At 41.8% G+C, this 60948-nt stretch overlaps 1 protein-coding gene across 1 annotated transcript; it reads left to right on the plus strand.

The window, feature by feature from the left end:
• Positions 1 to 8046: 8046 nt before the first annotated feature.
• Positions 8047 to 60284, plus strand: Slc7a14 (solute carrier family 7 member 14). The gene is made up of 7 exons (XM_027942209.2): positions 8047 to 8350; positions 28755 to 28991; positions 31530 to 31747; positions 40207 to 40353; positions 42807 to 43015; positions 45222 to 46099; positions 59962 to 60284. The coding sequence occupies exons 1-7, from the start codon at positions 8047 to 8049 to the stop codon at positions 60282 to 60284; spliced, it is 2316 nt and encodes a 771-aa protein (XP_027798010.1).
• Positions 60285 to 60948: the final 664 nt, after the last annotated feature.

Raw genomic sequence — 60948 nt, forward strand, 5'->3', positions numbered from 1 at the left:
GTAGAAAAATAAACAGTAACCTTGAAAAGGAAGCTGAATTGGTACCACCTCTTCTGCAGAGCTAATATATGGGGTTGCAATAGATGCAAAAGACGTTCCAAGCAAAACAAAGTCAGCTGTGTCTGAGATGCCATATACAAAGGAGGCTAGCACATCATTAAGTTATATGTAGCAAAAAATATTTGAAAAGTGGCTTAATCAATCAACACGTAGCAAAGATGCAGTTAGGAATATTAGAAGCAGGGAACACTAGTTTTAAATCCAGTTGTATATCTAAGTGAATACCAGTATTATATGATTTAAGGGTGCATGCTAATGCTCGTATGTGGGAATACACACACACACACACACACATACACACACACATACACACACGGAGCCAGAACAACCAAAATTATCTCCCTTACCATTCTCTCATGGTCAAAAACATCAACCATAATAAATTGCAACCTGCTCAAGAACTACAAATAAGAATTGATTGATCTAGAAATTATAACATGTTAGCCACATTTGATCACAGAAGAAATTAAAAAGGTTTGGCCTAGGGATCATAAGACTTCAAAAAATGATAGCTGCCTTTGAAAACTTGAAGTGGATTAGCCATAAATAGATTAGCCCAACTTGATATAGTTTCAGAGGGCAAAATGGCAGACAATAAAAGAGAGATATTAGGACACATAACTCAATCCAATTTACTAGGTTGTTCTGTTAGGGCTGAGAAGACCCTGAGATTCAGATACAGCTGGCCTATACCTGGCCACCCAGTATAAAGTCATAGCAACTGATACACAAGCATATCCACAGTTGAGGTGCAAACACAGAGCTATATGAAGCAAGTTTGGAAGGAAGAGAAGAGCAACAGTGTAGCTGCAGATGCCAACATCAGAGGGGATCATGATTTCAGGGATCATGATTTCAGGGTTCATTTGGTAACTGAGTAGACCCACCATGTCCTAGACACCCACCAGTGTGTGTGCATCTTGGAGGTGGGGGAAGTCAAGGTTACAAAGAATGAAAGGAGATATTGCACCCTAAGCTCCAAGAAATCTGCCAAGGAGTTCATTTAAATAAGGGCAGCCACGGAAGAAGAAAGCCTGGGTCTACAAGCTTGAGAAAACGTAACCAAGTCTACAGCCAAGAGGAACCCAGGGAAGTTTCTGTAGGAACAAATCCCTGGGTAAAGACTGAGAAGCAAGCCAAGGGCTCTCAGAGATCTGTCTGGGGAGATGAAGATGGGAGGGAAGTTTGCAGTTGGGGACAAGAAGACCTGGTTAAGGCCCAGCACAGGATTATTCTGGTTAACACTCCCTGATACTCATTGTAAGAAAGACTATAGCAAAAGTTTCTCGCTCATTAGCTCCTTCACTCCTTACCCCAACCCTATGATCTAGGTACCATTGCTACCCCACTTTACAGATGGCAAAACTAAAGCACTGAGAGAATCTGCCCAATGTCATTTAGCTAGTAAAGGCAGAGCCAGAATTTGAAACTATGGAAACTGGCTCCCAAATTATACCTTAATCAGAAGCCAGTAGCTCAATCCAGAGGAGGAAAAGCAGTAAGTCCAGTGGGAAAGTTAGCACAAGACTCCAGGATACAGGAGTGGGATGGAGCTCAGGCTGAAAGGGCATTTGGACCTGCAATCAGCAGGTAGAGCTCATAAAATCAGGCTACTTTTACTCTATTACTTCATTTTGCTTGGGGACATTGATGAGAAGGATTTTGCAGCCCTCATAACTGTCCAACCATGCACAGGGGCTGCCTCTATCAGCCAATGTTCTCTGCTGCCCCAGATACTCTGGCAAAGCCTGGTCTACTATTCACCAGGAATGTTTTGTAATCCGTTGGTGTATTTGCAAAATCAGGCAGGAATGATATTTTTTTTTTGGCTGTTTACTTTTGTTAGCCTTCATTTTCTTCCCTTCCTCACCTCCAAAGGTAGGCTCTAATCTCGTTCTAAATCCTACCTCTTCAGTGAGTTTCTAAACCATAATCATTTGCATTCTGAAACAAACCTGCTCTTACCATCATTATACTTGGAGCCCATGAACCCTCAAACATGCCAGCAAACACCACAATGATGACTCTCCCCTCCCGGAGGCCTCATAAGCCTTCCTTAGTTATAGCAGTGAAGTATTTTGAGAAACTTGAATTAAAGTGCTAGAGAAAGCACAACACGCATTTATTGCTCATCTTGGAAAGACAACAGCAATAAGCTTCCAAAACTGTCTTTGATTAACATATTCTGGGGGTAATGAATATGGATATTGTCAATAGTCACCTAGAAGCATGTTTTCTTTTGTACATTTTGTTCTCTCCAGTAAATTTCCTACCAAGAAAGGAAATGCCCCCAAACCCCTGTTTGCATCAATAAAACCAGAGCTCAGCCTCATGTGTGAAGGGAATTGAGCCAGCACGGAATTTTTGCCACCCTCCATCTTTGTTCCAGTTAATTATCCACATTTTCACCCCGATTTCTAATTACCACGTATATGAAATGCAAATAGAACCTGCTGTCTCCCTAATAGGCCAGGTTTATTTCTCAGTGTTCTTGGGATGGTGTCTGATTAAGGGCTGAGCAGGACAAGTATCCTGGGATACCTGTGCAGTATCCAGAGTGGTTGCCCGCAGAGAAGAGCTGAAGAAAGACCCCACCACCAGCCCAGGCTAGGACAGGAAACAAGAGGTATCTGTGGGACACCAGGGCCCACTTGAGTCATTATGCCTACAAGGGACATGGGGCCTCAGCTTTGTTGCTCTAGAGCTTTAAAGAATCCCTGTATGTAGCCACATTTCAGACAACTTGAATCAGAATCTCTGGATGATGCTGAGACCCCAGATTTTCTGAAAACTCCCTGGGTGATCCCAGTGTGTATCAAGAGACCACTGCAAAGAAGCCTAAAGATGAGGAAACCCATGCACCACTCCTCAAAAAGCTGGGAATGAAGCCACCTGCATTTACCATGGTCATGCCCTGCCGTGGGATCGCTCTCCTTGTTTCCAAAAGCATGTGGCCCAGGAGGCCCTTCTCCATCCTGTGAAAGTTTATCTGTCTCTCTCCTGTGTACAACCCCTTTATGTGCGCGCTCTGCCCTGGCTGCAGAATTGCGCTGGCAATGGCTCAGAGATTGTGTTCACTTAGCAGCCTTCCTCTACAGCAAACCCGTACCCCACTCACTTTTCATATATATCCACCCCAGGACTGATTTAAAGTGTTCCTCAGAGCATGACTCTTCTGCTAAACTTTGCACAGCAGCTACTTTTAGAGAAATAATAAAACCCTCCAATGACTTCTCACAGTGTTTAGAGTCAAACTGCTTATCTTGGCTTACCAATTCCTCAACAGTATGACCCCTATGCACTTCCAGCAAGAGATCCAGCAGTCCAGACGTGAGCTCTGTAAGCAGATGCTCAAGGCCATGTTCTGCTTCTGTCCCTTAAGAGCTTGGAAACCTTGACTGTGGGCAAGTGACTGCCCTCTCCTGGCCTCCATCACCTCCTCTACAAAGGCAAATTTGTTGTGAGGATTAAGTTAGTTGACACTCAGCTAACTTAGGGCACTCAAATTGTTCCTCCCTGCCCTGTAGGAGTCACACAGTTTTGGGGAGACCCCCACCTTTACTCTGCCCTCTGACACGACTGGCTCCTTATGGTCACGCAGGAGCCAATACCCTGTCTTTGGAGACTGTTCCCCTCTCATCACCCTGTTTTATTTCCTCTAGAGCCTGTACTAGTTTTCTAGGGCTGCTATAACAAAGTAATGCACACTGGCTGGTTTTAACAGTGCTATGCTGGAGGCTAGAAGCCAATGTCAAGGTATCAATAGTTGGTTTCTTCTGAGGACTGTGAGGAAGAATCTGCTCCCTGCCTCTTTTCCAGCTTCTGGTGGCTGAGCAGCAATCCTTGGTGTTCCTTGTCTTATAGCCCCTCACCCCAGCCTCTGCCTTCATATACACATGGTACTGTCCTTGTGTATCTGTGTCCAAATGTCCCTTTTTTAAAAGAACTCCAATCATGTTGGATTAGGATCCCATCCTACTCCAGCATGAAAGAACCCATCCTAAGGAAAACAGTAGTCTTGTTTTTATTTAAGCCACAATTTTGAGGCATTGGGAGTTAGGATTCAACATATGAATTTGAGGGAGAGACATCATCCACCAATAATATAGCCCTTATGTTCATTTGTTGACAGATGTATTTTGTCTCTCCTCACCAAACATCAGCTCCAGGAAAGCAGGACCAGGGATATCTTATTTACCCCAGCAACTGATGCCCAAGTCTGGCTGTCACAGAGAAGACTCTTTTGCACATTTTCTTGAATAAATGAATGAAATAAAGCCAAGACAACAAGTCAGTTTTCTGAGTAAGAATACTAGTGAAGCCAGAATTACGAAGTGACTATGCAGTTATTTAAAATAGTTCCATTGAATGGATAAAAAAAATGTGGCATTTATACACAATGGAGTATTACTCTGCATTAAAAAATGACAAAATCATAGAATTTACAGGGAAATGGATGGCATTAGAGCAGATTATGCTAAGTGAAGCTAGCCAATCCCTAAAAAACAAATGCCAAATGTCTTCTTTGATATAAGGAGAGTAACTAAGAACAGAGTAGGGTCGAAGAGCATGAGAAGAAGATTAACATTAAACAGGGATGAGAGGTGGGAGGGAAAGGGAGAGAGAAGGGAAAATGCATGGAAATGGAAGGAGATCCTCAGAGTTATACAAAAGTACATACAAGAGGAAGTGAGGGGTAGGGGAAAAATAATACAAGGGGGACAAACGAATGTCAGTAGAGGGGGCAGAGAGAGAAGAGGGGAGGGGAGGGGAGGGGAGGGGGGATAGTAGAGGATAGGAAAGGCAGCAGAATACAACAGACACTAGTATGGCAATATGTAAATCAATGGATGTGAAACTGATGTGATTCTGCAATCTGTATATGGGGTAAAAATGGGAGCTCATAACCCACTTGAATCAAATTGTGAAATATGATATATCAAGAACTATGTAATGTTTTGAACAGCCAACAATAAAAAATTTAAAAAAAAATAAATAAATAAAATAGTTCCATAACCATAGAGTTGAGAAAACATTCTAGCATACTGTCAAGCAAAACAAGAAAGTTTTAAGTCATAATAAGTGGTATAATCCTACTTATAAAGTGCACACTCACACATATATCCATACAAATAGATGCTTACACATATTTTTTGCAGAAAAGGGTCTAAAAGAAAATACACCATGGGCTTATGGGCCGATGCTAGTTGTAGTACTTTATTTACTCATTTTTTTATTATTTATACTGTCTCGCTTGTCTGCAACAGGCATGCAATGCTTCCGTAATCAGAAAAATAACAAAAGACAAGCCTCTCAGAAAAAAAAACAAATAAGGCTTCTCATTTGCAGGATGAAGCAGGTGGGCATCATCTACCATCCCAGACTAACAGTTCACCAGCAAATCAAGCACAAGCACCATGTTTGGCAGTTAACAAATGCTCAGTTCATGCTGAATGAGTTGAAACTAAATAGAGAGGTTCACTCTTTTCCCCACAAGACTACAACTAAAGCAGTTCTAGAAGCCTCCTTGGTATATTGGTGGAAGAAGAGGAGGTGCAGGGGGAGATTGGGGGCAAGGAGGAGAAGGGGAAATGCGGACACTCTAGGCTCCAGGAGGAAATGAAACCAGAAGGGCTGTCACCCAACCCCTGTGAACCAAACTGCCGCACACACCTGATTTTCCTAATTAAATAGTGTTTGCAAAGTCTTCAGAAACAGATAAGTGCTACATTAAGTGCTCAGTAGTATTAATTAATAATAGTAGATTATGTAAGCAGGTACTTATTATACATGTAAATGTCTACGCTTAACAGTATAGTACTTGGAATCAATGTTTAGCTAGACTGCAAGATTTTATAAGTAAGATTATAGAATCTTACTTATAAAGTCTCTGGCTTCCAAGGAAAGTAGCTTCATAAAATATTTGTGTTTTCTAATTTGACAAAATTTTAGAAATCACCTAAAACCATAGTTCTCAACTCTATCGGACCAAGCATCCTTTTGTATAATATAAATATAAATATAATATAAATATTTTGTCCTCTGTAGTATACTGAAGTGGAATTCATGGATAACCTGCCCATATCCAACATATTTCAGTATGTAAATTTCCACGGCATATCCAAGTGAAGTTGTCAGATGCTTGCAAAATATGAAGAATCACTGCAAATGTGCCAGTTCCAAATGACAGGCTGTTACAGGGGTGTGAATGACATACACAAACCATGAGTGGCACTGCGTGGAGTGTTGTTTTTCCGAAATGGTGGGCAATTCTTCTTAAGTTCTAAAGTAAACAAATTACGACTTTCCTTTGATTTATCCTATAGTTACTTTCATTTTTGTATGGACGCAATATCTTTATTTTTTTTCCATCTATTTCTCTTTTTTTTAAATTTTTTATTGTTGGTTGTTCAAAACATTACATATTTCTTGATATATCATATTTCACACTTTGATTCAAGTGGGTTATGAACTCCCATTTTTACCCCATATACAGATTGCAGAATCACATCAGTTACACATCCATTGATTTACATATTGCCATAATAGTGTCTGTTGTGTTCTGCTGCCTTTCCTATCCTCTACCATCCCCCCTCCCCTCCCCTCCCCTCCCCTCTTCTCTCTCTACCCCCTCTACTGTCATTCATTTCTCCCCCTTGTATTATTTTTCCCTTTCCCCTCACTTCCTCTTGTATGTACTTTTGTATAACCCTGAGGGTCTCCTTCCATTTCCACGCAATTTCCCTTCTCTCTCCCTTTCCCTCCCACCTCTCATCCCTGTTTAATGTTAATCTTCTTCTCCTGCTCTTCGTCCCTACTCTGTTCTTAGTTACTCTCCTTATATCAAAGAAGACATTTGGCATTTGTTTTTTAGGGATTGGCTATCTTCACTTAGCATAATCTGCTCTAATGCCATCCATTTCCCGCAATATCTTTATTTTATTTATTTATTTTTATGAGGTGCTGAGGATCAAACCCAGTGCCTCCCACGTGCTAGGCAAGTGCTCTACCAGCGAGCCACAACCCCAAGCCCTGCAGTTACCTTCCTGGAGAATTCAATGTAGTTGCATATTAAAACAATCCAACATTGTTCTAGCCTTAGATCATCATTACCAGGTTGCTCATCTATAGGAATGTCAGGCAAGATATTTGAAAGCTGTGTGATGGGACACTGTCCTACAAATTTACTGTCTCTGCCCCAGCCCCAAATGCCAGGAGGTACTCTATGCCACCCTAATCTTCAAGAGCAAAAAGCACCCAAGGAATTTTTCATTTTATTTGAAATCCAAGTTCAAAATGACCCCATGGGTGGCATAACCCCTCTCGAGAATCATAGGTCTCATTCTACATCCTTGTGTAAAAAATAAAAGTATCATGACCCCACAGAGCCTGCCAAAGAATCGTAGGTGAAGTCTTGGCAGAGCCAAGAAAGAAGAACTTAGAGTCGAGACAGAGGAGCACTTTCCACATGTTTGGTGCTGTTGTAAGCTCCTTATAGACATATGCTCATCTAATGGTCACATGAGCACTAGGAGACTTCATTGTCCCATTAGACAGTTGAGATGGAAGCACAGAGGAATGACTTACCCAAGGTTTCAGAGCCTAAGTGACAGAGCCCTGACTCATCGCACCCCTTCAGAACAACTATGCAACACAGAAGCTTCAGACTGTCACTTAGGACTGGAGGGGAACAGCAGGGCAAATGGAACCTTCCATGTTAGGAGCACACAGAGGACAAACGAGCTCTGATGTGCACTTCAACCATGCCTCCAAGTCATCATTTGTTTCCCACTTGGTCTCATCTTCTCCTTTCTTGTGTTCTTTTTGTGTATGTGCAGATATTCATGCCCAGGAGAAGGCTGCTCTGCTGCGGAACTTTCCTAAAAGGGAGATCCCTATTCACTAGATGAATTCCAGAACCATCCACTAAGTCTTCTGTAGCCCTCTTCCATCAGCTGACCTTCACTGCAACTCCTATTACTCAAGATGAGTGGCTTCCTGGCCTCACTGGACCCCCGGCGGGTGCAGTGGGGGTCAGCCTGGTATGCCATGCACTCCAGGATCCTACGCACCAAACCAGTGGAGTCCATGCTGGAGGGAACGGGGGCCACTACAGCACATGGCACCAAGCTCGCCCAGGTGCTCACCACCATGGACCTTATCTCTCTTGGCGTTGGCAGCTGCGTGGGCACTGGCATGTATGTGGTGTCTGGCCTGGTAGCCAAGGAAATGGCGGGACCTGGTGTCATTGTGTCCTTCATCATTGCTGCCGTTGCATCTATATTATCAGGTAATTGTCTCAGGGAAGGGAAATGGATGGCGTGCTTGCTGAACTAGGTACTGCTCATCCCATTTTTCCAGCGTATTTGGTGATGAGATGTACTAATTGGCAGTGAACTGGCTCATTGTGGGTTTTTTTTTTTTTTTTTTTTTTGCCTTCACTGCAGGGGGATTGGAGCTAGGTTTTGACTCAGTTGTAATATCTTCCTTTTTCTTTGTTTTTTCAATGCAAATAATTATTCTGGTGCCCAGATGTCTCCCAATTTCTCATTCTCTGTTATGTTCTGATGGCTCTATTTTTATTTCGTCTCTCCCTCATATCTGAAGATAGGTAATCCTTTAGGGGGAGGGGCAAAGGATAAAAAATAATAACAAAGAATAGAGTAGCAAAATGATAAGTCAATAAATCTGACGTAATTAGGGTTCAATAAGCTTTAAACTGTCACTGTACCTCCCAAGAAGGAAGCCAAGCTAGGAGATTTAAAGTCACTGTGAGAATCACAAAATGCCATCTGCCACAACCACCTCAGCAGATTGATCATCTACAGAGGTTGAGCAACTAGCTCCTTCTCTTCCCTTTACAGTCACAAAACTCACTTTTAAAAAGAAGGTACCAGGACATATGTGTGCAAACCTCTTTCCAACTTTACAATCAGTGATTTTACATTGTTGACCTGAAACCAGCAATGGTGGGACTCTAATTTGTGGGACGACTCCCCTATTGCCTTCCCCGCTTCCCACCTCTTCTCTTGAGTAGCAATCCACAGTACCTTCCCCAAATATCCGAAGAAGGTCAATGGACAACTTGAAAAAGAAGGAAAAGGAATACTTCCTGCTTCTTGGTGTGATGTTGCAAAGGTAAAATGGTTTTTGTATGTAGCAGCTCTTATGGATCAACCCATGACAGGCAGTGAGCGTTTGGTCCCTTCAAATGTTGCAAAAGAAGTTGGGACCTAACTCCCACCAGGAGTTCAGTATACACCACTACAAGAAAAGCATGACACTGACACCATCCATCCAGGCTAGGTGGCCTTCATGCATGTAGGATACAAAGAGAGACCACAAACACACAACCTGAGAGTAGGCAGGTTCACATCAGACCCCTTTTTAATTTGATAAGAAAAAGGTCTGTCATGACTGATCTTCCTGTCAGTCTTACCACTGTCCCCTTTTCCTGAAGTCACTCTTTCATATGCATGAATATGCTAATAATTGAAGTTTCTGCAGAATGGAGGATTGTTCTCCTTTATAGATGAAAATAAATTATTCACATGAGTGAATTTGGTGGATACTTGAAATTTTAGTAACATGATCACAATTGTTTTCAAACACCTTTGATGAAGAAATTTATTCATCAGAAATCCATAGGTCTAAAATTATTATCAGAGATGATAGGGCAAAAGGCAGACACACACCTAGGAGGCAGATGCCTCAAGTTCTTCCCAGCTAATAAAGCCTACACAATTTTCTCTAAACCCCTATTTTTTAAATTTTTATTTATGTATTTATTTATAGTACTGGGGATTGAACCCAGGGGTGCTCAACCACTGAGCCACATCCCCAGCCCTTTTCCAAATTTTATTTACAGACAGGGTTTTACTGGATTGCTTAGAGCCTTGCTAAGTTTCTGAAGCTGGCTTTGAACTCACAATCCTACTGCCTTAACCTCCTAAACCGCTGGGATTACAGGCATGTGCCACTGTGCCAGGATCCCCGTACTATTTTGACTCAGACCCCAGACCACAATGATTCCTGGGAGAAAATCATGAATTATCCTTCACAGTGCTACAGAAACCAGAACCTGGTCGAGTTGCATCCCGGGAACCTGCCTCCTGCCTCAGCTCTCATAAGCACTATAGAATCTCGACTTTTGCACAGATGGGCACAGTGTTGTGCTGGAGCCAATTTGCACCAGCTGCCAAGATCCCTGGCTGTGCAAACCTCTTTCCAACTTTACAATCAGTGATTTTACAGTGTTGACCTGAAACAGCAATGGTGGGACTCTGTGTTTTTTGTCATTGTGTGGCTGTTTCTCAGGGGGTTAGTTGTTAAACATCGACCAGCACATCACGGGCCCAGCTCCACCACAGACCCTGGCACTTCCCAGGAACTGATGTCTTCACCACGACATCAAGCACCAGAGGGAAAAAAAAAAAAAAACCCTGCCTCTCCCCTTCGTCACACATGGCCCCATGAAGAACACGCCTCTGCACTTTGCAACTGACTCATCTCCCTGCTGGGGCCGGCCAGCATCCTCCTAGCCCCAGCCACGGCCAGGACCAAAATAACTCATGCCAACGTTAGCATATTGCCAGCAGTTTTCTTCAACCAGGGCTCTCACTCCTGAGATCTTGGGTCACTAAAGTCCCCCTCACCCCACTATCTTCTGTCCACTCCCATATCTTCATCCCCAGATTGCCTCCCCAGACCAGGTTCCCACTGCTTCTCATTCCACAATAGTCCATCTTCCCTTTATCTCCACCCTGTGGATACATGGCCATTTCCTCTTTCTGGCCTCTGTTAAAACCTGGCTCACCTGGAGGTAAGTCCAATCTCCACAGTGGTGTATTTATCTCTAGCAATAATTGCTAATTAGAATAACTAGATTTGGCTTTTTTGAGCCTAGGAAAAAAAGAGCAGTGGAATTAAGGGCATTTGGAAAGGAAAAGCAAACCATGCTGAACAACATAATGTTGGCTGATCGAGGAGAAAAGTGAAAACATGAAAGCAATGATGATTCATGAATAGTGGTAGGATCGGTGGAAACTGGAGGTTTCAACGAGATCAGGAAATCATGGGAATATAAATACTGAGAAAGTGAGATGGGAGGCTAGAAAATGAGGTCAGAAGGGAATATTTAAAACATAGATTTTGAAATGGTTCAGTAATCAGGCTTGGAATCTGATTCAGTCAGCTTGAGCAAGTTTCATAACTTCTCTGAGCCTCAGTTTCTCCACTTTAAAAATAAAAATACATACTTCATAAAATCGATGTAAAAACTAAATTAGATGCCTAAAAATTGTCCATATATTGCCTAGCACATAGCACTGAATAAGCTATTATTATTATTATTATTATTATTATTATTATTATTATTATTTTGTGCCAAACCCTATGTTAGGTGCTCACCATATAGCACAATATTTCAAGGTAATTGTATTTTTTAGGTAAGCATATTAGTCTATTTCCATTGCTATAAAAAATACCAGAATCTGGGTAACATACAAATAACATATAGCTCCAACTCTGGAGAAGTGCCCCTTTGATTATAACATATCATAGCAGATGGCATCATGTGTGAAAAGGAGAGATCATTTACCTGCAAATGCCATGATTTTGTTCTCTTTTATTGCTAAGTAAAATTCCATTGTGTATATATGCCACATCTTTTTAATCCATTCATCCACTGAAGGGCATCTAGGTTGGCTCCACAGTTTAGCTATTGTGAATTGTACTGCCATAAACACTGATGTGGCTGTGTCCCTGTAGTATGCTGTTTTTAAGTCTTTTGGGTATAGACCAAGCAGAGGGACAGCTGGGTTAAATGGTGGTTCCATTCCCAGATTTCCAAGGAATCTCCATACTGCTTTCCATATTGGTTGCACCAATTTGCAGTCTCACCAGCTATGTATGAGTGTACCTTTTTCCCCACATCCTCGCCAACACTTATTGTTGTTTGTCTTCATAATAGCTGCCATTCTGACTGGAGTAAGATGATATCTTAGAGTAGTTTTGATTTGCATTTCTATAATTGCTAAAGATGATGAACATTTTTTCATATATTTGTTGATTGATGGATGGCATTGGAGAAGATAATGCTAAGTGAAGTTAGCCAATCCCCAAAAAACAAATGCCGAATGTTTTCTCTGATATAAGGAGGCTGACTCATAGTGGGGTAGGGAGGGTGAGCATAGGAGGAATAGATGAATTCTAGATAGGGGAAAGGAAGGGAGGGAATGGGAGGAGGCAGGGGATTAGCAAGGATGATGGAATGTGATGGACATCATTATCCAAAGTACATGTATGAAGACACAAATTGGTGTCAACATACTTTATATACAACCAGAGATATGAAAAATTGTGCTGTATTCGTGTAATAATAATTTTAATGCATTCCACTGTCATTTATTTCTTTAAATAAATAAATTAAATAATCTGAAAAAAAAGAAAAGGAAAGATCACATGGTGAGACAGAAAGTTAGAGACAGGAAAGGGGTCAGTTTTACTCTTCTAGGACAACTTACTTTCAAAGGTACTAGCCAGAATCCTACCAGAACCACCTTAATCCCTTTTGAGGGTAGCACCCTCAGTGACCCAAGCATCTCCCAATCAGCACTACCCCCTACACACACACACACAAAGGTCTCACCACCTCTTACAATACCACACTGGGGACCAAGCTACTAAAACATGAAAACTTTGGGGGACAAACCACATCCAAACAATAGATGTAGGTTTTATTATCTCCAAAATTACATATGTGAAAACCAAGGTTTAAATGACAGAGCCTGGGTACAAATCTGTTATGCCAAGAAAAACACTCAACCATGACTATTGATTTCAATCACTTGAGAGCTTTTCCTTTTTTCTGGAATAATGGATTTGGGAGTCAGTTTTATTGAGTTATAATTCCATATAGTAAAATTCACCTTTTTTTCATTTCTATGAATTTGAATGCACACATACCATCATATAACCTTCACTACAATCAAGGTACAGAAGAGCTCCACACACCCCAAATGTTCCATCAAGCTACCTCTATTTATCTCCTCCTCCTACCCCTAGCCCCTGACGACCACTCATCCTTTTTCTGACCCTACAATTTTGCCTTTTAAAGAATGCCATAGAAAGGGAATCATTTGGCATATCACCTTTTGAATCTTGGCTCTTTCACTTAGTAAGACATGCTGTTGGGATTCATTTATGTTGTCATGTGCATTCAAAGTTGGTTCCATCTTGTCACTAAGCCGTATCTCATTGTGTGAGAACACCACAGTTGGTTTATCCATTTGCCTGCTGAAGGGCAATTGGATTGTTTCCAGTCTGTGGTCACTATGGATAAAGTCACTGTAAATATTCATGTACAGGTTTTTGTGTGAACACAGTTGTGATTTCTCATGAGTGAATATTTAGGAGTGGAACTGCTGGTTTGTATGGTAAGTAGCTGTTTAACTTTGTTAGAGCCAAACTTTTTTTCCAAAGGCTGCATTATTTTTCATTCATGCCAGTTATCAGAGTTCTAATTGCTCCATTCCTTACCAGCCCCCAGAATTTTCAGGTGTTGTTATTTTGGTTGTTGATTTGTTTGCCATTTTAAAAGGTACACAGTGATATCTTAGTGTGGTTTAATTCGCACTTCCTTAATTACAAATGATGTTGAATATCTTGGTATATGTTTATTTGCCATCCAAATGTTCTCTTTGTTGAAGTGTCTATTTAAACCTTTTACCATTTTTAAATTAGGTTATTTGTTTTTCTATTATTAACTTTTAAGAGTTCTATATATATATTCTGGATACTCATTCTTTATTTGATATGTATTTTTGCAAATATTTTCATGTAATTTGTGGCTTTTCTGTTAATTTTCCTTTAATTTCTATTTATTTCTTTTTAAAAATACTGATGCCCAGACTTCACTCCTTGAAATTCTAATTGGATTGGATAGGGGTGGAGCCCAATGATTGGTAATTGTTAAGGTTCCCAAGGGGAGATCTAATGTACAGCCAGAGTTGAGAACTGCATTGTAAGAACTAGGGCCCACCTTCTGCTGCAGCTGTGACCCACATAAAGAGGAAACATGTTAAAGCAGAATCATTTGACCAGCGATTCTCTTGGTCATGTGGCTCCACTCCCTATGTTCTGCAAGCCAGTTTATAATAGGAGGCAAATCTGACTCAGAGAGAAACGTTCTTTACATTTGACAAGACCCAAAGGCACAGTAACTTCCCAAGCTCCTCCTACCAATTCTGCTCCAACACCATGATTGCCCACAGGCCTATCACAAGTGGAGGCAACTTATCAGAGGAAGCAGCTGGCCCTGTAACCTTTCCCCCTGTGGCCTAAAGGGCTTATCTACTCTTTAATAGCTCAGTAGGCTACCACCAGGCTCCATGCCCATGCCAACCCTAAAAACCCCTTTGTATATTGCAGATTATAAAAACCCAGATAAAGGAAAGCATTTTCTTTCTTCCTGGTTCCCACCTACAGCTTTGTGGAGAGACGGATGGGTGGAGGCAGGATGCTTTATGGAGTTTCTCTAACTTAGTTGGCTGGGGATGAAACAAAGCAAAGTCATCAAGCCAGCAACATCTGGCCATTCAAAGCCCAAAGAGGCTTCTCCGAACTTGAATGGTGGAAGAATGGCAGGTTTGATTTTTTTCCTCCTGGGTTTATGTCCAGTTTTCTTTTAATATTTCTAAAGCTGAACTTCAGGCATAACATAGGTCTAAGTGACTCCTAAACTCGTGCACTTTCTATAATAAACCTTCATACCCATATCTCAAGTGATTTGGGTAAGGATTTAAATGACAGTATGCACACACAGCATCCCCTGCCTGGTACACAATGCTAGTCATTTTTATCATCTACCCATAAGAAATAGTTGGCAAAAATCTGATGAAATATGGTTCAGTAAAAATTTATTGGGTCCCCACCATATACCAATCCTGGGTAGTACCAAAAATAGAAAAAGAATTGTCCCTAACCCAAATGACACCTTTAGGTGGCTGGCATTACCACATCTATAATAGATGTATAACCCCTAAGATCTCCAGTAGGCTGAATACTGAGATATTCAAATAAAATTGGTTCTGGAGGGCTGGAATTGTGGCTCAGTGGAAGAGTGCTTGCCTAGCACACGTGAGGCACTGGGTTCGATCCCCAGCACCACATAAAAAGAAAAAAAAAGTAAACAAAATAAAGGTATAAAAAATTAAAAAAAAAATAATTGGTTCTGATTTCCTGTCAATGTGCAGTTGGAAAATCTAGAGTCCCCCTCACTATGTCTAGGGTGTTGTGAAGCTTACATTTTTCTGGGTTTTTCTAGCTCTGAACCTCTTCCTTCACAGAGCTTCTGTTACCACTCATCACATCACCTCCTGTTGCTTCTTTTCCTTAGATTATCATCAAACAGAAACCACCCAATCTCTCCTCTCCCCAAAGCATAACTAATGAATAACAAATTTTACAACACAGTATTTGTAACAGAAAGTGAAAGGAGAAACAGAAAACTCTAGCAAAAGGGCCACCAGAGAACACCTGAGGGATTCTGGGCTCTGGTGTGGACAGCGCACGGCAGAAGGGGCCTGAGTGCGAATCCTCCCTCCATTCTCACCCACCCTCTGGAGAGAGGCGGGTGGCTTCTGTTCTGCTGTACCAAGGGGGAGCAGGATGAGAGGTTAAAGGAAAGTCCCACAGGTATTCAGAGTCAGAACTCAAAGCTAATATGTTGGACTCCATAGCTCGTTCTCTTCCACTTCCCCTGAAGTGGGCCTGTCTCTTGAGATATTTGAAGCAAGTCAATCTTTTTCATTCAATATGGATTGACAAGTTGTGATCAATTCTCATTGATTGGATCTAAAAGGCAATGAAGGGCTATCACACTGAATTGTATTTTTCTTAGCACTCTTAGGTTAGAGTTTAGCATTAGGGTTTCTAAATTGTGCTTCCTGCCACCTTCATTTGCATCTTGTCATGGACATTAGGTGAGCCCGGATCATAATGGAATCCCTGGGGAGGTAGTAGGGAAACAGAGCTCTGGAGAGCCTCTCAGCCTTCTCCCAGGGGCACAAACACAGTCTCCTATTCTGCTGTTCATCTCCGGTTGGATTTTCCATGACATAAAAATCTTTTCCATGAAAGATTTCTAAAGATTCAGAGTCTCTATATATAGCCTGATGAATTCCCTGGTTTTATTTTTCAGAACAACGAACCAATTTTTCCTTTCTCAGATTGAAGCCAGACTTGAGAGGTGAACCAGGAGGGTTGGTGCTTTGCAACCCCTTCTTAGTGACCTAAGATCACTCATTCGTGCCATAAACTTGCACTTGCTTGTTCCCTGAAACACCTCTGAGGACTGCTCTTTACCACACTTGGGGATGGTGGAAACAAAAATATTGAGAGGGTGGGGAGGAAATGCAAAGATGAATGTGTACATGTCTGTCCTCCAACCTAGGGGTGACTAGCTCTCCAAACTAGGATTCAATACACAATCAAATGCTGAAATCTTAATAAGGGTAGCAGCTACCCCCAAGTTTATAAAACTCCATGATATAACTTAGCAAGCATTTGATTAATGTTAGCCTTTACTATTATTTTTATTATTATTAGGCAAATACTATGCACCAGATTATCGGGCCCACTTTACCTCATTTAGTCCTTTCAGCTTCCCTGCCAGCTGGATATTAGTGTCTCTGTGTGATGGCTCATCATGATAGCCAAAATCTTGAGGACTTTTGACATCCCAAGCCCTAGTTGGACACCAATTACATAATCCTTCTACAATACCCTACAAAATCAATGCCATTTTGCATTTTGCGGATGAAAAAACCAAGGTCAGTCAGGTTAGGTGACTTATCCAGAACCACAAAATGGTCAAAAACAAAGGCTGAGTATAAATTCAATCTGCCCCTCACCCAGAGACTCTTACTCCCAAGCTACTTCATAAAGACACACAGCCCCAAATGAAAAACCTATCAAAGAGAATCTAATGCGTAAAGGAAACCCTCACACTTATTGGGATTTCAAAAGATCCTGTATCTCATCCTGTTCTATTGATTAGGAGAGCACTTTCCTGCATCAAAACTTCTCGAAATTAGGTCATGAGAATGACTCCTAAGCTCAGCATCTTTCTGTCACCTGTCAGCAGTGAGGAGAAAGGTGTTATAAAGTTCATGTAGCTCTTCTATATAGGGCTTGATTGACAGCCCTTGTAGGAAGGATGTCAGTTACTAGTTCAGAGTCAGTGATCACATTTTAAAAGAAATTTGCAAGGTTCTCAAATCACTGATGGTGAAAATGAGCCTCCTCTGGCAATCCCAGGAAACCCTGGACTCCTTCTACACCTTCTGCAGGACCTAGTAGAGTGGACAGTGTATATCAAGAGCACCTAGTATGGCTGTAGAAGGGACTGACCACCTGCTCTGGGCTCAACATGGCAGGACATGCTGCTGAACAGAGGAAAGAACTCTGAGACAAAGCAACAAGAAGTGAGAAGAAACAAGACAAGCACCCGTGAAACAATTGTAAGGGCTGCAAGATACAATCAGGCTCAGGTTAGAAGTAGGGATACCTGAGATCTTGTTCCAGGTCTGCCCCTAGGCAGCTCGAGGCCCTTGGGAAAGATATCCACATCTCCTGATGTCTGGTACCTCCCCTGCAAAATGAAGAGATTGAGTGTGGTTGTCCATAACAAGAGTTAGGATAAACTCAGGAAGGAAAAGATGTGTTTTTAAAAGGCCCATTGTCTCAACTCCCCACACATACAGGCCCTCCAATCCTACCCAGCATCTGGGCGCCAGATGTACTTACATCTGAGCTGATCCATCCAATTTTTTCTCTGCCATTTATCCTGAGTGACTTGACAAGTATACTCAACCCACAACTTCCCAGACAGGTAGAAAGTTACAGGTGTGCCAAGGTATTGATCCTTCAGCCCTCAGGGCAGCTGCCATGTGGCAGGGGCCCCAGGCTAGTCACCTCTGCCTGTGAACAGTCTGACCCTTTCACACATTACTTCTTTGCCATATGCATACAAATATCATTTTCTAAGCTTGTGGTATAAGATGGTAAAGATTGGGATAACCTGATAACCTGTCTAGACCTTGGATTCATCATCTGTAGAGGAACATAATAAGATAGTAAGTGAATTACTATGTAGCTGAACATGAGCTTCTGCACCATAGCGTTTTCATGGAGATTGTGTTTGTAAAGTATTTAATATGGCTTATGTACATAGTACATTCTCAGTAATGTTGACTCTCATCATTATCACCATCAATACTATTGGCCAGTTGCCAACCTAACAAGGCTAGAGTCTTTCTTATTGCAAACAAGCAGTCCCTGTTTCCCATCCTGAAGTCCTGAAGTCCACTCCTAGCTAAAGAACACAGGAGGCCTGCCTCCTACACACCTTTCTCCAGGTGGACATTGCAGAAAAGCATGCTTTGGGTCCTGAAGGTTTTTAACCAAGAGAAATTTTCTTTCTTTATAGAAGGGATAGCCTTCTATAAATAGGCTGTGCCTCAGAAAACACAGGAATGAATTCATACAATAATTACTAATCTGATAAGTGCCATAAAGGAAAATAAGCAGGACACCATGGCAAAGTTCTATCTCTCCCTTTCTCTCTTTCTCCCTCCCTCCTTCTCAGAAGAAGTGATCTTTAAGTAGCTTCATCTCTATGCACTGAAACAGGTGTCAGGTATGCAGAGATAAGTAAGGTGCCTGCCAACAAGCATGGGATAAACACCCTTTCAAAACATTTCTGAGAATATTTTAATTCTGAGAATATTCATGTGGCAGAATACTGTCAGTCCAGCTAAGAACATTTGATGTTTTCCTTGGAGGAAATGCCTCTTCCAAGAAGCCACCAACATATCCAAGGGAGTCATTCTTCTTCATTCCCTACTGTACCATCATACAAAATTCAGCCAAAACCCACCACTGCCATTTCATTCATCAGGGATTGTCTAGGTGGAAGTCATCCATCAGGACCATGTAGGTGAGACTCTTGGGAAGAATAGCAACCTGATCTATTGTCACCTGTGCACAGAAGAGACTGCAGCCACCATTCACCATTCACACACCAACCCTCTGATCTCGCAGACCAGCAGGTGGCAACACTCATGCCTGGAAATACAAATTTAATACTTGTGCCCTTTGGAAGACCAGTCTCTCCTATAGTTCTGAGGGTCAAGGAGTATAAAGAGCAGGGGAGGAAGAGGGAGGTGATGGTTGGTGTTCACATCACAGGAGCAGGGAGAACTGGAAGTAAGAGCTGTAACCAAATCCCCATGCCCAAAAGAGTCTCTCCAGCAAGTTTCCTAAATCCTTAATCTCAGCCCCAATGCTTCTCCTCCCTGCATGCTGGCCCTGTTCGAAAAAAGTCAAGGTGGCATCCCTCTCATGAGGGTCTCTCATGCCTTTGGGAAGGTTCCCCATAGAGAGGGATTCATGTCCTCAAAAGATGTGCTATGCCCGCCCTCCCAGGGCACCTGATTAGAATGCACCTCTCTCTGTGGAACCTCAGGGGTGCGTGCTCCTTGAGTGAGCTGAGGAGGACGTGTGAGTGCTCAGAAGTGTCCCAGAGGCACTCACCTTTAACCTGCCCATCATGTTCTCAAGGAAATAGATGGTGGCCTCATCCCCACGCAGGAGCTTCTGTTGTCTCTGTCCGTGTCACTTTCATCTGCAGTAGAAATGGGCACTGCCTGCTCCTTGAGAGTGAGCAACTGGAAAATATTTGGGTGAGAGAGAACTGCTGGTGGTCACCTCAGTTCCCACTCCTTTTCCTGTGTGCACAGTCTTTTCAGCTCAGTTTTATCAAAGTCACTTGGACAAGGGGCAGCAGGTTTCATAGAGGTTAGCAAGAAAATGGGAACTTTCTCTTCACCCTCACAATTTCTAGTTGAAGTCACGGAATGGAACAAGAAGTTTCTAGATTAAAGATTTTAAATATAAGAAGAAATTTTTCCAGACTCTATTTTAGAAATGCATTGAGCTCATGTAGGACCTGGTCTATACTCCAGATGATTTCCAACAAATCTGTCACTGCTGAGGATCTAAAATCATCAGTCAATAATACAGGGTTCCAACCTGTTTTATCCCATATCCAAAGCCCGTTCTCCTATGTGAATACTCCAAAAGCTACTGCTAACTAAGACTCCTCTAATTTCTTTTCCTCATCTGTAAATAATAGCCACATCTCCCACTAAAGGAATGCCTGCCTTATGCTAGGAGCTTTACGTGTATCCTTTGAAGACCCAAACCATTGCCATTCCCAGGTGGGGACCAATCTAGGGCTTAAGATTGGCTCCAGGAACAGCTCACCCTGTGAATGTAGTCCCATGAGCATTACATCAATGAAGATGATTAATAATAGCATGACCAAAAAAAAAATAGAATTCTTGTATTGATCATATTATGGAAACTGCACCACTAATAATCTGAAATTGTTTCATAGAAGAAGATCTAGAGAAGAGAGTAAACAGATAGGCTAGTCACACATTTAATCAGCTAGTGATTAAACTTCCTGAAGCAGCTTTTGGAGTCATTTCTCTGGCCACAAGGACAGCTTCTTTCCTCCTTGTTTATATGTTGATCTATGGGTGCTGTGGTTTGGGGACTTGAGAGCTCTCTGTTCCCTACCCAGCTTTAATTGGAGCCCTGTCAGGTTCAATAACTAATGGTGTCATGCCCTCCCTGATTGACGATGCTGCCCAGCCCCTGAACACGGGCTGCTACTGTCCACCTGGGCCCTGCTTTGGCAGAGTAATCATAAGTCTCTTCTTTGACACAAAGATACGTAGGCATTCCCAGACAAATTGCTTTTCTTCCAGACACATTTGTAAAAATTGCCTGGGTTTCCCTGACAGGCGATGGGGTAACCAAGGTTGTTCAGGTAGAGAGACAGCCTGATAGATCACTCCCTTGAAAAAGAAAACTGTGATTTTCTTGAGCATCAGAAAGAGGACATGAGGACTGGTTAGTTGGATCCCATGGGACTTGAGGCTACATAGGTGATTCTCAGAATTCAGCAACCTGCCTCTCAAGGGAAACAGCAATGATGGAGACACCTTGTTACCTGCCATCTGGAACTTGGTTTCACAGAGAAAACAAACATTTCCCAGAGAATTCACGCTCTATTTTTCTCTTTGATCCTATAATTTCTCTTCATGCCCCATCTCCAGTCTACATTGAAGCAGGACTGGCCACCATAGGGATATATACATGTGAATTTATAAAAGAAACAGAGATGTCTTATGAAAACTAAGAAAATGGGTAACAACTGTCTCTGCAAAATGCTATACTTTGTGAGGATGTTCTGAAAGTGCACTGGTGTAGACCTGCAGTGGGTTCCATCCTGGGCCTGGGAGAGAGCAGATAACTGGCACTAAAGAGAATTGACTAAATCAGCCCACCCCAACCTGCTGCCCTCTCCCCCATATGCAGCATAATAGATAAAATATGCTTAAAACTTTCAATCAGGCCTCATACCTATGACCTCTGACCCATCACACTTTTGCCCATCCCAGAGGCCTGGATGAAAACTGCAAGATTGTTCCCTTGGACTCCCTGCTCCATTCCCTCCCATCTCTCTCCCCCTCTGGATAGTCCTCTGGCTGGTAGATTTTCAGATCACTTTTCTCCATTAGATTGTTAGACCCACAAAAAAAGGGACTACATTCTTCCTGCTCACCATTAAATCCCCAAAATCTAACACAGATGCACTTAGATAATATTTTATAAATGTCAGAATGAATGAATGAATTGGAAAGCTACCACACTGGCTATCAGGAGGCCTCAGTTCCAAGCCCTGGCTCTGTCATTAAATGAACAGACAACTTTAGGTCTGAGGCTCAGTGGCATCATCTATCAAATAAAGAAACAACCCCAATGAGTAGTTGACACGTCTCCCCTCTCCTGTGCTCAGAACTACTCTGTGGGTCCACAAAGGGGTGTCAAGGGCTTTGGGGAGGTGTGGGATAAAGGGGATCCTAAGCGGACCTCCTTCAGTTTCCCCACCCCCTCAGATAGAGCTGTCCTGTTTTTGCTTATGTATGTACCAAGCTCTCAAATGAAACTGTGAGTGAAAAAAAGGATTCTACAACCAAGAAAGTTTTTAAAACTATAGAAAATGGTGCAATGTATAGTCCTTTGCTGCTTAATCCTATTAATATATTAAAGCCCAGCCCTTCAATCACTTGACCCACCTCTGCAGACTCCTCCTCAATCCCCAAAGGAGCCTCACGTGGCATTCCAGCAATGCCCCTTCTTCTGCCTAAAACTACCCTAGCCCCCATTTTTTGTGATTGGCAAATCCCAGCTCACACTTCAATATGCAACTCAAAAGCCTCCCTACCTTCCTATTTCCCCAGCAGTAAAGGAAAGTGCTCCCTAAGAGCTACACTCACCCCACTGGGCCCCCAGGCACCTCAAAAGTACTCTATAGTATCAAATGTGTGCAGCTAATATTGTGGGCTCAGCTGTTTATTAAGCTTCTTCCTGATTGGAAAATAAATGCTTCAAGGTCAACTTACAGGTTATATCTCTGACATTCACTACAGTGCCTGATTTAGTAGGCACTTAATGCATGTCACATAAAGCAAGCAAATTAGGAAGTCAGAATTTAGAAAATTGCCAAGTTAGCTGGCAAGTAGGTTAGGGAATTAGAGTAAGCTAAGCTACATGCTAATGGGAATCCCTCTCTGTGTAGAGTGATTGGCATTCAAGAGTGAAGAACCACGAGACTTCAACATTCCAGGTGAAAGTACACCTATTTGGAAGTACTTATTTATCTCATAGCTTTCTTTGGTGGGATGTGGAGGCAAATAAAATGCTTAAGGGGAGAAGTTCTTCTCTACCCTCTGCCTACTTCCAGCTGAGTCATTTTCCATCACCCACCTCTGAGGATGGAGAATCTTTGCCCGTGTAAAGAGCCAGGGCAGGCTGTGAGTGACATGACGAGATCTGAGGCAGGTTTGGGGTAGGGGTGCTGTGGGACTACATGGACTAAATATGTTTACTATTGGGCAACATTGTATGAGATCCAGTTTGGAAGTTCAACATCATACACAGGCTCTTTGGGAACACTGAACTCTCAAGATGACTCTTCCTACATATGGAAGAACCTTAGACTCTGACTTGGAAAGAACTTTACACTGAAGAGATTATATTTTTCTGAACCCCATATCACACATCACCAAGGATATACAAGAGGGAATTAGTGGGGGCTTTTTCAAATAAAGAGCCTCCTGGTATCTTATCCCAATCCCCTTTTTTAAAATTTGTTCTAATTAGTTCTATATGACAGTAGAATGCATTTTGATACATCATACATAAATGAAATATAACTTCTCATTTGTCTGATTGTACACGATGTAGAGTTACATGGGTCATGTAATCATATATGCACATAGGGTAAGAATGTCTGATTCATTCTACTACCATTCCTACCCTCATGCCCCCTCCCCTCCCTTCATTCCTCTGGTCTAGTCCAAATGACCTCTATTCTTCCCCCATCCTTATTGTGAATTAGCATCCGCATATCAGAGAAAACATTTGGTCTTTACCAACCCTCTTTTAAATGTGTAAGTTCTAAGTTTAACTGCTTTTAGGCTAGCAACTTGTCAATTAACCCTCAAATAGTTCTGGATATAGAAATAAAACTGAACAGCAGGGATATGACAAAATGTAAATCAGGATATGTTTACAGTATTCTTAAAGGAAGGCTGATGGGATAAGGTGTTGAAGTTGTGACTGTGGGAAATCACTCTTATCCCTACCAGGCCTGCCTTGGAGTTCCCAGCTCTGAAAAACTCTAATGAGAAAATTTTCAGCATGTGTTTTACAGCATGCAGTCACTTTCTGACAGTCACCTGCACCCCAATATTGTATTCAATATTGATTTTCTCCAGCTACAAGGTGATCCTCTTGTGGAATCAATATGCCTCTTCTTCTCCACTCATTTGATGGATAATCAAGAAAAGCAAAATCACTTGGATAAAAACATAAGGCACATATGATTAGGAAGATAACTCTAGGACAAAATATTTTTACTGTATTCTCAAACGAAGTAAAGATTCTTTATACATTTATTTCTCAGTTAGAATAGTGATTCTCTGTCCTAGTACAGCTAAAACAGCTCTTAATAAACACTGTGTAATGCTTCCCTTAGTATTCTGGAATGAAAACTAGAGATAATGCTATGTTCCTATCCATTTAATTCTTAAAAAAAAAAAAATCATGCCCTGAGCATGAAAGATAAGCAAATTTCTAATAAAAACAATATTTATTTCATTGTGTGAACGCTGGGTCCCAAGTACATTAGGAGACATAATGAAGCTGTCAGAGGCTTGCAGTCATTTGTAGAGCCACTATGAATACAATTGTCACAAACGCACACTCACCTGGGTGTATATGTGATGCTCAGAGACTGTGAGTGATGTTGTGTTGACAATGTCGTTTTCCAAAATGATGACCAAGTCTTGATAAATTCCAAAGAAAATAAGTTCCAGCTGTCCCTCAATTGACCCTGCTGTTATAGTCCTAGAAAATGCATATAAAGCCATGCTAAAAAAAAAAAAAAAAGTTTATATGTAAATAGAGATACTTTCAGGTTCAGAAACCGTGAACAGATTTTTACTTAAATGAATGTCCATTGGAACCTTCAGAAGTCATGTAAAACATAAGACAGTGCTTTATGCTCTGGGACATTATTCACAGAATGTCTAGCAGCCCAGGCCCCTGACCATTTAATGCCACAAGTGACCACAATCATTGTGAGAATCATAGATGCACCCAAAGATTTCCTAGCAGAATGTTCTGCCTTTGTGATAACCACAGCTTGGCAGTATTTTCTATAGGCTTCCCCCATTGGCCCAGATGATAAAAGTTGACTCTAGTTGTGAAACCCAAGGAGGATGCACTATAGAAGAGATTCTAAAGCTTATCGAGTAGGTCTCTTCATTTCACCCACGAGAGGGGTAAGAAACCTAGTCTTGGACATTCAGTTACTAGGTAATCTAAGAAGAAAATCAGGTTTCCCTTTCCATAGTTTTTATTTTGTATTGAAATTAGAAGGATATTTTTAAATGTATCTCTCTCATGCATCAGCTATTTTTAAATGGTTGATTGACTGACAAAATTTCCAGTTTTATCAAGGATATTCGGGCTTGTAAACTTTCACTTCTCCATTAAGCTTCAATGACCGGTTAGATAATCTCTGGTGCCTACCCACTGGAAGCCTGGATTCCTGCATACAAACAAATCAGAAGGAATTGAAAACACTAGAAGATCACTTAAGATGTGTCTAAAGAAGAATTTCTTGAAACAGAAATTGTGTTCTATGGTTACTGGCTGATTGACCTTCTCCCTGTTCTCCCCACTCTATAGTCACCAGGTTCCCCCAGGACCTTGTGAAATGAATGACTGAGATTCCAAGACTGCTTAAACCATGCATAGTCAGGTCCTCTTCCTCTGACTCAGGACAGCAAAGGACTGGTCCCTTCCCAAGACCTATAGAAGACTTGGCTTTCAACTAAATTACCCTCAACAAGTGGGGTCTAATGGTGAATTGGGTGTTTTTACATTTAATTTAGCAGATCAAATATTATGGAGGGAATATTTGATTGCACAAACTCCACAATACTCACTGGCTCTCCAAATTAAATCTACAGTCAAATCAATGCTGTTTCAAAGCATCACTTGGAAAAAAAATTCTATTTATGAGCCTTGAACGTTTTTAGGAAGTTCAAATGGGTAGAGAGAATAAGCTCATGGTATACAGGGATTATTGGATAAAGCTACATCAAAAAAAGAAATTAGTTGCCTCCTAATCACTTCCTCACCCAGAACTAGTAGATCAACACGATCTGTATGTGCAAACTCAATACCCAAGAACTCAGAAGCTAACACAAAGTCTCTAGGCTTCCAAGAAAATATCATTAGGTCCTCATACTTAATGCATACTCTCTACTCTCCTCATGACAGAGTTCTTCAGGCCTTCCTTCAAAGACCATTTCCTCTTAATTCTAGACTCACTCCAACAATTTAAACATCCTGTGTCAGAAGCAGCAATTTAGAAAAGAGGTGGTCTGACTGCTCCAGGTAAGCACCACAACAGTAACAAGAAGTAAAAACTGACAGTCTGACATCAAGGAAGGAAACAGAAAAGTTATTTTTCAAAGTTGGGGGAGGACATAGGAACTAAAACTAAATAGCAACCTGGGCCATTTAATGTGGGGACAAAGGGCTTGACTATCCCCAAGAGCATCTGCATAATACAGGACAATTTAGTAATTGATAGATAAGAGTTAACTTAAAAACAGAAGAAAAGTTAAGTTATGCTCAGCATATTTTGCAGCAAGATTCAATACAACATATAGAACTCTAGAGTGTCAGAGTTCGGAGACCCTTATGACACCATCTTGTATAATACTTTTCTTTTACAAAGAAGGAAACTGAATCTGAAGGGGTGTCAAGGAGACAGGAGCCCAGCCTAACAGGTACAGCATTTCTTCCATAGGGACATCTTCACAACTGCAGCAACGGAGGGGAAGGAAGAGAGATTACATCACATTGAATCGTGTATTGTGTCACTGCTTTTGACATCTCTGTTTTCACTTCCTTGCATTGATTTCACCCCCTTCAAAAGGAGAAGAAACTTGCTCTCTTTATTCACAAAAGAGTGAACTATTGTTCCCTGGTTTGTGATGAGAGAACCTCAGGGTTGACCCTTAATAAAATGGGGACTGAAGGTAAAGTTTGAGTTCCACGTACATCGGCCTACATCTGTCCAACTCCTGGTGTTTCTCCAAGCTCTCCTACTCTGTGCTCCCACTGACCCCACACCCAGAATTCGTAGCCAGCCAAAAGAAGTTGCCAGCTTCCAGAAGTTTGGTGCATGCTCAGTTTTTTTTTTCTAATTTGATCTCTAATCACATTGAAGAATAAAGAAATGTTCTGATATTTTTCAAATGTAAGTGAACAAGAGCATTACTGAGGTGCTTGTTAAATTGCAAATTCCCCTGGAAATTAGGGTTCAGTGGATGATCTGATGAAAAGAGGCCCTGAACCTGCTTTGGAAAATGTACAGCTTCTGCTTCCCTCCAGACTCATCTCCTGATAACCCCATGTACACGGCTCCTCCACCCAAATGCTTCACACTGTCTCTCTCTGCCATGTCTTTATCTCTTTTTTATCCAATGAATTCCTCCCTAGACCTCAAACAACTGAGTACACATCTCACATCTCGGCTCTCGTTGTTCTCCTGCGTTTCCACACTGTTGGGTGTGTACAGCCAACCATGTGCACTGATTTTATGGCATATCTTCCCCTGAAGGTTGGGGTACACAGCATGTGTATTTCTTATTCCTAGTGCTTAACACTCTGCTGAGCACTCCAAAAGTGTTTGTCAAATTATAATCTGCATGTGCTAACTTCCTTATTAATAACTATATTTTTATTTACCCCCTTGATACAGTAAAGCATTTTCACAGGCTGCTTAAAGCATCACTCTCAAATGAGAAGTATCTTCTATAACATGTCAACACTGAATGAGAAGAATGTTATTGCAGGGGGCTGGGGTTGTAACTCAGTGGTAAAAAGCACTTGACTAATATGTGTGAGGCCCTGGGCTCTATTCTCAGCTCTGCATATAAATAAATAAAATAAAGGTCCATTGACAACTAAAAAAAAAAATTTAAGAAAAAAGAATGTTATTGCACACTGGTGCCATTGGAGAGATCACACTGAATTAGGTCCAAGTAACTCAGGATTTTTGTCACCTAAGGAATACAACAGAGACAACACACAAAGGGGAAATTTTCTAAATAAAGATCAGTTTTTAATAGTTCTGTAGAATTAGTTCAGTGTGCCTTCCCAGACATTCCACTTAAAAGTGTTTTGGAAATGAGATTGGAATTGGCTAGCATTAGTGTAGAATTAATTCATGTCCAGTCATGTGTCCCATAATGAGGTTTTGGTGAATGACAGAGCACATATATGACTGGGGTGTTATAGATTATAATGGAGCCGAATATTTCCTATCAATCAATTACATCATAGTTGTCATAATGGTTCAATATCTGTAGTGCAACACATTTACTCACATGTTGGTGGGGATACTGGTATACACAAACCTATTGCCCTGCCAAGCTTATAAGTATATAGCACATATGATTATGAACTGAACATGATACTTTGTAATTAAAATAAATGACTATGTCACTAGCTTGTGTTTTTAATATATCATATCGTTTATCTGTGTTTTAGACTGTACTCCTTCTACTTATAAAAAATGGTTACTGTAAAACAGTAGGCTGTGTTACATGAGCAATAGCCTCATACTGTATTTACTGCACCTCTCGATCATATCATTTTCTCTTGTAAACCAGCTATTTCATATATAGATATAGACATATATATACTTATAAATGTCATATAACCTCAGTAGGTAGTAGCTTATACCATCTAGGTTCATGAAAATAAGCTCTCTAATGTTCGTACAACAAAATCACCTAACACATTTCTCAGAAAGTGTCCCCCTACTAGGTGACACATGACTGGTACATAAAACTTTGTGTATTTGTTCTAAAATCCCAGAGATCCCCAATATCTTCCACCCAAGATTGTTAGCCACCAAAAAGTGAGTTCACTCCTGAAGTCCACCATCTGTGTGTGTTTGTCCTTTGCAGGTGTGTGCTACGCAGAGTTTGGAGTCCGAGTGCCCAAAACCACAGGATCTGCCTACACCTACAGCTATGTCACTGTTGGTGAATTTGTGGCATTTTTCATTGGCTGGAACCTGATCCTGGAGTACCTGATTGGCACTGCAGCTGGCGCCAGTGCTCTGAGCAGCATGTTTGACTCACTGGCAAACCACACCATCAGTCGCTGGATGGTGAACAGCGTGGGAACCCTCAATGGACTGGGTGAGAATGCTGTAGCCTCTTTCCCCAACATGCAAATTTACTGAGCCAAACAAATGGATTCCTCTTTCAGACTGTAATTTGGCAAAATGTATCAAGAACCTCACCTGCTTCTTTTTGGTTTTGCAAATTCTTCATACTAAGAAAATTTTTCTAACTTCCCTGAACACTTTATATAAAAAGTTGTTCTTTACAGCCTTATTTTTAAGAAGGTTGACTATCTCTTGTCTGAAATGCTTGAGATCAGAATTTTTTGAATTATGGATTTTTTCAGACTTGGGATTATTTGCCAATACTTAATGAGATATCTTGGCAACAGGACCCAAATCTAAGCACAAAATTCATTTATGTTCCATAGATGCCTTATATATATAACCCAAAGATAGCTTCATTAAATATTTTTAATATATTCATGCATGAAACAAAGTTTCATAGTGTGATTTTTTCCACTGTGGCAAAATCATGTCAGGACTCAAAAAGTTTCAAATTCTTCAGCATTTAAGATTTTGGAATTTTGGATTAGGGAAGCTGAACCTATAATAATCAAAAAATTAGAAAGAGCCTAAATATTCTTTAATGGAACAAGTAAGTAAGTAAATTGTACATATTATGCACATAACAATTTTAAAGATGATTAAGGAAGCCTGTGATAATAATATGAAATATATTTTAACATAATGTCCCCATATAAAGGGATATAAAAAGCACCATACATGCACCATGTCAATGACTATATAAAACAAAACAAACTCAGAAAAAAGAACTGGAAAGAACTTCTCTGGTAGCTTCATCAGAATATATTTTTCAGATTTTCATAAGTAAGCAAATTTAAAATAAAATATTTAAAATGGATTCCATTCTAGCAAAGGTCAAGGAAGGGTAATAGAGCTGAATGACAGTGAAACACCTAGCATACCACAAGACCTCAGGCTCCATCTGTCACCTGCCACTCACTTTCCATCCTTTCAAAGTTGTGGAAATTAACCTGTAAGTGAGGAAGTCTTGCAGCCTTTCCTCCAAACTCCCAAGGAATGAGTCTGTGGCTGTGACAAGTCATTTAAATTCAGTGTCAGAAAAACTGACAAAAATGCTGAGCACCGAGATACTATGACAAAATAAAAAGTACGCAGACTGTGCCTGTGCCATATACTGATCTCAGAAAATTTAGGAGTGACATGGCCCAAAATTCAGTCATCCATCTCCTAAACTTTACAGATGAGGTCCAGCACAAGACAACACGCCCAACGCCACACCACCGGCTGTTGGCCAAAGCACAGCTAAAATTCAGGACCCAAATCTAAGCACAAAATTCATTTATATTCCATAGATGCCTGCAGCAGCAGTGCCTTTTCTACTCTATAGAGGGCAGGAGTTCACTGACCAATGGGCAACACTAAGCAGGCAGGTCCTGTGTGCTGGTCATTTTCTCTCTACAATTACATCCCCACGAATCGAAAGAAAATTCCTCTTAAAATTGTTTTCAGAGATATGCATTTTTTTTCAGTGTATATTTTTAAATTTGTTATATATGACAGCAGAATGCATTACAATTCGTGTTACACATATAGAGCACAATTGTTCATATTTTTGGTTGTACACAAAGTAGAGTCACACCATTCATGTCTTCATACATGTACTTAGGGTAATGGTGTCCATCTCATTCCACGTCTTTCCTACCCCCATGGCCCCTCCCTCCTCTTTGCCCTATCTAAAGTTCATTTATTTCTCCCATCAACCCCCCACCCCCATTATGACTCAGCATCCTTAAATCAGAGAAAACATTCAGCATTTGGTTTGGGGGGACTGGATAACTTCACTCAGCATTATATTCTCCAACTCCATTCATTTACCTGCAAATGCCATGATTTTATTCTCTTTTAATGCTGAATAATATTCCATTGTGTATATATCCACATTTTCTTTATCCACTCATCTACTGAAGGGCATCTAGGTTGGTTCCACATTTTAGCTATTGTGAATTGTGCTCCTATAAACATTGATGTGGCTGTGTCCCTGTAGTATGCTGTTTTTAAGTCCTTTGGATATAGACGGAGGAGTAGGATAGCTGAGAGACAGGAATTTTTTAATTTGTTAATAAAAGATTGTTGGAAGGTAATGGAAATTTTACACACTAGGAAATTAACCACCATGAAGATAAAACCATTTTCAAAGAACATGTTAGACCTCTAGATATATTCCAAAGGTTCTAGGACTGTCCTGATTTCAAATACTCTGCGCCATGTTTCCATAGATACTGCCGTAACTGTCACATCACACATCCCAATTTTGGGTCCAGGATATCAGGTCATCTTACCTGATGGACACTTATATTTGCTTGTAGACCACAGCATAGGCATGTGTACACACACACACACACACACACACACACACACACTCACACACACAGAGTTCCTTCTCCTCCCTACAGACTGACCATCACTTGGAGGGACAGAGCTGAGTGCAGGAACATGGGATGGGTCAGGAGTTGGCCTGACCCTTTCTTCCCTCTGGACAATACTAAACCCTGTCCCTCTGCTCTAGGGAAAGGTGAAGAATCATACCCAGACCTTCTGGCTCTGGTGATTGCTGTCATTGTGACCATCATTGTCGCTCTGGGGGTGAAGAATTCCGTGGGCTTCAACAACGTGCTCAATGTGCTGAACCTGGCAGTGTGGGTGTTCATCATGATCGCAGGCCTCTTCTTCATCAATGGAAAGTACTGGGCGGAAGGCCAGTTCTTGCCCCATGGCTGGTCAGGGGTGAGTTCATTCCTAAAGCCCTGTAGATACTGTCTGTCTCCCACCCTGAGATCCGTCTAAGACATATTTTCAAGAAAATGCTGCTCTGTTCCATAATTCTCATGGCACCCTCTTCATCCTTATAATCTGAATTTAATTGGAATGTTCTGAAGAAATGGCTTTTTTTTAAATGTATTTGTTTCACAAACATCTATCATGATTCTATTCTATACAAATAATAATAATGACCCCCCATGTGGCCACTTGCAATATGCCGAACATAGTGCAAAGTACTCTGCATTTGATATTTCATTTCATCATCCCAATAATCTCAAGAGGAAAATATTTACAGTCAGGGCAAAGAAAACACACTTGGAGAGCTGGGGTTGTGACTCAGTGCTAGAGCGCTTGCCTAGCATGTGTAAGGCACTGGGTTCGATTCTCAGTACCACTTATTAATAAATAAAGGTCCATCAACAACTAAAAAAAAATTTTTAAAGATACACATTTTAAAAAGAAAAGATGCTTGGAGAAGACAAGGACTTGCTATTAAGCACACTGTGTTAAGTAGCAGAATCAGGACCCAAAACCAGGACTGTGGACTCCAAAGCCTGTACAAGAATAGCTCAGTTCTGTAGAAGTCTGTTCCAGTCTACTAAGACAAACAGGCACATAAATAAACAGACAAGGCAGTAAAGGAAGCCAGGGAGAGTGGACGCAAAAGGGAAGGATGAGGCTTGCCTTGGTATAAAATTAGGCAAAGGACAGTTTTTAATCCAGTCCCAACATTTGACCCGCTGAAAGTCTGAGGGCATTTGAGCTGGCTCATTGGAGGGCTGGTTGTAAATTCCATTCCAGAGGCATGGTTCACAGCAGAGAAATCTACCTAGTGTTGTCAGGGAGTTGGCAAGAGAGCAGGCTAGACCAAAGGACATTTTCAGGTCTCATCCCCATGATCTGGTGGTGTGGTTTATGTTAAACCCAAATGAGAAGGTCAGAGTGGCAAATTCCTTACAATGACAGGTGGTTCTAAGTTGTGTCTGGTTTCTTTCTCTAGTATAACTAAAAATGCTCATTTTGGGATTTATTGGTAAAATTCACAAGCTTTTTTTTTTTTTTTTTTTTTTTGATGGTAGAACATAAATCCTCTAGAGAATTTTCAGCTGGCAGGAATCTTAGAGGTCCTCTGGTCCTATTCCCTCATCTGACAAAAGAATGAATAACCAGAGGCCAAGAGAGAAGAGTCTGCTTAGTTCTGGGGGCAAAAATGCAAGTCCAAGAGTCTATTGGCTTTGCTTGTGTAGCTTTTGCTTAAACTGGTTTCCCTCCAAGATGTCCAGGGATCCGAAATCACTCTTGGAGAACACTCAAAATAACTTCTGTTTATTCTGAACTGTGCCATGCTGTTCAATGCAGAGAAACAAGCAAGGGAGCAATTTAATTCAAAATTTCTATCTTTGTGCTTATCTATAAAAATTCCGCAGAACCACCAAGTTCATCACTCCCTTCTGAAATGAAAAAACAATGAAACTGGTTAAAACCAGAAGAAGAGACAAAGAAATACTGTTGACCCTATTCTGCATTTCCACATCTTTATTTTCTTATGATACAAATTGTTCCCTTCCTATCACATAAAAGAAACAACAAAATGTAAAAGTGAAAAGAGAGAATGTTTTCCTGGAATTCAATTGCATTTTTTTCTTATAGTTCATGAAAATGTTCTCACCATTTTCTTAACAACATAAGAAATTATCGGGTCATAGATTTCGTACAAGACTTTGGCATCAGTTAACCTTCGTGCTCCTGGTATTCTCTTCGTATCAGCGGAAAAACAAATTGCACCAAATGCTTTCAAACAAGAACAAAACCTTAGCTGTTTTTATGCTTACATTCTTGCAGTTACAAATAGTTATGGTGGTGAGAGGAAAAGAGCTGGCACTTACTGACTACCCTGTTGAATGCTGGAATCACACTTTTGAATATTATCTCTCTTATAATAATACTTCAAAGCGGGTGATGTTAGCCCCAACTTAAAAGCAGAGAATGCAGGGTGCAGAGAAACTCACCCCTGACCAGCTGTGGGGCAGCCTATGTGGGGTAACCTACCTGATCTCACTTAGCCAGTCAGTTCCAGGACTAAAGTTCCCGCCCAGTTCTGTGTGACTCCCAAGCTCTTTTCTACTTTATCAAGTACCTTGTTGTAAGTCTTCTTTAAAACAATAAAATAATAAGGTAATTCATGTGGCATGTTCTATTTATTTTTAAATTTTCACAAAGTCTTGGAATCTTGGAGCTGGGAGGAACATTAAAAGATAATCAGGCTCTTTTCTTGCCAGAGTCCTCCTAATGGCTCACCTGCATGGCGCACACTGTAGCTCAGGCCCCAGGTAGAGTAGAAAGAGTTCATATCCTCTGTGAAAAAGCTCTTTCCACACTCTAAAGGAGATTAAACAAGCCTTGTAGGCTTTTCTTTCCCCTGGTGCTTTGTTCTGGGGTCTTGATTTTCTTTTGAGGTCCCTTCTTCCCTTCTCAGGGGCTCCACAGCCCTCCTCCATTAAGGACCACCTTGTCAAGGAAGGAGTAATCAAGTCAGCCTTAGGGGTCCCTCGTCCTGGGGTTCCCACCAGCTTCTGTACCAAGGGAAGATCAGAATTTAGGCATTAAAAAAAAAAGAAAAGAAGTCTGACTTTCCTACCGTTTTCCATTTTCTGTGTGATAAACTCTTTCTTATATACGTTTCAATTAATCTTCATAAGAGCCCTATAAAATAAGTATGACCATCTCCACTCTTAGACCAAAATAACGGGTTTTAAAAATTGAAGATCACAGATCTGGACTGTAATAGAGGAAAATCCAATCCCCATCCTGGATGAGCCAACGCCCATATTTACTCCATTTCCCCCCCCCACCCTAGGTTTGGACCTGTGGGACCCATTGTCTTTTTTTGCACCTTGGTTACCACCTCCTCCAACACACACCTACTATCTTCAGTAGACTTGTCATTGTCACCAAAAAAGCTTAACTGGGATTTTGGATTTTCAGCGCAAATCCATTAACCCTGAAGGGAACTCAAGTGTACGTCCTAGTGACTGTGACTAAAAGTATCATCTGAGGCTGAGGCCCAGCCCAGTGTGAAGACATTGCTGACTCATCCTCTCTGCTCTCTGCTTGGCCTTGGATTGCTACAGAGTACATTTCCTCCCTAGTACGTGGGCCTGGCCCTATTCTTTCTCAACTTTGGTTTCAGGTCACTTTTCCAGTCCAGCAAGGCCCCTGTGAATTTAAATCCTATTTTTGAAGGTCTCCTCTCATGAGCATATTATCCACTGAGGTAGTAAACACATTTCCCATTCTTACCTAACAAATATCAACAAGAGTGTATTTCCTACTTAGCAGCTGCATGAACTCTTCACTCCTTTGGGAAACCTTGACCCCTACTGCTGACTGGGAGACTAATGCAGAGTTCCAATCTACTTTGGGTAGGATGGACTGGGGATCACCATTTTTCGGGGACTGGGGAATACCATTTTTGGGGGCCATCATTTGTAAGGATGCATTTGTAAGGATGACATTAAACATAATTCTCAAGAACTTCAAAAGGGTTAAGGAACAGCCAGTCCTCACAAGCCTGCTAGTTCCCCTGCTCCAATTGCTTCCTTCCAAAGAAAATAGCTTAAGGAATGGTTTACTCACTTACAGGTCTGGGTCAAATGCTTCTTGGGTCTTGAAGAGCTTAAGAACAACAAACATTTTCCCCCTATATCAAGTAACTCCAGCCCTGAGCTGAACCCCGGCTTCCATCTGCAATTTCTCATCCCCTGAAAATTGTTGGATATGTGTTCCCTTTATGTTATTTGTTCTTGATGCTATCTTACAGTTTTTCTTTCACCACGTAAGATACTCTACCAGCACAAATAGCTCCCAGGAAAATGGTCGGCAGCAAGCATGTGTGGGGAATTCTGACAACCTCCCAAACAAAGGGAAAGTTGTTTCTCATGTTCCCCACATCTGAATCCATTTGTTGGAACCTATTAGCACATTCCAGTGTCAATGGTGGATGGGCTGCTAATAGAGCTGGGGCACGAGGGTGGTTGAAAAATGCTATTAAAGTGGGAATTTGTCTTGTACCTTGGAAGTGAATTATGTAAAGGTGCCTAATTGTCACCCAGGCATCTGGCAGACTGACCATGACAGAATATGGGAGGGCCACCGCATCCTAATGCCTCTCAAATGTCATCAAGGCACGGGAGCCTGCTTTCAAGGACCCCACACACTGAGTAGCAGGCCACTGTGACCTTGTTTTTTTTACAACTAGGTAAGCCACAGCCTTCCAGCAACTGAGGCACATGCTGCTTCCCCACAAAGCTCTTAGAGGCATGGACCCATTCTGGATCACCCGGCTTACTTTGGAAAACAACTTCAGTTTTGCCATCAAATTTAAAAGTCAATACAATTTCTAAATTATGTAAGACGCTAAAGGAAAGAATTAGGATAAAGTACCAATAACCCCAGAAACACACAAACACATGCATTCTCACACACATACACACACACACACACACACACACACACACATACACACCACTTTACTCACCAATTGTATTCCCAGATGCTCACTCCCAGGGAACCTCACATATTCTTTCATGCATGTAAAGGTATCCTAATCATAAACGGACAGATAGGAGATCTGGAGAGAGTGAAGTGGAAAACAGTTTTAGTGATTATTTGGGTAGAGATGCACCTACACAGTCTCATTTCATGACTCTTTTATATTTACCATTTGCAGGAAGAAAAACTCATTTGAATTAACTCAAGGAAAAAGGCAACCTTTTTGCTAATTTTGTCCTCCCTTTGATAATCTGTTTATTTAATCTGTGTCTCGATTAGCCAGGTATGCTTGACCTTAGCAGCTGTGCTGGTCTTTGCCCCTTTGCCTCCACTGCCCAGGTCCATTCTCCACCCCTCATGCTCTGTCCTGTGCTCCAGAAGACTCCTTGCTCATTGCTTCCTGTTGGGTTTAGCCAGTGGAAGATGTTATCAGGTGAGCAGAAGACGAGAAGAGGAAAAGGCCAGGGGATTTCTTCCTCATTCCCTCCCAGCCCTGGAACCACACTGGCAGTCCCTGTTCTACCTCTCCAGCTCCCCATGGCATCCAGGAACACACTTCTACCCTGCCTCTGGGCTTAGGATTATACCATCTTACTATTTCCTCAACATCCCAAGTTGGCTCCTTAACCCTGCCTTACACACTGGTTCATACTCACCTACAGTCCCTTCTTTGATGTCATTTCATTTGAATCATCCGAGTTAAATTCTGTTGACTGCCTAATGCAGGAAAACCTCCAGATGTCCTAACTTTGATCTGTTCAGTTTTTCTTCAACTCTAATTGCTTTTCATATTCCATAGATGCAAATTCAGGCTCACATACATCCTCTTTATAAACATTCTCTCTCTTCCCAGCTTGATAATACTTAATTTTCTGGTATCTAATCATTATCAATAATTGCCATCCATTCTTTCATTCATCTGGAAAATAAAAAGCATTTATGTTTTCCAAATAATGTAAATACCTAATAATATTTTCCAGTTTGTTATTACAGTCAAGTTTGCATTTAGGTTCTTGCAGACTCCAAATATTCCAGACTTCAAATCTTCCAAGGTCATGTTCAGAGTACTTTTGGCTCATGACTTTATCACCATTACCAAACACAGTGCCTGACACATGGCAGCGCTCTCTCTCTCTCTCTCTCTCTCTCTCTCTCTCTCTCTCTCTCTCCCCCTCTCTCTCTCTCTCTCTCTCTCTCTCTATATATATATATATATATATATATATAGAGAGAGAGAGAGAGAGAGAGAGAGAGAGAGAGAGACAGTTCTAAATGAAGGAGAGTAGAATAAGAAGAGGAGGAGAAAGAAAAAAGATAGGAGGAGAAGGAATTTGTTCTCTTGGGTTTTATCTGCTCTAGAAAAATTTATAATAGTAATAATAGTAATGGTGGTAAAAGTTAATATTCATTGAAATTGAACTACATGTTATTATTATCTCCCTTTTAGTGATAAAGAAACTTAAGGATTAAGAGGTTAGGAATCTGTTCTACATCATCAAGCTAATATGTGGCAGAACCAGCCCAGGTCTGACAGTCTACAAGGACTACTGTTCTAATAAACAAAAATCCACAAATTCATGGCTCTGGAGTCCCCTCTGGAGCCTACAGGGCACCTCCACCTCAGCTGTGATACTCTCGGTACTTCAGAAATTCGTAGGTATCCATGCTTTCTACAGAGCCTCCCACTCTTCAGGTTACACATCCCTGGGTCCCCCATTATGCCTCATGTATTGTGGTTCATAGACCTCTTGCTTTTTTCTAAGGATATTATTCAAATTTACCTGCTACTGTGCCAGGTACCGTGTGATTTACAGGAGTGGGATGTGCCCATGGCTGAGTGTCTACCTGTCTTCCTCTGTGGAAGGGAAGAAAGATGCTAAAGGAAAGGAAAGCAAGACCTGTTTTCTGGAAGCTGTCTTACAGTGAGGCTTGGCTTGGTCAGGATAACCTAGTGAGCCTGCAATCCCATCATCTGCTCATCCTTGAATACCAGTGATATGTTCTAGACAAGTGAAAGCCAGCACCATTTCAAGACTGTGAATCTCCCTGGATAGGGAGATGAAATCTGTTTTCTCTCCTTGTCTGGCAGCCAAATCCACTTTCCATACCCTGACATGAAGGGTTTTTCAGGAGGCAAAGTAGCTCTCTTGCTTTCCAGAAAGTAGCACTCGCAAGATGGAACCACTTATGTTTGGGAAGTTGTTTTTGCCTGACTTATTAGAATAGACAGGAATTCTTAAATTTTTGTGCCATAGACCCCTTTGCAGTTTGATGAGGCTTATGGACGCCTTATGAAAATTAGGATTTTCAATGAAGAACCCAATTATGCAGTAATTCGAGGCAAATCAATCATATTTAAATAGAGTAATAAATATTTTTAATTGTGATACAAAAACAATGTGCTTCTTAATTAGTGCTTTAAATACTAATATCTATTATTATATCAGATTGTTATTGGTGACAGAAATCACAGGTACTCTGAGTCACCTGCATTCATGGTGGAAAGAAATGCTAACATCCAGTTGGAAATTATTGAAAATAAAAAAATGTAACTCTTTCCCAGCAGAGCCCCTAAATGTCCCTGCCCTGAGGGTAAGAACCCCTAGCTAGGCTAGGGATGGAAACATTAGAATCTCCGTTGGGAGGGACTGTAAAAGATACTAGCTCATTTTACAGATGAGCAAAGGTTGCTTTTGAAGGTTTAAGAAGCTCTTCAATTTTTTGATATACCTTGTAGGTTCTAGTATCCAGTATCTTGGTTTTTCCATATGAAGAAGTTAGTGTGTAAGGTAAGGGCAAAAATTTTAGACAAGCATCTGCTCGGCTTTGAATGACATCATTTATAAGTTGAATGTAGAGAAAAAGCAGGGGAAATATTCCAATCTACCAGGGACCTCACTTCTTGGACCCCTCTGGAGGTTGCATCTTGTCCCCTCAACCAGTCACACAAGTCCAAAAAAACATCTCTCATCTTCCCCTACAAGGACATCCTCCGAGTATTCAGAGGAATATTTTTTACTTCCAGCTAATAATGAAAATACTGAGATGGGGAAAACTCATTTAAATTTCAATAGATTCTTTAGAAGGAAGTCACACATTCCTCAGTGGAAAATTTTCACTGATGTCTTAACGTAGACCCCATCGCCCTTGGAGGCTTTCAGGCTCTGACAGACAGACATGCAGCAGATGTGGCTGGATGCCCACTCCCCAGCTTCGCTCTGACCTCCTGCCTCATGCCCAGCTAGGTCACTTAAACCTCCAAAAGGATCAGAAAACCAAACTCCGTCTCTACTGTCTTCCCTTTGAAGGCAACAGAACATCTAAAGATCTGAAAATCTTTTATATCATTTCAGATCTGGAAGTTACTCACAGAGATTATCTATCAGGGACACTAACGTGACATGGGGCAGGAAAATTCTTCTTTGTGCAGAAGTACCTGAGTCCCCTCCACTAAATGTCAGAAGCTCCCTCCCTCGCCAAACATCCTTAAGCCACATAGCCCATGGCTGTGGTTGAGAACTGTTGGAGGAAAATAAAAGCTAATGAGTTCCCTAAGACATAGAGATAGCCAATATATTGATTTACTGATACTCCCACTTGCTTCCAAAAAAGGATTCAAATGTGTTAAATGATCCAATTTTTATTTGGCCATAAAAAATTCTTATCTCCACTTAACACCTGAGGAAATTGCTCAGTCACACAGAGAGAAAGCAGAGGAGACCAGAACTTGGGTGTTCGGTGCCAGCTCTACCATGTTACTCCCTCCTCTACTCAGTAACTTCTGCAGGACATTGGGCCACTGTGGGTGCCACATTGAAGGCCCTGGTGCTGCCCTAAACTCCTGAGCCTGACAGATGCCATTATCCCTACAGGTGCTGCAAGGAGCGGCCACATGTTTCTATGCTTTCATTGGCTTTGACATCATTGCCACCACCGGAGAGGAAGCCAAGAATCCCAACACGTCCATCCCTTACGCTATCACTGCCTCCCTGGTCATCTGCTTGACAGCCTACGTGTCTGTGAGTACCAAATGCTGAACAGACCCTCCTCCTGGACTTTTTATATTTAACCTGAAAATGTGGCTCTAGGACTGTGTCCCCTCCTCTGTCAGGAAGTAGGCTTTGCCTTCTGCCTTCTGGGCATTTGGATGCCAAGATGTCAAGAAGAAACTCAGGACTTCCCTCAGGAGAGGAGCAGCCCCAGACCCTTTCGGCCTTCACCTCTGGAGTCCCCACCCTCATCCCCCGCTACACCCAGGCTCGCAGTTCCTGCCGCTGTCCCAGGGCATGGTGTGCAGGGAGTGGGCTGCCATCCAAGGAGCTCAGGTCATAGGCTGGCAGTAACGGGTGGTGTGCGAGCAGAGCCACTGTGGCCTCTGTGCACAGCCCTCAATGCTCCTCTGTCTTCTGGGAGCTTCCCGGCAGCAAAGAGGCGAGGCTCCCGCAATGGGGAGAGAGAATCCATTGTCCTCTGGAGACTCTCTTCCCCTTCATCCTAGGGTGGGGGAGATGCAATTTCTTTCGTCTGTTGCCCCATCTTTTCACACTATCTCAAATCCATCCTCGGGGTTTCCCTGCCTAAGGTGGCTCTCAGAGTAAAGCCCTCAGCCTCCTCTCTCAGGACCCCTGAGACGCTCCTCCTACATCTTTGATGTTTCATCGTCCAGCTCCCACTTCCAATTTCTATCACAGAGATTGTTCAGCCATATCCAATATCCCCTAAGTGCCTTGCAACAGAGAGAACCTGATGGCTGCTGAGCCATCAAGTGTGGGGTCACACAAATGCTCCAATGTCCTGAGGGTCCTACTGACTTGGGTCATGATTAGGAAAGAGCTAGCAGCTGGGGGTGCAGCCTGTCAGCCCTGCCATTCCTCATTCAAAAAATAAAATCATCTTTAGCCACCAATTAAGGAAGTCTGACCTATTCATGGTTAAGGCAATCTGCAAAACAGGATTGTCCTAGAAGCCAAACAAAAACAGGAGAGTATCCTTAGATATGGTTGAGAGCAATTTAGTGCCCAGACAAATGTTTTATGCATGGGTCAATTTATCACCTCCCTCTATACACACAGGTGCAAGTGGCTTCATCCTATGCGCACTTTGATTATCCCTGAGGGCAGAAAATTGAGGGAGAGGTGGCAGGGTAGTAGGGGCAGCAGAGACACCCTGCTCTACATTTGCTTTCTGCCCTTTCCTCATGCCTCCCCTTCTCCAGAAGGGGCCTTTGCAGCACACACACAACAAAGTCAATATTCACAGTTCCTTTCTTAGAAGAGCAACATTATAGACTACAGAATGAGTCTATGCCTCTACCAAATTTTTGCTCATCCTGATCTAACATGGCCAGGAGACTCAATGTGCCTTGCTGTAATCCAACCCTACCCCATCCCCAAAGGGAATGTAGCAAGTGGTGGTATCCCTGGGACGCATTCTATTTTAGACTATGTGGGCTTTAGCTTTGCCTCGGGAGCTGCTTGCTCTTGTACTGGTCAGCAGGCCCCATCACTGTGGTAAAACCCAAATTGCTAGACTATGATGATACATCTTGCTATCTTCCCTAGTATCTCATATTTTCACTAGAGGATCTTGGCTCCTGGGGACCTGGCAAAGAAACGGTCTACCTATGACTACCCTCTCCCTTTCAGGCTTTGAACTCCCTTAGTTCAGGATTGGTCTTCACAGGCCTGAGGGAACTCATATCTGATCATATGACTGGTGGCTCCATTTTCTTGAGCCAATTCTGAAAGACCAATGTCATGGCAGATCTATGCCATGTGAAGGAATATAGGTCCTGGAGCCCCCAGCCAAGTATTCCCTGGTTAAGCAAAGCCACAGTGGTCTTACCAGGGTAGGACTGGATTCCATCTTGATGCCATATTGTCTTCCTTGGCCTGCATGACCCCCAGAACTGAGCTAGAGAGAGGAAATGGAAATATGAGTCTGCATTGTGGTCCCATTTGTTAACTGGTTATGGGCCTCCTAGGAGCTTACCTTTGGAGTTTTGATCTTGGGTGTTTGGAGTAAAAGGAGTACAGATAAGGCCCTGTAGGACCCTGAAAGAATAAAAGAACTGAGAGTCTTGTCCTTGAGGGCAGCTATTCACGGTCACTGCTAGCAGTGACCTTCCTGGATACAGCTCCTTCCATCTGGTAGTGTCTGTCCCCATTGCACTATCCATGTAGCTCTGATTTCATGGGGCAGAAACACTTACTCCTCAGATATGAGAAGGCCACAGAGAGATATTAGACATTATTTGAACCAGTTCGCTAAAGTTGCATGTGAGAAGAAATGGAGGCCAAGAGCCCCAGAGGCTGAATAACTGATCTAAAATAAAGCCACATGCCAATCAGTGGTAGATCCAAACTGCTGTGCAAGGCTCTGCCTCCAGGTCCAGAGGACCTCTTCTCCTGCAGGCCATCTACCATGCTGTCAGTTTCTCCACCTCCAGCCATATCTTCTCTTCTTTTCACAGGTGAGCATGATCTTAACTCTGATGGTGCCATATTACGCCATTGACACAGAATCCCCACTCATGGAGATGTTTGTGGCTCACGGTTTCTATGCTGCAAAATTTGTAGTAGCTATTGGGTCGGTTGCAGGACTGACAGTCAGCTTGCTGGGCTCCCTCTTCCCAATGCCAAGGGTCATTTATGCCATGGCTGGTGATGGGCTCCTTTTCAGGTAAGGGCTATGCTCTGTGAAATGTCCTCTGCCGTCCTGTGTCTTTCAAGGAAAACTGTCACCCACTGTCAACTGGACAGAATTTTGATAAGTGCTTTTCACATACACTGTGGACCTTGTTATATATCTTGAGAGAGAGTTTGAGTCTAAAGAGCTCAGGCCCTAAAACAGTCCCTCAGAGTGACTCAGGGTCCCTCAGTCTGGTACTAACTGGTACTAATGGACCTGTTCCCTCACCTGCCCTTCTCTCTTTGACATTGTATCCCCCTTGTGAAGATGGTGAGTGTCAAATCACTATACAAAGGACTAGAGGAAAGGGTGTAGGTGGGGCTCCAAAGGGAAGAACCTGCCCAGGGGACATTTTAGACCTGCCCTCATATTGAGACCAGTTGCCTGTCCCTATCTTCACAGCTCCACTAAAGTTTAAAAAAAAAATTAACAATCAGAAAGAAGATAAAACCCTCACAACAGAATCTAGTAACTGTAGCAGCAATAGCTACTATTGTTGGACTTTCCCAGGTGCTTTGTGTATAGTATCCCATTTAGTTCTCACAACAACTCTGTTTTGCAGATGGGTATACTAGGAATTAGAGAGGTTAAAAAACAAATATTACCTCAAATCTCTGATTCAGAGGCTAAGATTTGAACCCAGAACTATCTGACTCCCAAAGCCAAACTCTTAACTACTAACATATAGACGGACAGTTCTAGTCCCCTACATTGGCAATGAATTGGCCTATCTGACCAGGGCATAAAGGGATGTGGCCCTGCCACTTGGTCCCCAGGCCCACCATGGGAAGCCAAGGAACTCTCAGGAGTGCAGAGAGAGCTGCCCCAGGTACTTTATCTCTACCACCAACTGTCATCTGCTCCATGTATGGGTTGGTAAGCAGATCAAGAAGGGCTTACCAAAGACCAAATGTTGTCTAAAAGGGGAAAAAAGGGAATGGGAGAATGAGGAATGGGAAAGACAGTAGACTGAATCAGACATAATTTTCCTATGTTCCTATATGAATACACAACCAGTGTAACTCTACACCATGTACAATCATAAGAATGGGAAGTTATACTCCATGTATTTATAATGTGTCAAAATACATTCTACTGTCATGTATAACTAAAAAGAACAAATTAAGGGGCTGGGGCTGGGGCTTAGCAGTAGCACACTTGCCTGGCATGTGAGAGGCACTGGGTTTGATTCTCAGCACCACATATAAATAAATAAAATAAAGGCCTATCAATGACTTAAAAATTTTTTTTAAAAAGGACAAATTAAAAAATAATAATAATAAAGAAAGAAAAGAAAAAGAAGGGCTTACATTGATGGAGGAGTGAACACATCACACATCCAAAATGTTTTTATGCTTCAAAGAAAACAAAGAGGGAAGATGCAGGGACTTTGGGCAAATTTATAGTTCTGTGTGAATCTTGAAAATAAGGGAGAAATGATAGAGGATGAAGGAGGCAGGACCAGGAGAAGAGAGAGGAAGAGGAAGCCTCCTTCATCCTATAGGAACTGCAACAGAAGTGCATGCCATTGATGGCCCTGTTGGTCTTCTCTTCTTTAGGGAGTAACTAGCTAAACTTGAACCTGTATCTCTGAGCACAGCTTCTTAATTATTGGGCTATTTGTCCAGCTACACTTCTGTACTTTTATTGCAAGGCAGTCTTTCTCAAGCTCTAGAACCCTTTAGAGGTCTTTTAAAGAGCAATTTGCTAAGCACCACCCTGAGAGATTCTGAGGTAGCAGATCTTGGTAAAACCTGACAAGATCTACTTTTAACAAGCTAAAGGTGATGCTGATGCTGCAAACCTACAGGTTCGGGGGATTCCCAAGCAGTTGCATGACTTCCTCTAACCATCCCTTTTTCCCAGCATACCCTTGGGCTCTAATTTAGATCTCCCACAGACCTCCTAGATTCCGCCTTTTTTGTCTCATAGTGAATAGAAAATTTAATGAAGACGTTTGCCTCAAAATCAAGGAATTAAAGTGAATTCTCTCTAAATGACACTCCAGGAGCCAACCCATAACGTAGAAATAGCAATTAGAATTAAGGCAGTGTGCACAAGTAAATTGGAAGGGCAGGATAAGGAGGCGCTAACCACACAAACCTACAAACACTCTGGTCCCCTACATTGGCCATGTTAGAATCAGTCACCATCTGTGTGGCATGCCATTAACTCTCCGCTTGCTCCTCTGCTGCAGGTTCCTGGCTCACGTAAGCTCCTACACAGAGACTCCAGTGGTGGCCTGCATTGTGTCAGGGTTCCTGGCAGCTCTGCTCTCGCTGCTGGTGAGCCTGAGAGACCTGATAGAGATGATGTCCATCGGCACACTCCTTGCCTACACCTTGGTCTCCGTCTGTGTCTTGCTCCTTCGATACCAACCTGAGAGTGACATTGATGGTTTTGTCAAGTTCTTGTCTGAGGAGCACACCAAGAAGAAGGAGGGCATTCTGGCCGAATGTGAGAAGGAAACCTGTTCTCCTGTGAGTGAAGGGGAAGAGTTTTCCAGCCCGGCCACCAATACATGTGGGGCCAAAAACCTACCATCTTTGGGAGACAATGAGATGCTCATTGGGAAATCAGACAAGTCCACCTACAATGTCAACCACCCCAACTATGGCACCGTGGACATGACCACAGGCATAGAAGCTGATGAATCTGAAAACATTTATCTCATCAAGTTGAAGAAGCTGATTGGGCCCCGTTACTACACCTTGAGAATCCGACTGGGTCTTCCAGGCAAAATGGACCGGCCCACAGCAGCAACCGGGCACACGGTGACCATCTGCGTGCTCCTGCTCTTCATCCTCATGTTCATCTTCTGCTCCTTCATCATCTTTGGTTCTGACTACATCTCAGAGCAGAGCTGGTGGGCCATCCTTCTGGTTGTTCTGATGGTGCTGCTGATCAGCGCCCTGGTGTTTGTGATCCTGCAGCAGCCAGAGAACCCCAAGAAGCTGCCCTACATGGCGCCTTGCCTCCCCTTTGTGCCTGCCTTTGCCATGCTGGTGAACATCTATCTCATGCTAAAGCTCTCCACCATCACATGGATCCGGTTTGCAGTCTGGTGCTTTGTGGGTAAGCAACTTCCCCTGGAGCCTTTTTTTAAGGTCTTGAACAGGCTTATCCCAAAATTACCTCCTAACTGGACTAGACACCTCCATTCTTAGAGAAATCTGGCTGGTTCTATGGACCTTTGCTTGCTTGCTTGCTTTCCCCTGCCCCCTCTTTTTACTCTCTTGCTTCCACATATGACCTTGGCTTTCTGAATGTGGCTTATTTCACTTAACATCATGCTTTCAAGTTCCATCATTTTCCTGCAAATTACATAATTTCATTCTTCTTTATGACTGAATACAAGTCCATTGGGTATGTAGACCACATTTTCTTTATCCATTCATCTGTTGATGGAAACAGCTAGACTGGTTCCATAATTTGGCTTATGTGAATTAAGCTACTATAATCATGAGTATGCATGTGTTAATTCTTTAGGATATATTCTGAGGAGAGGTATAGCTGGGTCAAATGGTAATTCCATTCCTAATCTTTTGAGGAAGCTTCCATAGCAGTTATACTAATTTACAACACCACTAACAACGTTTCCCTGATATCCTTTACAGCATCTGTTATTTTTTGTATTCTCACTGGCTGCCATTGTAACTGGAGTAAAATGAAATCTCAGTGTAGTTTTAATTTGCATCTCTCTAATTGCTAAAGATGTTGGATATTTTTTCATATATTTGTTGATCATTGTATTTCTTCTTTTGAGAAGTGTCTGTTTAGTTTATTTGTCCATTTATTAATTGGATCATTGGGGGGGTGGAGGCTTTTTGAGTTTTTTATATATATTCTGGATATTAATCCCCTGTCAGAGAGTAGCTAGCAAAGATTTTCTCCCATTCTGTAGGCTTCTCTTCACACTCTTTATTGTTTCCTTTGCTATGCAAAAGCTTTATAATTTGATTCCATCCCACTTATTGATTCTTGGTTTAATTTCTTTTTTTAATATTTTTAGTTGTAAATGGACACGATTTATTTATTGATTTATTTATTTATTTATTTATTTATTAACATGGTGCTGAGAATCAAACCCAGTGCCTCACATGTGAAGGCAAGCACTCCACCCTGAGCCACAACCCCAGCCCTTGGTGTTTGTTTGTTTGTTTTAATTTTGTTGTTGTTGTTGTTTGTAGATGGACACAATACTTTTATTTTATTTATTTATTTGTTTTTATGTGGTGCAGAGGATCAAACCCAGTGCCTCACACATGCTAATGAAGTACTCTACCACTGAGCTACAACCCCAGCCCCCTAGCCCTTGGTTTTATTTCTTGAGTATTAGGGATCTTATCAAGGAAGTCAATGCCTGCACTAATATTTTGGTGGGTTGGCCCTGTGGTTTCTTCTAGAAATTGCAGTATTTCTGGTCTAATTCCTAGTTCTTTGATCCACTCTGAGTTCAGGGTGAAAGATATGAACTAATCTCTCCCTCTACGTATGCATAATCAGTTTTCCCAGCATCATTTATTAAAAAGGCTGTCTTTTCTCCAACATATGATTTTGGCACCTTAGTCTCTGTGTCTTCTATTCTGTATCACTGGCCTATGTGTCTGTTTTTATGCCAGTACCATGCAGTTTTTGTTACTACAGCTCTGTAGTATAATTTGAAGTCAGGTATTGTGATGCCTTCAGCATTTATTTTTGTTTTTAATTGGTTTGGCCATTCTGGGTTTCTTATTTTTCTAAATGAATTTTAGAAGTGTTTTTATCTGTGAAAAACTGAACCCTTGCTCTCTGCATTAGAATCAAGAAAGCCAGTTGTCCCCTTCCTTCCTGCTGTTCTTGGTCATTGGTTCTGGAAGAATAATGCTGATCAACCCTGATGGAATTGAATAGTGAATGACTGAAGTTCTTGTGCAAGGATAATTAGTATCAGAAAAAAATTTGCTTAAATAAACACATTTTTTAAAAGAGGGGAGGGGGCTGAGGTTGTGTCTCAGCGGTTGAGCACTCGCCTAGCACCTACAAGGCCCTAGGTTTGATCTTCAGCACTACATAAAAATAAATAAATAAAATAAAGGTATTGTGTCCACCTACAACTAGAAAATAAATATTCTAAAAAAAATAAAAGAGGGGAGGGACAAAAATAGCATAGACACAAGAAAGAGGAAGAGTTTGCTTGGAATTCTGCTGTAAAAAATAAAAATGGTGAGGGGCTGGGGTTGTGGCTCAGTGGTAGAGCTCTTGCCTAGCTGAGTTCCATCCCCAGCAGCACATAAAAAAAGCTAAATAAACAAAATAAAGGTATTGTGTCCATCTATAAATAAAAATGTTTTTAAAACTTTTTTAAAGAAAATAAAAATGATGAAACAAAAAATTATGAAAATTTGTTTCTCATTTGGCAAAATTAAATGAGAAGAACAATTATACTCTAGTTTTTAAAATGAACAAAGTATGGATTAAATGTGGGTTTGAGGGCATTGTTTTTCTGACAACATTGCTATCATGGTACCATTTAATAGCCTTCACTTCATACTGACTTTTGTAGAATATTCAAGAGCTTTTCATTTCTTCCCCCAAGGTATTTTCTTCATTCCAACCATTCCCTTGGAGAGTGCCCACCACGCCATCATCCTTGTTGATTGTCTCTCTTCTGTTGTTAATAACCAATATGACTCTCTTAGATCAACTGTTCACAGCTTTACATATGAATTCAAGTTGTTCTGTAAAGTCACTTTCATTGACTTCAAGGTCTTACCTCTTCTGAAATTCCAAATTTTACTTCTGAGCAATGTGTATTACAGATTTTTCATATCTAACAATTGCTGATGTTTATGAGAAGGTCAGAGATTGAATTCATGACAACTTGAGATAACTAAAAGAAGCCTAATTTAAAGTTCCTTATTTAACTCTTTTTATGTCCCTTACACAGCTTCTTTGATAACAAATACTTAAGAAGGATCCTTCAGAGCTTTGAGGAACATAAAAGCAATAGATTAAGTATCCCCCTGCAAGGGGCAAGACAATCTCTGAATCAACCATCCTGGGCAAGGGAACAGAACTCCTTCCTATTCATTAGCAACTTGTCCACTGCTTTAGGCTGGGGTACTGGGGTTCAGCATGTGTCCTGTATGCCTAGAACAGTGCCTATGCTGTATGCTTAAGAAATATGTCTTACATTATTATACAGTACTTTGCAAATGGGGGAAAAAAGGAACTTCAAGTTAGAACAGTCAAAAAGGACTTTGAAGAGGTAGAATTTGAACAGGGCCTGTGATGTAAGATTTAGGTAGAAGAAACTGGGGTAAAACGCAGCAGTCAAAGAAAATGGCATGGGTCTTCCAGCAGATTCCTTGCCTCTGCAGGCCACTCTGTGCCTTCCTGTTTGTATTTTGTCCCAATCTTTCACTGCTCTAAGTCTCCTCCCTTGTTAGACTTAAGGAGATTTCTTGAGAGGACTCCACTGATTCATCAATATTTTCACCATTTATATTATTTACTTATAATCTCTCATCTCTGTTTAAATACTTTGCCACTGGAACATGTAGCTAACCAATGGAAAGATTTTATTCTGGAGAAAAGTGACCAAAGTGGGTAGAAATATTTCAGTCATGAATATGTCAAGTGAAAGAAGATACACATTCCCTCATTTACAGATGATTAAAGCTGGAGGGGCTTCCATCGCTAGCACAGTGCCACCCACAGTGTGGTGCCCATCCCATTGGTAATATTTCAGCTGGTTTTAGAGAGACATTAAATGAACTTTCTAGAATACTCCATAGTCCTAGATTTTCACATGTATTAAAAAAACCACACATACACATGAATCTGGGGTTTCACAGATAGTTTTGCTTAGGACAAAACTATAGATGATTTTTTAACTTAAAAAGCAAATCATGTTTTTTTAAAAAAAGCATTTGTACTAGTAGTACTAGTAAAGGTTCCATATGATTTATAGTAACAATACTAATAAGCATGTATCACACATCACCCATCATTCTGAAGGCTTTATTAGTGAATTCATTTACTCATCTTACATATTTAATCTCGCGGTCTTCATTTTACAGACTAAGAAACTGAGGCACTTGCCTGAGATCACTTAACTAAAGTCAAGATTAAAACTCAGGAAGGGTGGGTCCAGAGTCCATGGTCATAACCACTATATTAAAAATGTGGCATATAAATAACTAGAGGTGGGGAGACACTAATGTAGTCCACTACCTCCCTACCCTGCCCTCTATGGGCTTACAGAAGAGTAAACAAAGCTTTAAGAAATTGGATAGCATGCAAGGTCAACAGGAAGTTATTTGAAGGGCTGTTACTAGAATCCAATATGCTCACACTCAGCTGTGGGGCTCCTATCTACCAGGTGCCTCTAAGCACCTAAAAGAAGCCTGATTTTAAAGTTCCTTATTAACTTTTTTTATGTCCCTTACATAGCTTCTTTTTGTATATCCCTTACATAGCAGACTTTCTTATTTGATCAAAATGTTTAGTGGAGGGCGAGGGATATAGCTCAGTTGGTAGAGTGCTTGCCTCACATGTACAAGGTCCTGGGTTTGATCCCCAGCACCACCAAAAAAAAAAAAAAATGTTTGGTAGGGATTAACACTTAGCATCAGGATCAGCTTTGTGGGCATACAACCTGTGCACAACCTCCTGAGCTTGGTTTAAGGCTCTGCTGTTGCCATCTTGAATTCCTTATACTTTCTGAACAAGAGTCCTCATATGTTCATTTTTCACACATTCTATAACTGATTCTGCATACCTACGGTTTCTGGAGCATCAGAGGCATTTTGCAAAACTGGGGAGGTGGCAGGGGCCCTCACCTTTGGAATTAGCACTAGTTTCAAACAATAGATAGCTCCACTACCTCCTGTCTTATGACTTTGAGAAATTCACCTAATTTCTTTGGACCTCAGTTTACTCATCTGTAAAAATGCAGATAATTCTATCATCCTTAAATTGATTCCTGCTTGGGGAGCAAATGAGAAAACATTAGAGAAAGTCATAAGAAATATTTATTTCCTGCTTTTCTTTTGAAAATTCTAAAAATGATTCATTGTCTGCCAGTGTGGACAGACTAGTTATCACAAAGCACAATGTGAACATGTACTGACTCAGGCTGCCCTTCTAATTATCAAACGGAGGAAAACTCCCTGAACGCCTCTTGTAATCTTGCTGATAGCACAAACTCCAAGGTCCCTGCAGAAACCGCTACTCACTGACTCAGGAGGAGGCCACCCTGCAGAGTGGGCTGGCCAGACAGCGAGCACCACACTGATCATGATGCGCAGCCCACAAACCACATTTGGGGAAAATGGCTGGTATTTCTGGGCAGCTGCTGCTAATTGCTTTGGTATCAAGCATTTTTTAAGGCAACCAAGGATTGACAACCCTGGCTATACATCAATAATATTGTGGGTTCCTTTAGAAATATTGTAAGCCCAGGCTCCCCCACACAACCCCCCATAGATTTTTTAATTCAATTGGCCTGGGTTAGCTAAGTTTGGGGTACTTTTGAAAGCTCCCCCAGGTAATTTTAGTGGGCAGTGAGGTTTACAATGATGGAGATCAATGGTTCTACAAGTGTGGTCCCAGACCAGCAGCAATATCACTAGGGAACTAGTTAGAGGGCAATTTTGGACTCCATCCCAGACCCACCAAATCAGAATCTCTGAGGGTTATTTAGGGTTTAACAGGCCCTCACAGGGATTCTAATGGATGTTCAAATTTGAAAGCCACTGCTCTAAAGAGAAGAAGAATAGATTAACAAGCAGGGCAAATAATTTCATTACAAAAATTGTTTTTCAAAAAGAAATTTTTACAAAATTTTAAAATATAGTCATCCCAGAACCCCAAATTGGCTTATCAAATTTTTTGGAGGGGAGTACTGAAGATTGAACTCAGCAGCACTTCACCACTGAGCAACATCCCTAAATAAAAATACAAAATAGGGCTGTATAGGGATGTACCTTGCTTTTGCTGAGACTGGCCAGCCCACTTTGCAGAGTAGCCTCCCGCGCTGGTGGGATTACAGGCATGCACCCCACCCGGATGGTTTATCAAATGTTTAATGATCATATAGAATAAATACCCCATATCTTCACTTCTAAGCCTCTAAAAGATCCGATTTTTCTTCTCAAATTCTCTATTCACAGTATAAGTTTCCTAGGAAGAGCAGTAGAGATATTTTTAAATGGAGCTTCTTATGAAACATGAGCTACTTTTTAAAAAGAAAATTTACATGGTTAAGCTGAGTCATAACTTGATAATCTTAGATACATTTTTTTATTCAACCTTCTCTAAATGAATCTTAATTATAGCATTTTTGTAACAATGTTTTGCTAAGCTTTTGACCTTCAGAAAAGCATAACTCATAGAGTAAAATGTAATACAATCTCCAACAAGATTACCCAGCACATGTTTCTTCTCCTTCAGACAAGAGCAATAATGCAAACAGTAAATGTTTATTAATCCCAACAAAGTGAACACAAAGCTGCCTTCATTTCCTTTTAGCTGATGCAGAATCGTAAAAGAACATCTCAAGGGGTTAGGCAGAGTCTGGGGGAATGTGAAACTAGCAGGGACTCCAGGACATGGTTCAGGCTTACTGTGCTCTGTGGGCCTTTACTATGAATTAATCATCTAGTAGCCTTGCTCATTGGCACCCTTACCTTGAGAGCCTACTCCCTTCTGATTTTTAGCAAAGGTCTCATTTGGAATATTTTTTCAATCCCTCTGAGGAGAATGGATGATTGTCTATAGATTTAGAGAACATGCAGAACTTGGGATTTGGACAGTGGACTTCATAAATCCCATACCAAAATGTAAAAATCCCAAAGAAAAGATACACCCTTGTGGTCTTTACCTGAGCTATCATCTGAAGTCCTATTGGAAATTGACCAGATGGGGAACTGAGCATAAAGTTAGGGAAAGAAGAGGAGGGAAGGAGAGGGTTATGAATTTGGGTCAGAGAAGGCACCAAGATGACCAAATTCTTGATGACGCATCCCATAGATAGGTCTGAAACTCTTCTCAGAGGCAGAGCAGAAAACAATTTGTACTTTCCACATCAAAATCATGCTAAAAAAAAAAAAAAAGTCATGAAGTCCAGGATGAGGAAGGCACAGGGCTGATGCCATTTCAAGAAAGAGGGTGTATGCAGATGAATCCTGCAATAGAGGGGGCTGCCTGCAGGCAGTGGGTGCCAGGGCAACCAGAGATGCATGGGCAGGAAGAGCCAGGACAATGGCAGGGCTCTGCCACCAGTGGCAGCCAGAATGTTGACTACCTTTGAGCCAAAAGGATGCCCGGGGAGAGAACTGTTGCAGAGGTAGAAGGCCCTGGAGCTGGTTTGAACATTTACCTGGAACAGATACCCAGCCACCAACAGGGGACAATGGGCTTCTTTTCTTCAACGTTATGTTTGTGAGATTCACTGGCATTGTTGCTTGTAGTTTTATAGTTTTATTTGTATTGTTTATTTGTGTCATTGGCTAGCCTTCACCTCTTTCATACACCACAATGTCTATCCATTTCAGTGTCCACAGACATTAGGTGGTTTCCAGTTTGGGAATGTTAAGAACACAGCTGCTATGAATTCTTGTGCATGTCCTTGGTGGACACATACAGACATATCTCTAGAATTTTTGTTAAGTTAGAAGTGGAATTGCTGGTTCATATTACTGGATGATTCCCACCCACCCCCACCTTTTTTTTTTCTTTCAGCCCTGGGGACTGAACCCAGAGGTGCTCTACGACTGAGCTACATCCCCAGCCCTTTTTTGTTTTTCATTTTGAGACAGGGTCTTGCTAAGTTGCCAAGGTTGGTCTCCAGCTTGCCATCATCCTGCCTCAGCCTCCTGAGTAGCTGGAATTACAGACATGCGCCAACACACGGGCTCCACATTCTTTTAAGAGGATTGCGTTACCTGTCATGGCTGTTATATGCCTCAAATAAAATAAGGGTCTCTAACTCCATTTTGCAGATGAGAAACTGAGCATAGAGTCACAGGGTTTCATTTCGGAGCAGTTGCAAGACCAGGGAGAAAACCTTCCTCTCCCTTCAACTGCATGCTAAGCCTGCTCCTCCTGACCACACCATATTAAACAAACCTCATTGTTATCACAATCAACAGGACACAGTGGTATTTTAAAAAATCATCAGCAAGAGTGGGAGTTGGTGGGGACTGTGGTGGGTGGGGAGGACACCTTCTCATTACCATCCAGTCTCCATTCCTGTGTTGGCAAATGTCTGTTTTGGAAAGTTGATCCCAGAGTAGTCAAAATAAAAACCCCTCCGGGCATAACAGAGGGCCTCAGCTATCTGTGGAAGGCAGGGCTTCCTGCTGGAAAGTACACCCCAGGAAGAGGCAGCTCCACCCAGCCTGAGGTCAAGTGGCCCCTCTCCTCTTGGTCCTGAGTATGGAGCTTCAGACAGAGGGCAAGGAACTCCCTGGGGACTCTAGAGATCAGAGACCTGTTCTTCAACACGAGTTTGTACCCACAGAGTCAGAAATCTACTGCTATGGCTTATGGTACCCAGTCTCTTTTCAGAGTTCAGTTTTTGTTCTAGGTTTTCTCCCACCTGTTGGAGATCCACCTCCCCGGACCCCTCTCATTTATAGTTTGAGGATCATTTGCTTAACTTGCACAGGATGGATCAACACAAATAGGGGAATAGTGCTTGGTTGATGATACTGAGGCACCCCAGCATCTAGAGGCAGGCCTGACATTCCTAAATCTTCTCAAGGGGAGCCTGAGTGGGCCAGGAACAGCCCTCAGCTTTAGCATCCGGAGATGTGAGCTCCAACGCTATTTCAGTGACTGACATCACTCTGGGATGATGGCTGAGACAGTACTTCTTCATTAAGGGCTTTAAGATCACAGAATATTTTATTATATAAACAAAGTCCATTCGATTGCTACAGGCATGGTTCTTTATCCTGTCTAACCTGAACCTCTCATAGGTACATTCTTCACCAGGGAACTTCTGCCTGGAAAAGAAGCCAAAGCCTCCCTTTGAATATCCCCCCTTCACTGCAGCCTTTCACAGGACCCACTGCCAGAACCCCCACCAGGGCTGGCATTCGCCCGGTGAGCCCCGGTGCAACCCGGGCTGTTGTTAAAATGCTGATGCGTTTCTGGGCTCACTGCCCTGACCGCACCCTGTGTAACCCAACAACTAAGAAAACCACTGCAGCCCAACAGGGAGGCCTCCAGACCCTGCTACAACACAAAAGCCTACTCCCTTCTGATTTTTAGCACCACACCTACTTTAAATAATTCATTACTAATAGAAGATGTGTAATTGCAAAGTAATAGATCAAAGTGGATAAGAACAGGTAGAACACAATACTGAGGTAGAACAACAACAAAAAAAAGCTTATTTTTTTAATTAGCTACCTTATTCCTGAAGCTTGCTTCCACTTCTGTTTTATGTGGATAATCAAATCCACCCTCAAAAGATAAAACTTGGCTATCTGTAAGGGTTCACAGGAGAATATGATGCCAAGACCAATGACTTTCTTAAATAACAGTGCCCAAAAACTATTTCAAGTAATGGTAGCATTGGTAGAAGAAGTGTGTAGGCTCATAAGGTGGAAAGTTTTCCCCTACATGTGTAATAATTGGGGGAAATTTTAATACTACTGATAATAGAGAATTTTAAGAAATTATTACTAATTTTTAGATGTGATAATGATTCTAAATAGTGGTCTTCAAAGGACCTATTTTTAAAGATACTTAAATATTTACAGATGAAACCCACGATAGAAGGGACTTGTTTCAAAATAACCTAAAGAGAAGCAGGCAGGAGAGGAGGACATGGGACTCATTATACCATTCATCACCCTTTCCTATATGTTTGAAAGTGCAAAATTGTTTCCCATCAATATGTACCTCAGAGCCTCCTCTGGCCCATGGGAGAAATAAAAGAGGGCCAAGCCCCCTGTGTTAGGGCACGAGGACCTGGAAGGATTTATGGTCCAGTCTCTCACCACATTGCTGGGGATAGTCCCTTAATTTTCCTGCCCACCAGTTTCCTGTCTGTGAGATGTTCATAATGACCACCTCTCCCATAACACACACACACACACTCACACACACACACGCATCACACCTTCCCAAACAGGCCAGATGGAGTCTAAACAAGACAGTATTTGTGTAACATTTCAAGCTCCTCAGGAGAGAGGGGCAGCTTCACTGCCATGATTAGAAAGCTTCAGCACGCAGGTGTTGTGCGAAGTTTAGTTTAGATAATTCAGGTTTCCCAGAATCCGGCAGATTTTTCAGAAGCTACCTCATGCACAGTTCTCCAAGCCAAGTGGGAAAAAAAAAAAAAGGAGCAGAAACAAAACAAAACACCCTGCTTCCACACAGGAGGCTTTTAGCAGCGCTGTTTACTCCTCACACAAAGCCCTTGTTTATGTGTGACAGATGGTAGAGCGCGTTTCTCTCCTCTCTCCCTCCCTCCCTCACTCCCTTCATTTGCTCCCTTCTGTTTCTTTGTCCACCTCCAATATTTCCTTTTCTCCCCTCCTCTGCTTCATACCACTTTTCCCGAATTGATTCAAGAACCCAGCAGAAAGGACAAAATGCCAAGACCTGGGAAAATGGCTCTGCCTGAGCCGACTGACGGATTGTTCCTTCAGGCTGCCTCACGCAGGCTCTTCTTAGTTCCATATTTGAATAGTATTTTTGAAGACAGAGTGACACACCTTTGGAACTGCAGGGGCTAGAAAAACATTAAAAGACCCATAAATATTTATGGAGCAGGTCTCCATGGGTTGCCTTCTCCAGAGTAATCATGGTCTGTACACACACACACAAACACAAGCACACATGCATGTGCACAAACATGCTCTTCCCAGGCCTGGCTACTCCCTAAAAACACCTAAGCACTTACTGAATATTTACTGCAATAAGCATGTTTATAAGACAGGTTGGGGAAGAGAAATGTGAAAGATTACATATGAAAAAGGCCTTACCCATAGGGAAGGACAGTTCTGTCCCTGTAGGAGCCTGGGCATGTCACTTCATGTTGGCCAGTCTGTTTCTTCTGTTAAGTGAAGACATTAAAATACATAGATGACTTATATGATCCTTTCCACTCAAGCGTCTATGATTCTATGAGCAATCACACCAACGTTTTTAGAGAATTCCCAGTGGAATTCCCACTCCAGGTGGGGGCAAGGGAAAGGCCTTTTAGAAATAGGTGTGAATGGATAATTATGAATGTAATGCATTCCATTATTGTCATGTATGTAAGAAATAAATTTAAAAAAAAGAAAAAAAGAAATAGGTGTCTACCAGTGATGGAGTTCTGTAGTGCCTGTGTAGTGGCAGAAGAAGGAAATTAGGGGAAAGGGGTAAATTGTAGTCAGTTCGAAAGGAAAATGACCCATCTATAAATAGGGTCAGAGTAAGGGATCAGAAAGAAAAGAAATGGCATAATAGATACCAAGCAGGAGTAGGCGGTAAGATTTGGCACCTGCCTAGATATCTAGAAATAAAGATAGCAAAAGAGCAAAATCAGGTAAAACAAGGTATGTGCCTGCTGGTTCCACTTGGTCACTTAAAATTCATTTCAGATCCCAGACATGCTTCAAACAGGCATTCTCCAAGAACTGGCCCATTGGCCCTTTTGAATAAGCTTTAATGTGATGCCTTGTTCTTCACAAGAATAATAACTACCTCCCATGTCCACCCCCCACCAGACAAGAAAGAGTAAAAACCCATGCTCAAAAAGATGAAGTTGCTATTTGAGCAGTAATAGCTACATCTGCAAATGATTAACTCTAGGATTTATTACCAATTAGGACTATAAATCTCTGCTTACTTTGGCTCCTGGAAAGTTTATTTCACTGGGGGGGCACTGGGGAGGAGGAAGGGGAAATGTCATTTGAGACAAGGAGGGAGAAATCCAAGCTTAAAAAGACATACTTTGGATGCAAAAGGGAGCAAGATTTCTCAAGCCCAGAACAGGAAAGCAGGATTAACTTGTGGTTCTGTACAAACAACCAAGCAGATACCACAAAGGAGCAAGGGTTAGTAAAGTCAAAGGAGCCAGTGCCACTTAGAAGAGGGTGTTGAGGGTCTGAAAGAGGTTGCATGACTGGTGGACCCAAGTGGCAGGGCCCTGCTAGTGGGCAGTAGAGAATATGCATCAGGCAATTTGTCCCAGGGGTTCTCAACCTGGTCAATGAAATAACCTGTGAAGCTTTTAAAAATCTTAACTATGAGGGCTGTAGCTCAGTGGCAGAGCACTCGCCTAGCATGTGTGAGGCACTGTGTTCAATCCTTAGCACCATATAAAAATGAAACAAATCAAATAAAGATATTGTGTCCATCTACAACTACAAAAAAATATTAAAAAAAAAAAAACATTTAACTAGAGCCAGGTACAGTGCTGCATGCTTATAATCTCAGCAACTCGGGAAACTGAGGCAGGAGGATTGCAAGTTCAATGCAGGTTGGCAACTTAACAAGACCCTGTCTGTCTCAAAATAAGAAATAAAAGGGCTGTGGATATAGCTCAGTAGTAAAGCACCCCTGGATTCAATCCCAGTACCAAGAAAAAAAAAAAACTACATTGGGGTCATACCAAAAACCAATTAAATCCAAATTCCAAGGATGGGGCTTGGGTATCAGAGTTGTTCAAAAACTCCCCCAAGTGACTCTCCAGCACAAGCAGGGTTGAGGCTTATCACTTAACTCATTTCATCCTCAAGCAGTCCCACTTTATATAGTTGCTCTGACACTCGTAGTTTTACAGAACAGAAACCTGAAAGGTTGAGTAACAGCCCAGGGTTGCACAGTTAGCAGTGACAGAGGCAGGATACTGAACATGGAGCCCACACTCTCATTCCTCCTGCCCTATGGCTGCCACCACTCTGGTTCTCATGGGCCTTTCAAAGTGGAAGACGGGGGCTCTCAAACTATATTATCATATGACTCCAAAAAGATCATAGAAATGAAGCATGAGCCCATAAGGGAGGTGAATTTCGTTTGGATGGAATCCACACAGAGAAGTTGCACTGGGCATTTCATGCTCATCAGGAATTCTCATTCATTCATTTAGCAAACATTGAGTGCCAGTTTTCTGCAGCCTATAAAACAGAAACACCCTGTGCTGATAATCACACAACAGATGTTCTAAGGGCCACAGAAGTGCTGTGCACTAGACACTCTGAAAGCCCAGAGAAGAAAGTGGGCAACTTGGAGGGCAGCAATGTATTATGCTATTGGCAAGTTGACAAATGGTAAGATACGAAATAAAATGATTCATACATGTTGCTAAGCCATGAAACAAGAGACAGAGTCCATAAGTGAAGGCAAGGGATAATAACATGTTATGAGAAGGTTGGGAATATACTGTTGCTGATCCATAAATATTTAACCCAGGCCAGAAAATGCAAATTCCTGGCTAGCAGTTATATGACAGTAATGAACGGGATGTCAGCAGGGGAAGTGGGTCTGTATCCTGTCTAAAAGGTAGCTAGTTCTCACCTCTAGCCAAAAATTGCCACATAGGAATGTGGGTGCAATGTTGTCAGATTTTTTGACCTTAGGGAAGCTGTATTATGCTTACAGCAAGATCATCCCCCAACCCCTTCCCCTACTAGGGAATGACCAGGGGCACTCCACCACTGAGCTACATTCCCAGCCCTTTTTATTTCAAGACAGGGTCTTTCTAAATTGGCCTTGAACTTTGGCGATCTTCTTGCTTCAGTCTCCTGAATCGCTGGGATTACAGGCATGCGCCACCACACCCTATCAAGATCTCCTAATTTTTAAACAGCATCTAATTCTAGACACTCCACAGATCCAAGAATACATATTGCTTCCTGCTCTGGTTTCAGCGAAGGTGATTCCTCTGCTAGTGTCCTTGATCCCCAAGCAACTTCTTATTCATTCGCCTGTGCCTTCCTCTGCAGGTGTGCTCATCTACTTTGGATACGGCATCTGGAACAGCACCCTGGAAATCAGCGCCCGCGAGGAGGCCCTGCATCAAAGCACGTACCAGCGCTACGACGTGGATGAGCCCTTCTCGGTGGAGGACGGTTTCTCCTACGCCACTGAGGGCGAGAGCCAGGAGGACTGGGGCGGGCCGGCGGAAGACAAAGGCTTCTATTACCAACAGATGTCAGATGCGAAGACAAACAGCCGGACGAGTAGCAAAGCAAAGAGCAAAAGCAAACACAAACAGAACTCGGAGGCCCTGATTGCAAATGATGAGTTAGATTACTCTCCAGAGTAAGAGTAAACACAAGAGGGTAGAGATGATGATGGTGATTGATCTTCAGTAATTTAACCTGTGGGCTAGAAGGCGAAAACTTTTTTGATTCTCATTTCACAAATCCAGCCTGCTCTCGGAGTCAATCCCCAGTCATAGCCTGTCATTTGCTATTTTTGCTCTTCAGGATAGATCTGTCAAAGTGTTTAACCCAGGGTTCCTAACTGGTCCCCTTGTAAACAACACTAAACAAAAGGCTACACAAAATTCCATCTTAGGTACAACCATGATCTGTTGGCTGCAAATATTTCTCAGGCCTTTGCTTTGCTGGTTGAATCGTTTTTGCTTCTTTTTTGAGATTCCCAAGAAGCAAGGGGAAAACTTCTTGGACCCCATAAAGACTGTGCAACTCCTTTGGAGATGCACGGAAGCAGGCCATATGGGCACAAGGCAGCATTTCAACCACCGGAGACCACCAGGTCAAAGCTCTGTTCTCAGCCTGTAGGGCTGACAGCTGCTCTCCAGGGTCACGGTGGGTAGGGGTCAGCTCTCCCTCGATAAGCAACATTTGGTCCTGAAATCTCACCCAAAAAAATTTTCCATGAAGAAGACACAAACTTCTTTTTATTTAATTTCCACACTATAATTTTAGAACCCAGCAAGGGTCAAGGACTCTTGAGATCTTTCC

Source organism: Marmota flaviventris, chromosome 8 (genome assembly GCF_047511675.1).
Source record: "Marmota flaviventris isolate mMarFla1 chromosome 8, mMarFla1.hap1, whole genome shotgun sequence".
Lineage (NCBI taxonomy): Eukaryota > Metazoa > Chordata > Mammalia > Rodentia > Sciuridae > Marmota > Marmota flaviventris.

What these genes read in the sequence shown, in the direction of transcription:
- Slc7a14 (XM_027942209.2), top strand. Translation starts at nt 8,047, where the DNA reads ATGAGTGGCTTCCTGGCCTCACTGGACCCCCGGCGGGTGCAGTGGGGG. An exon ending in CGTTGCATCTATATTATCAG is followed by an intron (nt 8,351 to 28,754) that starts GTAATTGTCTCA and finishes TGTCCTTTGCAG; the next exon opens with GTGTGTGCTACGCAGAGTTT. An exon ending in GCTTGACAGCCTACGTGTCT is followed by an intron (nt 40,354 to 42,806) that starts GTGAGTACCAAA and finishes TTCTTTTCACAG; the next exon opens with GTGAGCATGATCTTAACTCT.